The sequence below is a fragment of the Coenobita brevimanus genome, chromosome 58, assembly GCF_032717465.1.
Source record: "Coenobita brevimanus isolate Jiangsu-jjx chromosome 58, ASM3271746v2, whole genome shotgun sequence".
In the NCBI taxonomy this organism is placed as follows: Eukaryota; Metazoa; Arthropoda; class Malacostraca; order Decapoda; family Coenobitidae; genus Coenobita; species Coenobita brevimanus.
The window spans coordinates 28,878,861-28,947,369 of record NC_137011.1 but is presented as its reverse complement, the minus strand read 5'-3'; the positions used below and the strand labels follow the sequence as shown (position 1 = coordinate 28,947,369).

At 42.9% G+C, this 68,509-nt stretch overlaps 1 protein-coding gene across 1 annotated transcript; it reads left to right on the top strand.

Moving 5' to 3' along the window:
• Positions 1 to 40,918: 40,918 nt before the first annotated feature.
• On the top strand, positions 40,919 to 65,554 carry LOC145402650 (mitochondrial import inner membrane translocase subunit Tim22). The gene is made up of 5 exons (XM_080274636.1): positions 40,919 to 41,165; positions 47,762 to 47,853; positions 48,613 to 48,708; positions 53,799 to 53,871; positions 63,399 to 65,554. The coding sequence occupies exons 1-5, from the start codon at positions 40,937 to 40,939 to the stop codon at positions 63,476 to 63,478; spliced, it is 570 nt and encodes a 189-aa protein (XP_080130762.1). The 5' UTR covers positions 40,919 to 40,936; the 3' UTR covers positions 63,479 to 65,554.
• Positions 65,555 to 68,509: the final 2,955 nt, after the last annotated feature.

Here is a 68,509-nt window from a genome sequence, read left to right as displayed (position 1 = left end):
AGAGACGATTTGTTTATAGTCACCATTTGTGGGATTTGGGTGTTTGGCTTTAGACAGATAGATGGATAGATAGATAGACAGACAGACTAAGAGTTAGAGATGGTTATATCTATCTATCTATATAAGCAGAGAGAGAGAGAGAGAGAGAGAGAGAGAGAGAGAGAGAGAGAGAGAGAGAGAGAGAGAGAGAGAGAGAGAGAGAGAGAGGGCTATTTAACAAAATTTAGACTAGTACGTAATTGCATTACGAGCACAGTACTAAAAAAAACTTCATGGAGTTTATTTTCTGCACTGTCACTGTCGATGGAAGCTAATGCTTGACTTTTTCTCATCCCTACGATGCAATACACGGGAAGCTGAGACACGACGCTGATGATGATGATAGTGATGATGATGATGATGACGATAATGGAGTAAAGGATGCCATGACGCTAGACAGTATTCCTGTTGTCTTTTCATAACCCCACTCCTACAGCGATTTCTTATGCATGGGCCTATTACACTTTCACAGCCTCATGTATGCTGCCAGTGCAATGCATATTAATATAAAAGACAGAAGATAAGATTTACAATGAAAAAATTGATCGGCAGGGAAGAAGTGTTCGACTCTCCCATATCACCGAAAATGCAGCTTTTCTAATATGAGTATTGGGGACTATGAGAAGGGATATCAGGCAGAATGAGGGAAAGGTGAAGCTTTGGTATGGAAAGGGCAAAGAAGAAGAAGATGAAGGAAAAAAAAATGCATAATGCATGGGCAAATATTAAGGCCAGGGTGGGTAAAGTAAAATAAGCCAGGTACTGTACATGCAAATTACACTGAATTCGGATTGTTTTCACCTGTCGGAACTGTGCCAGTCCCACAATGTCTAATATACCATGTTGTGGTTTCATGAAATCCCATGGGGCTCAATATGACAATGGAATGAACGTTTTTGTTACTCTCTATTATATATATATATATATATATATATATATATATATATATATATATATATATATATATATATATATATATATATAATAGCCGACGGAACTGGATCTGTCACAACTTTAATACTACCTCGTGATTACATAAATTCAATGAGCCAAGTAATGCGTTAGGGTAGTGTTCTTGGTTACTAGTCAAATACACCCTGCAGTCCGACTACACTCTGCGATCGGCCAAGCTAAAAGGGGTAAAGAATCTTCGTCAGTTAGAACAAACGCGATGCCGTTTTAACAGAGAGTGACAACACTGCGACGAGAATAGCCTCCTGCCTCCTTTATACTGCCCGGGGATGTAGGTCACGATGCCGGTACGCTCCCTGGTAAGGTATTTCTCACCCATAGCGAGAAATTTCCAATACTGGGAAGATACTTGCACTTCCCAGACAATACTACACTTCTTAGACCATACTGTACTGTACATCCTAAACTGTATTGCACACTCTAGCCAATATTAGAAAGGCATTGCTCACCCTGGACCATGTTACACAGCCTAGAACATTATATTAAGGGGGCATTGTACTCTGCGGACGAGTTTGCAAACCCCAGCTCCTTAATGGGAAGACTGCACACTCTGGACCGTGCTGTACACCGTAGACAGTACTGCACATCCTGGACTATACTTCACACCCTACCCAGTGGGCACAGCTCGTGAATTCCACATCTTTTAGTCATGGATATTTGGTGAAATCTCGTGTACACCAGTATTCACCAGATTTCTACATCTTTTCTACGTGGAAACTTAGTTGAGAAAATCTCGTGTAAAACTGGATGAAGAATTCACGTGAATTCTCTTAGAATAGTGTGAGATATATATGTGGTGGTAGAATTCACATGAAATAGATTAGTTCCGATTGTGATTCTGTATAGAGCAGTGACGTGAGTTTATGCCTTTTTTGGTATATATGAAAGTAATTATGTAGCCTGCCTATTAGCACTTTATAATATTTATTGATTGGAAATTAAGATATATATATATATATATATATATATATATATATATATATATATATATATATATATATATATATATATATATATATATATATATATATATAACAGGATATTCCCAACATTGTCGTTTCTATTGCTCTTTGGGAATATCTTTGAGGGACAGAAAAACATCATCTTTGGTGATTTGATCGTCATCCCCGAGCTAGGCAACTATTGCCATATAGTCCCACTATGTTACAGGAGCGCGCTACCACTCCCGCCTAAGGTTATCCATGAGAGGCTCGAACTTGCAACCTCGCGATTGCGAGTCGGACACTCTACCTCTGAGCCACCCCGCTTTCTTCATCTTTGGTCAGAGAGCAGACTAAATTAGTAAAAGATATTATAGAACTTATAAAATAACAGAAATGGAGGTGGGCAGGTCATGCTGCTGCTGCTGCTGCTGCTGCTGCTGCTGATGATGATGATGATGATGATGATATATATATCATCATCAGCCATTTAGTGTCTTGAACAAAGGCCTCCCCAAACTGTTATGCTGGTGTTTTTAAGGCGACTTCTCGTCCTAAAAACACTAGCGACTGAAGCGGGGTCCTCTTTCCGGACCGGAAGTAAAGCACCCACAAAGGAACAGGACATAAAAACCAGCCAGTACACCTTAACACATCTATTGCCTTAATTCTAACCGTTACAATAAAACACAGAGTGATATTTGAGATACAGGGGACAGGGACAGAGTTAACCTTCAGCCCCACAAGATACAGTCACTCTTAGTACACAATACAATGCACATACAGGGATATCTTGAATTATATATGTTATTGTCCATATGTCACTTTTAGGCAGGATATACACTGAACTGACCACAAAGGGAATAAACAAGATTGGAAGTCCGTAGGAGAAATACTACTATAAATAAGACAGGGTGTGGATCGCGACACTTGACACAGTCACTTAGTCGCGGCGACACTTACACACAGGCTTTTAATCTACCTGCGCACCCTAGTCTCTATTCGTTCACAGAAAGTTCTTTTACTGGGGGGACTCGTATAATTACTCTAAGGTTCATTCCCTGTCGTGCCGGGCACTGAGTTCTTTAGGACTAATGGTAACTGTTGCTGGTTTCGCACTGGTCTTCACTTGGTCACTGTTCACTGTTATTTCCCCTGGTTTCTTCTCGGCACAAGGGGCGTCACTACTTACCTGTATCTCCTGGGTAATGTTCACTCCATGACAGGGGCGTGAGGGTAGAACCCTAGGAGGGACCCGGCCCGCAGAGGGCAAGGGATTACCCGCAGGGGAGTCACTGTCCGGGTCACACTCGTCGGTGGGGTGCAGGGAGGCCCTTCTGTCTGGGGGCCTCGACCTGAGAGGTGGCCCTCGAGTTGGAGCCTCATTGGTGGGGTGCAGGGAGGCCCTCCTGTCTGGGGGCCTCGACCTGAGAAGTGGCCCTCGGGACTGAGGCCGAACAGCTGGAGCAGTCGGGCCTGTCGTCTCTGGCTCCGTGGGGTGAGGGAGCCTGGATCGTCTTCGTCGGGAACCAGTGGGTCTGGCCTGGGGGTCCTGGGACTGCTGGCACCTATGGGGAGAGGTGCCGACAGGGCTGGGCTGCGGCAGCTTCTCCGTCGGGACTCGGGCAGGAACAAGGATCTCCCAGGCGTGGGAGGTAGGTCCGATATCGGGCCTTGCCACCACTCTAGTGACACCTCCGGGGCTCTATTCCCAGGTGGTGACGAAGGGCTCCCACAGGGGGAAGAGGCTGGAGAAGGACTCACATAGCCCGTGTCCTCTCTGGTACGTCCTGAGGCCGAAGCCTTGGGTTGCCTTACCCTGGTACGTACGTTGGCTGTGGCCGTGAGCCTACCCATCGTACGAGGAGCAACTGAAGGGCGTACAGGGCCGCTCCTTCCCTGCCACGTATAGGGACCGTCGGTGCGGTGTTGCTCCCGTAGTATGTGAAAAGCAGGAGTAGGGGGCACAGAGGCCACACTCTCTCCAGTAAGTACTGAGACTATCTTCAGGGGCTTCTCTACCCTGGTACGTGCCACGGCAAGAGTCAGATGCCTACCCGTCTTACAAGGAGCAACTAAAGGGCATACAGGGCCGCTCCTTTCCCGCCACGTATAGGGACCGTCGGCGCGGTGTTGCTCCCGTAGTAGGGAAAAGCTACACGTACGATAGCAGGGGCTCTTTACCCTTGTACGTACTTTGGCCGTAGCCAGGAGCTGATCTTCCCGACGAGAAGCAACTGAAGGGCGTACGGGGCCGCTCCTTCCCCGCCACGTATAGGGACCGTTGGCGCGGTGTTGCTCCTGTAGGAGAGAACAGCAGGAGAGGGATGCACTGGGGCAACTCTCTCTCCGGGGTGTACTAAGGCCGGAGCCTTGGGTCGCCTTACCCTGGTACACTTTATTAGGCCGTAGCCTTGGGCCTCCTGCCCTAGAGGGTGTAACAATAGCCGTCAATACGGTGTTACCTGGGACTGAATCTAGTTCAGTCCCACCCCTATTCTGACGATGGTTGTCCCGGCCACAAGGTAGTTGCCTTTCCCCGGTCACCTGGTGTTTGGGCAGTTGCGGGGAACAGGGGCTCAGGACAGTAGTGTCCTGGTGACCCTCTTGACCGGGGTCACTAACCCCACCATTGTATCCTCCTGGGGTGGTGGTGCAGTGGCGGCCCGGTGGTGGGGTGGCGGGTGGTGAGGTGGGAGGTCTGGCGGCGGGCATTTTACCACCCTCCGTGGTGTAAAAGTCACGACCCCATGACTGGAGGTGGTATGTGGTGGAGGTGGATGTCTGGTGGGCCGGGGTGAGGTGTTGTAGGAGGCTGACCCAGTGGTTGGTGAAGGTGTTAGGCTCCTGGTGGGGGTTGAGAGTGAGCCGGAGGGAGGATGGGTGGTCGGTCCGGCGTAGGAGGCGGAGAAGGTGGGGGGTCCCTTGGATTCTGGCATGTGGGCGGTCGTGGGGTAGCCAGTGTACTCTCGTCACTTTCATCTCGGAGAATGGTGCCTGGTGAGGAGATGAAAGCTGAATGCTGGAGAGTGAGGGGAGATTGGTGGTTTTATGGGGGATGGGTCGGTGGGAGGAGCACTGTACCTTGGGGAATTGGGACTTGGGAGGATTCCATCGTGCTTGGTGGAGGGGGAGGGTTATGGGGGAGGTGTTTTGGGTAGGGGGGGGGTTTCGTGGTGGTGGTGGGTGGTGGGATGGGCGTGCAATGGGAGGTGGTGTTGGGGTGTATCTAGAGGGTGGGTGTGAAATGTGTCCTGATCTGGTGGTGGTGGTAGTGAGTGTTGGTGTGGGTGGTGAGGGTGGTTGTGCACGTGGTGGTGGTGAGGGCGTGCGGCTGTTAGGGGGGGAGGCGAGTGGGGATGCGGTGTGGCGTGTATAATGAGAATGGTCAAGGGGGAGGGGAGTGATGGGTGTATAGGTGGTAGGGTGGAGTGGTTAGGTCTGAGGAGGTGGTGGCTTTGGGCGGTGGTGGTGATGTAGGCAGTGGGGGCGGTGTGGTGCAGGAGGTGGTGGGTGGACAGGTGGTAGGGAGGTGAGTTGTGAGTTGTGAAGAGGTGGCGGTGTCGGGCAGTGGTGGTGGTGTGTTGGGGGGTGGGCTGGTCGTCTGTGAGGTGGAGGGTGGGGGTGAGAAGGAGTAGGAGTAGGAGTCTCGGGGGTAATTCTCGGAAGGGTCGGTATGGACAGGTGTGTGGGAAGAGGTGCAGGTCGGGCGGGTGCGGGGGTGGTCAGTGTTGGGTGGGTGGAAAGGTCGCACGTGGCGATTTCGGTATGTGCGGCGTTGTCCTTGTTGGTCGATGATGACTTGGTATGGGTTGGGGACTCGAATAATTTTGAAGGGGCCATTGAACCGGGGGGAGGTCTTGGAGGGGGCGGGCAGGTGTGCAGCGACTACGGACTGACCAGGTTTGTATGGGTTGGAGTGGTTCGTGTCGGGTGCCAGGTCTTGTTGAGTGTGTAGGTGGTGGAGGCAGAGTTTGAGGTGGTGGAGAGGGTCGGTAGTGGAGGGCGGGGTGGGTGGATGGAGGTGGTGGTGGAGTGGTAGGAGGAGTGGGGTTTCCCCAAAAACTCGTTCATGTGGAGTTATCCCGTCTTCTCATGGGCATGTATTTAAACCCCATTGGATAATCTTGACGTAGGCAGGCCAATCATCGTTCCCTGTTTGCATAATGCGTGTGCGGACCTGGTTCATGAGGGAGCGATGGCTCCTCTCGCAAATGCTGTTACCTTGGGGCCAGTAGGGGGATGAGTGGGAGATGTGGTATCCAAATATATTTCCCAGTTCTCCCAGACTTTGCCAGTAAATTCTGGGGCATTATCCGAGTGCAGTGCTTGGGGAATGCCAAAATAGGGGAAGACATGGCGGGTGAGGGCGTCGGCGACTGATACTGCACTGTGATCCTTGGCGGGGCATGCGATGATAAACTTTGAATACACATCCATGAATGTGATAATGTATTTGTACCCTGCTTTGGGTGTGAGGGGGGCCGATGACGTCTAGGGAAAGTAATTGCCAGGGTTTCTGCGCTGTTAATTTTCCTGAAGGGCCGGGTGTGCGGGTGATATCCTTTCCTAAAGTACAGGGTCGGCAGGATTGTATGATGTTCTTGGCAATGGTGGATGGGTTAGGTGCCCAGTACATGTCACTAAAGACTTATAGGAGTTTCTTAGTCCCCAGGTGGATGCCATTGTGGGCGTGGAGGTGTAGCATAGTGTCGTGGGCAGTGGTAGGGCTTAGGACGATGTGTCTGTTGGGATCGAACAGGTGCTCGCCGTGTGGGTGGAGTTTGGCGAATGTGTTCGGCGGGATCCAGGTAGGGTGTTGTTTGTTGTGCCACATTTGGATTAGGTCTGGCTCTGTTGAAATTGCATTGATTGGTAGACGGGACAGGGCGTCGGCGTTTGTGTGGAGTTTGCCTGGTCTGTATGAGATCTCGAAATCATACTCCTCGAGTGTTTCTCGCCATCGTATGAGTTGCGTGTTGGTGGTGTTTGACTGCCGTAACCATTGTAGGGATTGGTGGTCCGTAATGACTATCACATGGGTGCCTGAGATGTAGGAATGGAAGTAATCGAGGGACCAGATGATTCCCAGGCACTCTCGTTTGGTGGCCACATAATTTCTTTCTGCAGGGTTTAAGGTGCGGCTGGCACAGGCGATGATATGTTCATGGCCGTTTTGCACTTGGGCAAGGACATCCCCTATGGCAATGAGTGAGACGTCGGTATATAGACGGAATGGGAGGTTGTAATCTGGGAAAGCAACAACGGGGGCAGAGGTTAGCTTGGACTCGAGGGTGGTGAATGCAGTTTTTCTTGGTTCGGTCCATACGAATGGCTAGCCTTTTTTTGTTAGGTCGTGTAGGGGTTTGGCAATGTCTGCAAATCCTTTGACGAACTGCCTGTAGTATGACGTTAGGCCTAGGAAGGCTCTAGTTTCGTGTATGTCGTGAGGTAGGGGAATGTCGGCGATCGCACATAGTTTTTCTGGGTCAGGGGAGATGCCTTCAGCGTTAATCAGATGTCCAAGGAAAGAGACTGATCTCTTGGCCAAGACGCACTTTGTTGGTTTCAGTTTGAGCCCTGCCTGGGGGATGCGGTGGAAAACCTGTTTGAGGAGGTGGAGGTGGTCGGCCCAGGTGTGACTGAAAACGATGACGTCGTCTAGGTACGCCAAACAAGTCTCCCAGGTTAGCCCACTGAGAACTGACTCCATCAGGCAGGAAAAAGTGGCGGGGGCGTTGCAGAGTCCAAAGGGAAGAACGTTGAATTCGTAATGCTTCCTGTTCGATGTTGAGAAGGCGGTCTTGTGCTTGTCATCTGGGTGGACAGGGACTTGCCAATAGCCTGATTGCAGGTCTAGGGTAGAGAACCAGGTCGACCCATGTAGGGAGTCAAGCGAGTCATCAATCCTGGGTAGGGGCATAGTGTCTTTGATAGTAACGTCGTTCACTCTGCCGTAATCGACGCAAAAGCGCATGGTCCCGTCTTTCTTCTGCACGAGTACAACAGGTGAGGACCACGGGCTAGTGGAGTTGGAGATAACGCCGGCATCGAGCATATCCTGGACCTGCCGGTCTTCTTCTGCCCGTTGTTTTGGATTTTTTCGTCATGGTGGTTGGCGAATTGGAGGTCCAGTAGCGTGTATCTCGTGGCTGAGATAAGTAGTGTGGCCAAGGTCTGTTGGGCTGGAGGAGAATAGGTCCTGAAAGTCCAGGAGGAGTTGTTGGAGGCTGTTGGTTTGGGAAGGGGATAGATGTGATGGTAGGTCAGGGAGAGTGGGATGATTCGGGGGGCGGTGCTTGGCATGGTTCTGCTTCTTCCGTGTCGCCAATGATGAGTCCTCGTGGTAGGGTTAATGGTGTTGTGGCGAGGTTAGCGATATGGATTTCATGGGCATGTGGGGGAAGGAAGGTGGGGGATACTAAACAGGAGGAGAGTGGTCCAGTGGGTATAGATGGTGAGAAAAGGACGAAGGTACATGAAGGTCTGTTAAGTTTTACCCGAGCTTCATGGTGGGGTAGAATGGTGATTGAGGAGGCGATAGTGTCAGGAAAAGATGGGGAGGGGTCCAGAAGATGTGTAGTGGGGGGTGGTGATGGAGGGGGATGAAGTGAGGCGTTGAGTGAGGTTGGGTTGGGGTCATATGTACAGGTGGGTTAGGGCAGGTGAGTGTCCGGGGATTGTGTGTGTCTGTGAGGTGTGGGGGGGGGTGGTGTTCTTCTTTTTTCTTCCAGATTTTTTTTTCTTGTTAATTGATGCTTGGTTGGGGCGGGCTGGACTGAAGTGGAGGCGGCGCTGATGACAGTCAATGGTTGCGTGGAGTTTTTGGAGGAGGTCCAGCCCAAGATATCCATCATATTGATTACATGTAGAATCGAATATGATGAATGGGTGGTTGGTGGATACTCGTTGGTGAGTGTTGGTTTGAAGGGCCCGTGTTTCCCCACGGATGGGCAGGGGGCCATCCCCCGCGTCGACGAGGTTGGCTGAAGTGGGGAGAAGGGGGCCGAAGGCAGAGGTGTGGCGGGAGTAGAAGTGGGAGTAGAGGCACGATCTGGCTGCTCCCGTATCTACCAGCAATCGCGCCTTGACCCCGTTCAGCCAAATCTTGTTGTAGACTGGGGGTCTGTAGCTGTGTGAGGTGGCCCCCGCCACCGTGGGGAGGTGCGGGGGCGGGCCTAAAAATCCATCTGCTGAGGTTGGGTGTGGTCGTCGTGTTCATCGTCGTCCGGTCCTGGGTAGAGTAATGGCGGCGCGTCGTCTTCAGGGGCGTCGTCGTCTAAGGAGGGGACTTTCTTGCGCCCCTGGTGAAACTTTCTGCGCCTCCTTGCCTTGAGCTGCTCTCTTATGTCGTGCAGGGGGCAGGTGCGACTGCAGGCCGTGAACTCCCAAGGATTATTGGTAATCAGGTTGCCTTGTTCCTTGGGGTTGGGGCGTTTTTTCTGCGGGTAAGCCCTGGGCACAGTAGGAGTCGGCTCTGTAGGTGGTGGCTTAGGTTTTGGTGGAGGGTTGTGGTTTGTCAGGAGTCTTGTCACCACGTGAAGAGGTTGTGGTATGGGACTGGTGGCGAGGAGACGTCTGACGAGTTGCAGGTCCTGGTCCATGTCCCCTGAGGGATCATAGATCGAGAAGTGCTCCCTGACTGTCCTAGGGAGAATCCTCAGCAGGGCATTAAATGTGTGTATATCTCGGGCATTTGTAGTTGCCTCGGGATAAGTGGCGCTGATGAGGCGCCGAGCCTGGACGAATGTGTCGTCTAGGTTACCGTCGTAGGTGAGGGCGTCGAGTTGAGAGAGAGCGACAACTCTGCCTATGGACGGCGTGAAAGCCTGTCTCATGATTTGTGAGAATTGGTCCCATGTCAGTTCTGGGACGATTTTTGGTGCGACAGTGGCAATTATTTTACCCAGGTTAGGCAATGTGACTGCAATCTTTTCTTTGTCCGAGTCGAACCCTATGTCTAGGAGGGGTTTGACCATATCTAAATACACTTCAATGTCACATTGGTCCGGGTTGAATCTCGGCAATTGGATGTGCGGTTTGGCTGCCATTGTGCAAGTTTCCTTTTATCGTTCCTCCATGCTTTTACTCGGATCCAGAACCACCGCTTGCCACCAGTGTTATGCTGGTGTTTTTAAGGCGACTTCTCGTCCTAAAAACACTAGCGACTGAAGCGGGGTCCTCTTTCCGGACTGGAAGTAAAGCACCCACAAAGGAACAGGACATAAAAACCAGCCAGTACACCTTAACACATCTATTGCCTTAATTCTAACCGTTACAATAAAACACAGAGTGATATTTGAGATACAGGGGACAGGGACACAGAGTTAACCTTCAGCACCACAAGATACAGTCACTCTTAGTACACAATACAATGCACATACAGGGATATCTTGAATTATATATGTTATTGTCCATATGTCACTTTTAGGCAGGATATACACTGAACTGACCACAAAGGGAATAAACAAGATTGGAAGTCCGTAGGAGAAATACTACTATAAATAAGACAGGATGCGGATCGCGACACTTGACACAGTCACTTAGTCGCGGCGACACTTACACACAGGCTTTTAATCTACCTGCGCACCCTAGTCTCTATTCGTTCACAGAAAGTTCTTTTACTGGGGGGACTCGTATAATTACTCTAAGGTTCATTCCCTGTCCTGCCGGGCACTGAGTTCTTTAGGACTAATGGTAACTGTTGCTGGTTTCGCACTGGTCTTCACTTGGTCACTGTTCACTGTTATTTCCCCTGGTTTGTTCTCGGCACAAGGGGCATCACTATTTACCTGTATCTCCTGGGTAATGTTCACTCCATGACAGGGGCGTGAGGGTAGAACCCTAGGAGGGACCCGGCCCGCAGAGGGCAAGGGACTACCCGCAGGGGAGTCACTGCCTGGGTCACATTCGTCGGTGGGGTGCAGGGAGGCCCTTCTGTCTGGGGGCCTCGACCTGAGAGGTGGCCCTCGAGTTGGAGCCTCGTCGGTGGGGTGCAGGGAGGCCCTCCTGTCTGGGGGCCTCGATCTGAGAGGTGGCCCTCGGGACTGGGGCCGATCAGCTGGAGCAGTCGGGCCTGTCGTCTCTGGCTCCGTTGGGTGAGGGAGCCTGGATCGTCTTCGTCGGGAACTGGTGGGTCTGGCCTGGGGGTCCTGGGACTGCGGGTGCCTATGGGGAGAGGTGCCGACAGGGCTGGGCTGCGGCAGCTTCTCCGCTGGGACTCGGGCAGGAACAACAAGGATCTCCCAGGCGTGGGAGGTAGGTCCGATATCGGGCCTTGCCACCACTCTAGTGACACCTCCGGGGCTATATACCCGGGTGGTGACGAAGGGCTCCCACAGGGGGAAGAGGCTGGAGAAGGACTCACGTAGCCCGTGTCCTCTCCGGTACGTCCTGAGGCCAGAGCCTTGGGTCATCTTACCCTGGTACATACGTTGGCTGTGGCCATGAGCCTACCCGTCATACGAGGAGCAACTGAAGGGCATACAGGGCCGCTCTTTCCCCGCCACGTATAGGGACTGTTGGCGCGGTGTTGCTCTCGTAGTATGGGAAAAGCAGGAGTAGGGGGCATAGAGGCCACACTCTCTCCAGTACGTACTGAGGCTATCTTCAGGGGCTTCTCTACCCTGGTACGTGCCACGGCCAGAGCCAGATGCCTACCCATCTTACAAGGAGCAACTGAAGGGCGTACAGGGCTGCTCCTTCCCCGCCACGTATAGGGAGGTGTTGCTCCCGTAGTAGGGAAAAGCTACACGTACGATAGCAGGGGCTCTTTACCCTGGTACGTACTTTGGCCGTAGCCGGGAGCTGATCTTCCCGACGAGAAACAACTGAAGGGCGTACGGGGCCGCTCCTTCCCCGCAACGTATAGGGACCGTCGGCGCGGTGTTGCTTCTGTAGGAGAGAACAGCAGGAGAGGGATGCACTGGGGCAACTCTCTCTCTGGGGTGTACTAAGGCCGGAGCCTTGGGTCGCCTTACCCTGGTACACTTTATTAGGCCGTAGCCTTGGGCCTCTTGCCCTTGGGCCTCCTGCCCTAGAGGGTGTAACAATAGCCGTCAATACGGTGTTACCTGGGACTGAATCTAGTTCAGTCCCACCCCTATTCTGACGATGGTTGTCCCGGCCACAAGGTAGTTGCCTTTCCCCGGTCACCTGGTGTTGGGGCAGTTGCGGGGAACAGGGGCTCAGGACAGTAGTGTCCTGGTGACCCTTTTGACCTGGGTCACTAACCCCACCGTTGTATCCTCCTGGGGTGATGGTGCGATGGCGGCCCGGTGGTGGGGTGGGGGATGGTGAGGTGAGAAGTCCGGCGGCGGGCATTTTACAAACCTTCTCCATGAATTACATATCTGAGACAGACAGACAGACTGAAGTGGTTGTGGATAATTCGTTACCTAAAATGATCATCTCTCTTAAGCTATATAAATGATGGTACAGTAGATATTCATGATATTCAAAGTAATACTTTTTATGTGCTTATTAAACATTTTCTTTATTATTATTATTATTTTTATTTTTAACGAATGCGAAATAATACTAGATCATCGACGTAAACAACACGCCTCAAACACAGTGTTGCCATGTTCGTACAATCTAGCCAAACTTTCTCGCTAGATATAGAGGAATTGACTTTGATCATGTATAAATATTTACTTTTTACATCTAATGACATTCTATAAATGTTATAGTTATTTGAGCCATTTTAAATGATATTTTAATATCTGTGGCATTATTCTAGATATTTTGCCATTCCATCTTGCTACCTATAGCGAAGTTTGAGTATTTTCAATGGTAACCTTGCACAAACATTCAAATCCCGCGTTTACCATACGTACAAAGGCACAAGCTTTGAGGGAAGGTAAGATTTTTGAAGTACTCTATCAATTTTCAATATCAAAAGTTAATCATATATAAGCTTTAGGTATAAAGACTAGTGTGTTGAAGAAATTTGCCTTAAAAAAAACTATTCAACCACACAGGCTCGGTCTAAATAACCTAGCCTATCCACATGATGTATAGGGCCTAGGCTAGCCTATAGGCTAGGCATTAATTCTGTCAGGTGCCTGTATAGTGCTAATTTAGGTAGTATTACATTTCGTTTAGTCACACCCTAGGGGACTTCCAGCCTTTCCAATGATATTTACTCCTCAGCTTAGGGGGGGTTTCATATATGACATTTTTCTCAAAAATATGTCCTTTAGATGTTTTTGTTCGTGCAGTATCAACTCACTGTATAGTCATGGCTTGGGGAGGGTGACGTTAGCCCGTCCCAGCCCTCAAATTTATAAGCTTTCACAGTTAATGTGGGCTAGGTTGAGGATTAAACTTGGTTAGATTAGGTCTGATTTGGTATGTTAGGTTAGCTTAAAAAGCACTTTGTTCGATTTTAATTCCTTTTTTTTTTTTTTTTTTTTTTGTATGTCTTCAACCACATACAGGGATCAGGCCAGGTTAGGTTAGGTAAGATGCTTTTGCAGTTAATGTAGGTTAGGTTGGGGGTTAAATTTTCTTGGATTAGGTCTGATTTGGTAGGTTAGGTTAGTTTAATTAACCTGATAGCTGCTACGTACATCATATGAAGAATAGCATGCGACTGCTGCATACATCATATGGTCAAGCTCTTATTTTAAAAAAAATGCACGCTACATTTTTCACCCAAATGTCCGCAAATAGCGTACCACAGCCAAACTAAGGTAAATAATGAACTCATATTTGGTTTACCCCCTGGGGGTAGGGTTTTTTTTTCAAGAATACTCCCCCAGTATCCCTGCTTGTCATAAAAGGCGACTAAAAGGGTTGGCGGAGGGTTAGTTCCCCTCCCCGGAAAATAACTAACTAAAAAAACAAACAATAAGCCTCGGACAAGGACTGACCAAACTATGACGACCAAGGACCGGACAAAGGACATGGTAATTGGAACTTGGAATGTAAGGGGAGGGAATGATGAGGTGAAAGAGAGAGAGATTGTCCAGGTGGTTGAGGGTGCGAAAGTGGATGTATGTGGAATAACTGAAACAAAATGGAGAGGAGAAAGTGTGAGATAATGGGAGTATGGATGGGGTATATGTGCAGGAGTAGGTGAGAATGAGAGGGCAAAGGAAAGAGTATGTATAGTTGTGAGTAAAAGATGGAAGAGAAGCATAAGACAGTATGGATCAGTTGGGTCAAGGATTGTGTGGGTAAAGTTGAAAGTTGGAATACAAATGTGGGCGATTGTGTGTGTGTAAGCACCAACGCAAGATCGTGCTAGAAGAGTGAGAGAAGAGTTCTGGACAAATGTAGAAGTGTGCATGAAAAGTTTGGAAGGAATAAGAGAGTGTTTTTGGTTGGTGATATCAATGGTAAAGTTGGGAATGTGAAGGTGGATGGAATAGTTGGTGAGTGGGGTGTGCCTGCTGAGATAGATGAGAATGGCAGTGCGTTAGTGGACAATTGTGCTGGGAGGGGGTTGGTGATAGCCAATACCCTCTTCTGGCATAAAATGATCCACAGGTATACATGGCGAGTGATGAGAAGGGTGGGTGGTGAACTGAATGAAAGGAAAGCAATGATTGATTATGTGTGCGGATGAAAGGATACGAAGATGTGTAAAGGATGCAAGAGTGTATAGAGGTTGGGGGAGTGGACTACTTGGTGGTGGCCAGAATTAGAGTGCAAGTAAGGTGGAGGATAGAAGAAGGGAAAGACGAGAGGAAGGAGTAGTTGCAAGGAGAGTGGAAAGGTTACAAGAGGATGAGAAAAAGGCAGAGTATAAGAGAGAAGTGGAGGACCGATTGGGCAAATATGAATTGGAGCAGATGGGAGACGTGGAAGGTGTGTGTAAGATATTTACAGAAGAAATATGTGCAGCATGTGATGTGGTGTGTGGAAGGAAGAGAAGACGGAAGGGGGGTGCAAGGAACAGCGTGGTGGACTGAAGAGGTGAAACAAGCTGTGGCACAAAAGAAGAAAGCATACAATGAATGGATGAGAAATAGGGGCGTGGAAGAAGTTGAGAGGCGGAAGAGAGAGTTAAATTTGGAAAGAAAGAGAGAGGTGAAAAGATTAGTAAGAGAGAGTAAGAAGAGAGTGGATGAGGAATTTGGAAGGAATTTGAGTGTAAAGTGGAGGGACTGTAAGAAAATGTTCTGGAGAAGGGTGAAAAGAGTAAGAAAGGGTGGAAGTGAAGTTAGCAAGGGAGTGAAAGATAAAAATGGCAGATTACTAGTGGAGAAGGGAGAAAAACTGAGCAGATGGAGAGAACACTTTAAGGAATTGTTGAACGTACAGGATGGAAGTAATGCGAGTATAAGTGGCTGGGGAATGGCTGGGAGAAGGAGGGAGATGAGAAGACAGGAAGAAATCGGTAGGATAGAAGTTGTGGAAGCAATGAAGAAAGTTAAATCGGGGAAAGTCCCAGGAATCGATGGAGTGTGTGGTGAAATGCTGAAGCATGGGGGAGAGATAGTAGTAGAATGGATGTGGAAGATGTGCAGATTGGCCTGGGAGGAAGGTAGAGTCCCGGAGGATTGGAAGTCAGGTATAATTATTCCCTTGTACAAAGGAAAAGGGGAAAAAGAAGTGTGTGGTAATCATAGGGGCATTGTCTTCTTAGTATAATAGGAAAAGTGTATGGTAGGATACTTATAGACAGAGTTAGAGAAAGAACAGAGAAATTACTTGGAGAAGAACAAGGAGGCTTTAGGAAGGGAAGAGGTTGTGTAGATCAGATATTCATTCTTAGATCTTTAGTGGAAAAGTTTCTAGAGAAGGGAAAGAAGTTGTATGCGGCTTTCATGGATTTGGAGAAAGCATATGACAGGGTGGATAGACAAGGATTGTGGAAAGTGTTAAGAATATATGGAGTAGATGGGAAGTTGCTGAATGCTGTGAAGAGTATGTACGATGGTGCGAAGGCTGCAGTGCGTGTGGATGGTGAACTAAGTGAATTTTTCTCTTTGAAAGTTGGTTTGAAACAGGGATTTGTCGTGTCTCCTTGGTTGTTCAATCTATACATGGATGGGGTAATAAAAGAGGTACAAGGTAGTGTAGTGGATGTTGGAGTGGCCCTGGTGAGAGAGGATAGTGTTTGGAAACTCCCTGTACTGTTGTTTGCAGATGATACCGTGTTGTTGAGTGAAGACGAAGGGGAGCTGCAAGGCTTGGTGGATTAGTTTGAGAGAGTGTGTAAGAAACGGAATCTAAAGGTGAATGTAGGGAAGAGTAAAGTGATGGTCTTTGAGAGAGGTGAAGTTAGTGAATGTACAGAGAGGTTGGATGGTGAGGAATTGGAAAATGTGAGTACGTTTAAGTACTTGGGTAGTGTGATGAGTAAGGATGGAGGTTTGGAGGGTGAAGTGCTTGAAAGGGTACACCAGGGAAGAAACGTTGCTGGTTCTTTGAAAGCAGTGATAAGAAACAGGGAAGTGAGCATGGAAGTGAAAAAGTTACTACATGACAATATTGTGATACCAACTCTAACGTACGGAAGTGAAGCTTGGACATTGTTGGAAGGACACAAGTCAAGAGTGAGAGCAGTGGAAATGAGTTATTTAAGAGGAGCCTGTGGAGTCACGTGGAGAGACAGGCTGACGAATGAGGATATAAAGGAGCGTTGTGGTGTTGATGTGGATGTGATAGGAAGCGTTATGAGGAACACACTGAGGTGGTTTGGCCATGTGGAGAGGATGGAGGGTGAAAGACTGACGAAGAGAGTGTATGTGAGTGAGGTGGATGGGGGAAGAGGGAGGGGGAGGCCGAGGATGAGATGGAGGGATGGGGTGGAGAAGTATATGAGAGAGGGGGGTGTGAGTTGGGAGCAGGGGAGTGAAATGGCAGGGGACAGGGCGACTTGGAGGCGATTTGTTTGTGGCCACCCCAAACGGGATTGAGGCGTCTGGCAATAGATAGAGAGATAGATAGATATTTGGTTTCCTATTCTTTTCCATGCACTCTTTCATTTATAAGAGCAAAAATGATTTTTGAAGAAAAAAGAATCCCATTTTTTTGTGCATGGGGGGATTGATCATGAAACCTAATGCCACAATTAATGGGTTAAAAAGCACTTCATTCAGTTTTATTTCCTTTTTTTTTTTTTTTTTTTTTTTTTAAATTTCATATATGACTTCAACCACACACAGGGATTAGGCCAGGTTAGGTTAGACTAGATTAGGTTAGGTTAATATTAAAAGGTAACTAATTTGTTCGATTGTACAGTTTTCAACTCGTATTTGACTTCAACCCCTTAATGGGAGTTAGGACAGGTTTGGGTATGTGATCATATGTAGTTGAAAGTACTGTGAATTAAAATCAAAATATGGGTAAATCCTCTCTCCAGAGGAATTTGGAAGAAATTTGAGTGTAAAGTGGAGGGACTGTAAGAAAATGTTCTGGAAAGAGGTGAAAAGAGTACGACAGGGTGGAAGTGAAGTTAGCAGGGGAGTGAAAGATAAAAATGGTAGATTACTAGTGGAGAAGGGAGGAAAAGTGAGCAGATGGAGAGAACAGTTTAAGGATTTGTTGAATGTAGAGGATGGAAGTAATGCGAGTATAAGTGGCTGGGGAATGGCTGGGAGAAGGAGGGAGGTGAGAAGACATGAAGAAATCGGTAGGATAGAAGTTGTGGAAACAATGAAGGAAGTTAAATCGGGGAAAGCCCCAGGAATCGATGGAGTGTGTGGTGAAATGCTGAAGCATGGGGGAGAGATAGTAGCAGAATGGATGTGGAAGATGTGCAGATTGGCCTGGGAGGAACGTAGAGTTCCGGAGGATTGGAAGTCAGGTATAATTATTCCCTTGTACAAAGGAAAAGGGGAAAAAGAAGTGTGTGGTAATCATAGGGGCATTTGTCTTAGTATAATAGGAAAAGTGTATGGTAGGATACTTATTGACAGAGAGAAAGAACAGAGAAATTAGTTGGAGAAGAACAAGGAGGTTTTAGGAAGGGAAGAGGTTGTGTAGATCAGATATTCATTCTTAGATCTTTAGTGGAAAAGTTTCTAGAGAAGGGAAAGAAGTTGTATGCGGCTTTCATGGATTTGGAGAAAGCATATGACAGGGTGGATAGACAAGGATTGTGGAAAGTGTTAAGAATATATGGAGTAGATGGGAAGCTGTTGAATGCTGTGAAGAGTATGTACGATGGTGCGAAGGCTGCAGTGCGTGTGGATGGTGAACTAAGTGAATTTTTCTCTTTGAAAGTTGGGTTGAAACAGGGATGTGTCATGTCTCCATGGTTGTTCAATCTGTACATGGATGGGGTAATAAAAGAGGTACAAGGTAGGGTAGTGGATGTTGGAGTGGCCCTGGTGAGAGAGGATGGTGTTTGGAAACTCCCTGTACTGTTGTTTGCAGATGATACTGTGTTGTTGAGTGAAGACAAAGGGGAGCTGCAAGGCTTGGTGGATGAGTTTGGGAGAGTGTGTAAGAAACGGAACCTAAAGGTGAATGTAGGGAAGAGTAAAGTGATGGTCTTTGAGAGGGGTGAAGTCAGTGAATGTACAGCGAGGTTGGATGGTGAGGAATTGGATAATGTGAGTACGTTTAAGTACTTGGGTAGTGTGATGAGTAAGGATGGAGGTTTGGAGGGTGAAGTGCTTGAAAGGGTACAGCAGGGAAGAAAGGTTGCTGGTTCTTCGAAAGCAGTGATAAGAAACAGGGAAGTGAGCATGGTAGTGAAAAAGTTACTACATGACAGTATTGTGATACCAACTCTAACGTACGGAAGTGAAGCTTGGACGTTGTTGGAAGGACACAAGTCAAGAGTGAGAGCAGTGGAAATGAGTCATTTAAGAGGAGCCTGTGGAGTCACATGGAGAGACAGGCTGACGAATGAGGATATAAAGGAGCGTTGTGGTATTGATGTGGATGTGATAGGAAGCGTTATGAGGAACACACTGAGGTGGTTTGGCCATGTGGAGAGGATGGAGGGTGAAAGACTGACGAAGAGATTGTATGTGAGTGAGGTGGAGGGGGGAAGAGGGAGGGGGAGGCCGAGGATGAGATGGAGGGATGGGGTGGAGAGGTATATGAGAGAGGGAGGTGTGAGTTGGGAGCAGGGCAGTGAAATGGCGGGGGACAGGGCGACTTGGAGGCGATTTGTTTGTGGCCACCCCAAACGGGATTGAGGCATCTGGCAATATATATATATATATATATATATATATATATATATATATATATATATATATATATATCTATATATATAGTACCAGTTTAAGGATATTATTTCGAATTTGACTTCACCCAATTACAGGCCTTAGGATTTGTTTGCGGTAGAAATTGTTCCCTAAATCATGTAAAAAAGGGTTACTTCTTACCAATATTGAAAAAAAAAATGAAAATAAAATACAGTGGGCTTGCAAAGTACAAGAGTGGATTGGCAGTCCTGGTCCTCGCGCACTTTGAAATTGTGCACTATGAATACATAATGTTATGAGAAAAATTACATATGGGCGGTACCCCCTCATACCTTGACATTTTTTGACCCTTAAAGACATAATAAAGGGGAAATTTTTCAGACATATACTGCTGATATAGCTACAATAAAAAAAATGTGGTCAGTTACCTTAAGAACAGTAGACAACATGCCTGATGGACGTAAATAACAGGGGTTCCGAGGCACGGCAGCACATTTAGAATGCCTGTCACGGGGTTTTTAATATAATCACGGTATTTTAAAATAAATGGTTAAATGTTATTTAAATTGATAATAATATTCAATAATATTAAAGAGCAGGGACAATGATTGTCTTGCTAAATCGTGCAACGATTCTCTAAGAACGAGAATTTAAAAACTTTCTCAACTAGTACACAGCAGAGACTAATTACCCACAGTTGCTGAATTACTGTACTGTTAGCCTCTGGAGAAAGTTACTTCACCCCTGACAATAAATAACTATTACTAATAATAATATCAGGCTCTTGCTGATGCTTTAACTCCTATCTGGCACAACGGATTTTAAGTTAATACCACAAGACTGGTCTAAGTACCAGTTATGAAAGCAAACGTTTATGCAAGCTAGGAGCTATATGGAAAATAAGCTTAATTATGGAGAAATGAAACAAGATTTTACTTTACATTAAGCTCAAGGAAAAGAAGTTAAATTTATTAATTACAAAAAATAAATTTAACGTTACAATTCAAATCGAATCAATGAGACGCACTCACCCACTCACACAATAGTTAAATACTTATGTCCAGGAAAAAAAACACCTTAACTAAACTCTTATGACTACAAAATACAAAAAGGAAATACTAGTCAATGAATGCGGTGTATCACCCAAAGCTGGAGAACTAAAGGTGGGAGCTTGGAGAAACTGTAAGTGGAGTTTGGGTACTAGCTGACCTCTCGCACTGCTGCACAGGTCCTGTCTCCGTCACAGCAAACACTAGACTGAGTAAGTCGTGGGAAAGACAAAGGGAGCAGTAGGCCGCATTTTTAACGGTCAAGACAAGCAGAGGCGAACAATAAAGAAACAATAGTATCGCTCAGTACAGCACTTAGTGACGTGCATTAAATCGGTCACTTTTGAAAACAGTGACGAATGTTTTGAAAAGTATACCCCGAAATGGAGAGAGAAACGGTTAACTGAGCGATACACAGTGAGTTTTCCACTAATAGTTCGTGGCTTCTCACAAAAGGGAAATGTCGCGAATTGATTCGTGACATTATGCCCCATGAAAATTAAATCTTTCTTCCTTCAGAAGAAAGATTTCAATATACATACATATAAATCCTAACTCAGTCACACAAGATTCACACTGTGGTGTGTGTGCTATCCTGCTACAGGAGAAAGTCGCAGTCGCCAGTGAGCGAAAAAAAAACTCGTATTTACGTTAATAGAAGCAAGCTTGAGGGAAAAACTCCGTGACGACGGTGAAAATCCTGTACTCAGGTCAAACTGAGCGAAAGTTCGCTACATTTACATTAACATCTAATTGTTATGTAGTGTAGTGTATGTAATACACGGTGTAGGTGTGACAGTTGTAGTGTATCTGTACCTACGTGTAAAATGACAAATACTAGTAAAATAATGATGATGAGGCAGAAGAGAAGGGGCGGCAGCATGCGACAGGAATGACCAGCTGATCTGCACGGCAATGCTGCACCCACCAGCTACACCTGCGAAAGGAATTAAGGTGGAGCATCAAAACTGTTATTTCTCTCTCTCTCTCTCTCTGCCTAGCAATCAGTACTTGTCATTATTAACCAGGAAACGTAATTCTTGAATTCACAAATTGCTTAGAACCCTTATAGCTTACTGGTTAACGCTTATTAACTAGGAAATGTGCCAGTTCTTGAATTACTCAAATCTCTTAGAACGGGCAGTTTACGAGTTAACCTAACATTATTAACCAGGAAACGTAATTCTTGAATTCACAAATTGCTTAGAACCCTTATAGCTTACTGGTTAACGCTTATTAACTAGGAAATGTGCCAGTTCTTGAATTACTCAAATCTCTTAGAACGGGCAGTTTACGAGTTAACCTAACATTATTAACCAGGAAACGTAATTCTTGAATTCACAAATTGCTTAGAACCCTTATAGGTTACTGGTTAACCTAACTCTACACTTACGACTAATACAGGAAGCTGAAAATCGCTACGCAATCTCGGGCAGGTCACGTTTTAACACCCACCGTGGGTGTGAACACTCATGTGGTAATGTGCATTCTCCGGGAATCCTCAGAGAGGCCCACAGCTCGAGACGTTCCACAAGGTAATTCGTACACAGCCTCGGACTGTCTCTGCAGGGTTCTCAAACTTCCCCCTTAACTTATGGTATACATGTATGTACAGGCCCTGGATATACTGTGTCCTGTGGGGCCAACAAGTGAGACGTCAGGTCTACACTTTGGACTGGGAACCAGGCTGGTCCTTGGATTACTCAAATCTCTTAGGATGCCTATCTTACGGAACCCAGCATGCAACAATTGCCCATATTAGTCAACAGTTAGCAGGCGAGACATCAGGTCTGCACCTACGTTATCACTTCCCTTGATGTATCTGACAACAAGGTTAAACTGCTGTAAATACAGTGTCCAGCGTGTCAATCTTGCATTAGCCGTCTTGGTCGTGCTAAGACTAGTGAGTGGCATATGATCAGTTTCCAGAGTAAATGGTGCCCCAAAAAGATAATAATAATATTTTTTAACACCATCAACCACAGCCAAGAGTTCCTTCTCAACAGTACTGTAATTCCTCTCGGCGGGTTTTAGCCTACGGCTGTGGTATGCCACTGGGAAGATTCCACCTTCCGATTCCTGCATCAATACGGCACCTACTCCATCTTGTGAAGCATCAGTGTGCAGTATGAAAGGTTTGCTGGAATCAGGCAACTGCAAGATAGGCTCCTTGCACAACATGTTCTTAAGAGCAATAAAGGATCTCTCTTGCGCTTCTCCCCATTCAATGGTGTTTGGAGCATATTTCTGTAGCACTTCGTACAACGGTTGGGCAATGAGAGCAAAGTTGGGGATAAAACTCCTATAATATCCCACTAGGCCAAGAAATGCCCTAACCTGTTTCTTGGTCACGGGTCTCGGGGCTTCTCTAACTTTCCTGATCTTGTCACCCTGACACCTGCAGTGATTGTTGCCAACAATATGACCGAGGAACTCCACCTCACTGTGAGCAATCTTGCATTTGCTAGGCTTCACAGTCATGTTGAAACTCTGGAGTCTACTGAAGACAATTTCCAAGAGTCTGAGGTGCTCCTCCAATGTGGCGGAATGAACGAGGACATCGTCAACGAACATCTCTACTCCTACAATACCATGGAGCACTTGTCTCATGGCACGATTGAATACTGCTGGGGAATTGGTAAGTCCAAATGGGAGGACTTTATACTGGTACAATCCCCTAGGAGTAGCAAAGGCAGTGAACTGACGACTCTCAGGATGAAGGGGAATCTGGAAGAACCCCTTCGCTAGGTCAAGCTTCGTGAAATATCGTGACCCTGCCAGCTTGGAGAAGATGGCAATATGGTCACCCATTGGCTCAGCATCCACTTTAGTGATTGCATTGAGCCTTCTATAGTCGCCACATATCCTGACTCCACCATCTTTCTTGCGGACTACTACCATCGGACTACAGTAAGGAGATGAGGACTTTTCGATAATGCCTGCAGTCTCCATGTCAGCAATTTCCTTATCTACTGCACCCTGTAGTCGCATGGGAATCGGATATGGCTTAACCTTTATAGGAGCATTGCTGGTCAACTCAATTTTATGACACGCAACCTTTGCAAGTCTAGGTTGGTCTGAGAAGACATCAGCATACTGACAGAGCAGTGACCATAAGGCATTTTGGTCCCCTACTGCTAAGTCAGGGTTAAGTAAAACATCTCCGACAGTCTCTTCCTGATGGGACTGAGTGGTTAAGGGCTCGTCATCATGGTCATCAGCTGGGATCACCGCAGCTGCCCTGGTTTCTTCCAGTGGCTGGTCACTATCATCAGCTACTCGTAGGCCAGTCTCCTCGGGGTCTGACTCATGATAAGCCTTCAACATGTTAATGTGGAACCTTTTACGAAGATTCCCCATCTGTATTATGTAGTTGAGGTCTGAAATGCGCTCTACTACATCGAATGGACCCTTCCACTGCGCCAACAACTTGTTCTGGGCAGTGGGGAGTAATACCAAGCATTTATCGCCTGGACTAAACTTCCGAAGCTTTGCCTTCTTATTGTAATAAGCCTTTTGAACTTCACGCGCCTTAATCAGTTCTTCCTTAGCTAACTCGCAAGTCGACTGGAGGCGGTCAGCCAAATCAAGGATGTAGGTGTAGGTGGTCTTGACTTCAGGGTCGGGTTCTTCATCGTCCCATAACTCACGAAGGACTTGAAGTGGGCCTCGGACCGACCTCCCATACACCAGTTCAAAGGGTGAGAATTTCAATGAATGCTGTGGGGCTTCTCGATAAGCAAATAGAAGAGGAGCAATGAACCGCGGCCATTCCTTTGGCTGTTCGGCAGTCATGCGCCTCAACATCTTCTTGAGAGTTCCATTGAACCTCTCACACAACCCGTTACACATGGGATGATAAGGCGTAGTTCGTAAGCCTCGGATGGACAGCAACCTGAACGTTTCGTTCATCATTGCCGAAGTGAACTGCGAACCCCGGTCGCTTAAGACCTCCTTAGGGATACCTACACGACAGAACACTTCAATTAATGCCTCAGCAACAGTGACGGCCTCTATATTCTTAAGGGCCACGGCTTCAGGCCACCATGTGCTGAAATCAACTATAGTGAGGATATACTTTGATCCATCACTAGCCCTAGGAGAGATTGGCCCAACTATGTCAACTGCTACTCTCTCGAACGGTTCAGAGATTATGGGCATTGGCTTCAATGGCGCAGGACGGACACGTCCCCGGTCAGTGGTATGCTGACACACATCACAGGAACGTACGAGCCTCGTTATTTCCCGTCCCATTCCTGGCCAGAAAAAGTCAGCATGGATGCGGTCAGAGGTCTTCTTTTGACCCATGTGACCTCCCATCGCTGAACAGTGACCTAATTCAAACACTGCTCGGCGATACTTTGCAGGAACGACAAACTGCAGTCGAACCTCACCCTGGGGTGTCTGTGACTCACGGTACAGCCGTCCTCGCTTACGAAGGAACCTGGCTTGTCCTCCCCGTGAATACTTGATCACTTTACCCTCCAGCTTCTTGGGCACTGAGGCAAGTGTCGAGTCAGTCTGTTGCTCTTGGACAACATCTTGACTACAAATCAGATCTTGCGGCGTTGCGACGGTCAACGGAGTGACACGATTTGGAGCCTTGGCCATGGCTCGTGTTATCGCAGCAGCCGAAGTCTGAGTAGCAACATCTACGGCACAACTATTTTTGATGCCAGCGATGTTGCCTAATATGAGGTCAAATAGAGGTTCTGGCATGACAACTGCAAGTGTCGTACCAGTATAAAATGGAGATGCCACCTGGATACGTGCCTCAGGGAACAATCTCACTGATCCATCAATAAGTCTAACTTGGATCTGTCGACCTGTATACTCATCAGGCCGAACTAAACTCTGCTTAACAGAGCAACCTGAGGAACCATTGTCCCTCAGGACATTTACAGAAACACCTCCCACAGACCCTGGCTGAACAAGAAAGGCAGTGTTGCTGGTGGAAGGGTCTGAGGAGGTAGCAGCCAGTCATTCATGAGACTGCGGAACAACCGATGCAGCAAACGTGGCGCCCTGGGAACAAGGTGTCTGAGGAGAGTTCATGGTCGGAGGGGGACTTGTGAACTGTTGGGAAGTACCTGTACTGGTAGAGATGGCACCACCGGGTACTTGTGGAATGAAGGCTGCATTTGCCTCCTGCCTCCGATACACTAATTGACCTGACTGAGGGTTACGTGGCTTGTCCTTGTATTGCTGCTGCTGCTGCTTGGGGAACTGCTGCTGGTTGGGGTGCTTGTTGTACCGCTTCCAAGCAGGCTGCTGTGTATTTTGCCCCTGGTCCTTCTGTGGTTTTGGACCTTGGCCATTACTCTGAGAACGGCCTTGGTGCTGGGATTCAGTCTGAGACGGCTTCCCAGACTTGGCAGTATCTTTTCTGCTCCAGGTGTTTTGCTTACGAGTTTGATACCCGTATGCAGTAAAGAATGCGTCAGCCTTTTCTGCCATTTGGCTGGCATCTTTCACCTGGCAGATCTTAAGCTGTGCTATGAGCTCAGCAGGCCACGACCTCTCTAGCTGTGTACGCAGCATAAGGTCAATTATCCCTTCACGCGTGGAAGGAGTTTCATCTTTCTCCATCCACTCATTTAAGTAAGCTGTGAGACGATCAAGGAACTGAACAGCTGTCTCCTTGTCTTGGAGACGAGCTCGCATGAACTGAACTTTGGCGTGGTCTACTGTGAGACCATACGCCTTAATGAGTGCAGCTTTCATCATCTCATATGTGAGATTGTCTCCACGAATTCTGTGGAGAATATCGAGGGCAGGGCCCTCAAATAGGCTAGGGAACTGAAGCCGCTTAGCTGCCTCATCCAGTTGATATAAGTCTGCCATGTCCTCAAAACGAGCTATGTACGGCTCGATTCGCTCGCTTTCCTTGTATGAAGGAAGCTTGATGCGTGGGGTCGCCAGGACATGTGCAGGGAGAACGCTCGTGGAGCTTGGACCAACTGCACCAGACGTGTCTGAAGCCAAGGAATCTCGCTTGAGCTTCAGCACTTCAAGTTCATGTTCTCGTTCTTTGTCTCGTTGTTCACGCTCGCATTCGCGCTGTTCTCGCTCTTGTACTAGCTCGTGTTCGCGCTGTTGTCGCTCTTTTTCTAACTCGAGCTCGCGTTGTTTTTGTTCGTGTTCACGCTGTTCTCGCTCATATTCGCGCTGTTCTCGCTCACGTTCACGAGCGTCTTTCTCACGTTCTTGCTCGTAATTGAACCGTGAGAGAACGTAACTCTGTATTTTCTCTGGGTCAGTGAGACCCATATCTTTGGCTTCCTGTACATAAGCACTGGCTGCCATGGCGCCAATTTATTAAGCAAACGAAACTGAGCACTGACTGCTTCGCAAACGAATGCTAATAATACAAATAAAGAATACAGACACAAGCTAGTGGTGACCAGTCTTATCTAGTTAACTGGCAAAGAATAAATCAAAAATGTAAATGACTGGGAAGACTCAATAATAAACACAATGGGTACGCCGACTTCCCAGGAGCGAATAAAATCGTCTGGCGTTACCAAGAATAAACTAGAGTTAAGTACTCTATTGATTAATAAAGCAAAAATTCACTTGCTAAATCAACGGTAACCACCAGTAAACTTGTGCCTATAAACTTTAATGATAAATACCTAAATATGAATGAGTGAGCACTATCTTGTGAGTAGCTTTATAGCTATAGTCTGACAGATCGAAACGTAGGGTTTTGGTGGAGTCACCCCCTCCCTGCACTGTTGCCACGTTTCCGAGCTGACCTCTCCATCAGCGATGACCTTGACACTGTTTCCCTCTTGTGATCTCCGTTTTTCTAATACCCCCTATACCCCTGCCACCAACACCCCCTATACCCCTACCCCCAACAACACCCCCATCAACAACACCCGCTATACCTCCACCACCAACACCTCCTATAAATATAGACCCCCACCATCAACACCTGTATAATAATTAGCCGTTGATAATTGCTATACTTTTATTGAGAGCATACATTCTACCCTATTGCTCAAACTCCCTAATCTTACAATCCCATCTGTCTTAATCCTTCCCACTGCCTTCGTTCCTAAATCCCTTAATTGATCTATTTTTAACCTAAGTGTCCCCACACCTTTTTAAACCATTTACCTCTCTGTCACTATTCTCCACCATATGTATCAACTTGTATTATATTGTGTATAGAACTTTCATACTGTATGCTGTACTACTGTATAATGTATAAGAATACCCACTGTTTAGTGGAAATAAAGTTTTATTATTATTATTATTATTATTATTATTTCTCTCTCTCTCTCTCTCTCGCTAGATTTTGTTATGTGTCATCCATGGTTTTTTACTTCCATTTTTATGTATGGATTATAATTTTGACTTTATTTCCGCACCACCCTTGAGGTAAAAGTCACGGCGCGTTTTTTTTTTATAGAGGTTTCCCCAATAGGCCTAAATCCTGTAGGGGGTTGGTGACCTCCCATAGCGTACACACAAACACGTGTCGCGTGAGTGCTGCCACCCCAGAGCTGTTTGATATATTTATTTTAATTATGAAAGGATCGCCTCTTCCCACTTTTATCCCTTCAAATTTTCTTGCAATTATACTTGCTAAATTAATTAGCAATGTTAGAAGTGTTGGGGAAGTAAATAATAATTAGAATATTTTTAGAGCAACACTGCCAAATTTTTATGCCACGTTTCTCTATTATCGTATAATATAGTATGCAGAATAGTTTTATTCTTCCTTGATACATGTCAGCACTTTCATTACAGTTATATTAGTATGAGTTATGTTTATGTATCATTCCTACTACACAAACCACAGGCGTTATACATCGTAGGGTTAGGAAACATGGCAATAGTGTAGGGAGGGGGTGACTCCACCCAAACCCTATGTTACGAGGAGGAACACTATAGGAGTTAATATCCTGGAATGAGGTCGCCAATTGTCACGGGGTTTTTAATATAATCACGGTATTTTAAAATAAATGGTTAAATGTTATTTAAATTGATAATAATATTCAATAATATTAAAGAGCAGGGACAATGATTGTCTTGCTAAATCGTGCAACGATTCTCTAAGAACGAGAATTTAAAAACTTTCTCAACAGTACACAGCAGAGACTAATTACTCACAATTGCTGAATTACTGTACTGTTAGCCTCTGGAGAAAGTTACTTCACCCCTGACAATAAATAACTAATACTAATAATAATATCAGGCTCTTGCTGATGCTTTAACTCCTAGCCTATCTGGCACAACGGATTTTAAGTTAATACCACAAGACTGGTCTAAGTACCAGTTATGAAAGCAAACGTTTATGCAAGCTAGGAGCTATATGGAAAATAAGCTTAATTATGGAGAAATGAAACAAGATTTTACTTTACATTAAGCTCAAGGAAAAGAACTGTTAAATTTATTAATTACAAAAAATAAATTTAACGTTACAATTCAAATCGAATCAATGAGACGCACTCACCCACTCACGCAATAGCTAAATACTTACGCCTAGGGAAAAAAACACCTTAACTAAACTCTTATGACTACAAAATACAAAAAGGAAATACTAGTCAATGAATGCGGTGTATCACCCAAAGCTGGAGAACTAAAGGTGGGAGCTTGGAGAAACTGTAAGTGGAGTTTGGGTACTAGCTGACCTCTCGCACTGCTGCACAGGTCCTGTCTCTGTCACAGCAAACACTAGACTGAGTAAGTCGTGGGAAAGACAAAGGGAGCAGTAGGCCGCATTTTTAACGGTCAAGGCAAGCAGAGGCGAACAATAAAGAAACAATAGTATCGCTCAGTACAGCACTTAGTGACGTGCATTAAATCGGTCACTTTTGAAAACAGTGACGAATGTTTTGAAAAGTATACCCCGAAATGGAGAGAGAAACGGTTAACTGAGCGATACACAGTGAGTTTTCCACTAATAGTTCGTGGCTTCTCACAAAAGGGAAATGTCGCGAATTGATTCGTGACAATGCCCCCGCTGCACCCCCCCCCACACCGTGCGTCTTTAACAGTTGCCAGTGTTGTATTATTCCAGGCTTTGATGAAGAAATGAATGGCCTTTTGAATGTTATATTTCTTCCAGAATGCAGCAAGTCATTATGGTGGGGGTTGCAGGTATGCCAGGTGAAGCAGGTGGGACTGTGGAGGTGGAGGCGGCTGGTGAGTCAGGAGGGGGCAGTGAAGATGGAGGGGACGGTGGCAGGTGAGTCAGGAGGGGGCAGTGAAGATGGAGGGGACGGTGGCAGGTGAGTCAGGGGAGGTGGTGAGGGGAGGATCCTCCATCTCCTCGCTACTGCTTACATTTCCTTCATCTCTTCTTGTTTGTCTGCGTCATTCTTTATCTTGTTATGGACGTATTTGCTGTATAACAACTTGGCATTCGCGAAATAACTGTCATTCATCGAATCCAAACATTATTAAAGACTAAGTCTACTAATACCAAGTCGGTTCACTTTCCATCAGGGCGCAGGGAGGTGTGGCTTGTGTGTGACGTCAGTTGGCTTAAGTAACAGAAAATGTATAAAACCGCAGATTCAAATTAAACATTTACAATAAGGGAAAACGAAGCAGGGGAAAAAGTGCTTCCTTCACACCCCTAAACCTTTCATCACACATTTCAGTCCCTTCCTTCACTTCACCGAACCGAAAAATATGTTATGGTCTGAGTAGTGGAGCAAACATCCATCCTCCATCATGGTCAGGAGTCAGCTGAGCTGGTGTTTCGAGCCAGAGCCAGTCAACATCACTTCGATGCTTCGCCCCCTGCGTGAGCTTGGAGCCATTTTAGAAGGAAGTGAACCAACTTGGCATTAGCCGACTTAGATTAAAGAAATTGGGTTTCTGTTCTAACTTACCGTTATTGCCGAAAACATTATTGTCGAAGTCGTTATTGGCGAGATCTTACTGTAGACTCCTCTTGAGCACCTTCCCCAAGAGCCTCTGAAGTCGCAATGGGCCCGTTGTGCAGGGAGGGGGGTCGCTTAGTCAGGGAAAATAGTGGTTTTGGGCCACTCCTTGCCTCTACCTCGCGGATTGTGGGCTAAACTCGCGCAGTGAAGGTTTTTTGGTTATTATTTTGGTCACTCGCATACTATGCGATTCGCGTACTGTGAACTTGCGTACTGTGTGAGCCCACGGTACTATGAACGAAACAAAAAAAAATTCCCTAATTTATTGTACTTAGTGTTGTCTTGAAACTAATGTCTATGTTTTATTCTTTCAGATAATCTAACACTGTAATTCTCCTACATGTATAGTACCGCACATACCACTCAGCCAGCACTGTCCTTACGAGGGTGGTGGACAGCTTCTTCATTTGTCACACAGAACCTACACTGTACATTATTATTCTTGGTGGTAGCACCTAAGTAGGGTTTTGTTTTTCACAGTGCTCCCAGGGTTTCTGATTAATTGTTTGTAGTCTTTATATTTACTTTTGTACTCTAAGAGGAGCAATGGATCTGGCTACTGAAACGAACACACTGCTGAATGTGCTGATGGTTGTTGGTTGTCTGCTATCCTTACCGTCCCATCTGATCCCCTGTTAACCTTTAGTATACCGTTAAGTTCCCCTATGGCATTTTATTTTTTCCCTAATGAGTTGCCTCAATTAATTTCTCTGGTTAATTACTTTCTTTTTATCACATTGAGCTCTTCTGCAGAAGGTGGAATCCAAAGTTTTTCACCTCATCAACTCTTTTAAGATAGCAATGTGAATGATTTGTCTGTAATATATAATATATAAATTGAAGAACTACTCTGTGTATTAATATAAAACATACCTATATTCATTAGTGTCCAATCTTGCGCAGACTATTGATGTATTGCACCTTATAGTTACAACAAGTTTCATGGGTTCCGTTCACCATTAACTATACCTTAACTATACTGATGTAGTTACAGTGCTGTATGCAGTATATGAATCTTGCAGGACATTTATATAGTTTGCACATTGTTGAAAATTAATCCGTTGATGATTATGATGCATCTTGACTGTTTATTTTATTTACCATTAGACTTTAATTAGGAAGGCTCTCTAGAAATCAAATGGATAAAAATAATTTACATTCAATCCCTAGATCTCACAAGTTCTTCCCAAGCTGAACTGATTATAGTCTGTATGAGTTAATCGACTTATAAGCTAACAATGCTTTGATGATTGATGAATTTGACAATTTATACTGGCTAAATTATTACTTTTATTCAGCATAGGAAGAACTTGTTGGAGTTAGGGAGTGAATGTATATATTTTTAAAAATCCATTTGGTTTCTAGAGAGCCTTTCTAATTTGCATGCATGTGATTTATTCCACCAGATACTACTGTGTATTACTCGTGAATTTCAGCACGTCTATTACACGTGTTTAAATTCTCGTGAAACGAACTATCAAAAAAGATCAGATATCCACATCTTTTAGATATCTCCAGTCCACATCTTTTCCACGTGAAAAATGTGACATTTGCCCACGGGGTAGCTTCATATTAGGAAGGTATTGCACACCCTGGGTAATTTTGCTCACCCCAGAGATTAGCGTTAGGAAAAATTGTAGACTCTGGACCAAATTGCAAACCTTATAGACCGGTATTCGGAAGATATATACTCCTGGACCATACTGCACACTCAAAACCTAGAGATCAATATTAAGAAGGATCGCACACCCTGGGCCATATTGCAAACTCTAGAAACCAATATTAGAAAGGAATTGCAGACTCTTGACTACACTGCACACCATACAGACCAATATTATGATGGTATTACACACGCTGGACCATATTTCAAGACCGATATTAGGAAGGAACTGCACACCCTAGCTCATACTGCACACCTTACTCCAATATCATAAAACTACTGAGCACTATGGACTATAGTGCACACCCTAGAAACCAGTGTTCAGAAATTACTGCACACCCAGGAGACCATTATTTGACATTACACACAGACAAATGTACTGCATACCCTAGCCCAAACTTAGAAACATACTGCACACCCCACGAATCTAGTGCACAGAATAAACGAGATTAAAAACTAAGTATCGCACAGGAGGGAGTCATACGATATTCAGAGTCGTCAGTATACAGGATGGTTCTTAATAACGCTCCTCTTCCATTCCTCCGGGCGATTTCTTGAGCACTGCAGGGACGAATCGCTCGGCGTTAACTGTGTTCCTCTCATCATTGATTCATTCTCACTTAGCAGACTGAGCCATCTCCACAACACACACCGTAAGACACAGCTGGGTGGATTTCTAGTGGAGCACTATTTACAGACCACCCTGTATATCGTGAAATCCTAGGAAGATTAATCTGCCATTATCTGCACGTGGATATGGTGACAATCAGCTATACCGTAGACACTGAGTTTGCTGGTATGTATGAATGCATGTGTGTGACAAAATTAACCCTGGCAAACGTTTCAAGACGAACTGCTCACACAATCATGGAGTAGGAAAGGAAGGAGACTGGGGGGAGGGGGGTCGTACGCTTCCTCCAATTTTCGGGAAACCAGTCTAATATACTATAACCCTAGGTGTGTGTGTGTGTGTGTGTGTGTGTGTGTGTGTGTGTGTGTGTGTGTGTTTTGTGCAGCCAAAATTAGAAAAAAAAAAATAGATGAAATATTGCAGAATGGTTGGAAATGGGTGAAAGATGAGTAAGTTTCAGTTTCATGCCGATTGATGTTTTCTGAAGCAGTGTCTTGGTCCCCATAATTGTCCCCATTGGTGTTACAATAGGCACACGTGAAAGAGGGGATGAGGCATTTCCTTGGAGTTTCATACGTCTTTACACGGAGAAAGAGAGAGAGAGAGAGAGAGAGAGAGAGAGAGAGAGAGAGAGAAAGATCGGAGTGGAAGGAGTTGGAGGTGTGTGTCTGTGGGTGTGTTTTAGGCATCGCTCTCTGGCCTCATACTGCCCAGAGGTCAGGCGGTGTGTTGTCCTCGTCCCACCTATGGCAAGTGTCGCTGTGCTAATAATTCTACACTATTCTAGTCAAGGCCCAGTGCTACTTTTCTCTCCTATATTAGTGATATATCTTATGGATAATATATATCTACGAAATGTATGTTACTACATGTGCATTTGCTAAATGGGTGTGTGGCAAGTTCTGCCACCCCATTTTGTTGTACCCTGTAGCCTATGCACAAATTTATAACCACTTACTGTATATAACTGTATTTGCAGAAGGGTGTATGTGATAAGAGTCACCACTTTTCGTGTATATGTACTCCGGTTACCTTTACAGCAATAAATATTTCAGTCAATCAATAGTTGTCAGATCTAGAAACCCTATAGAAAGAAACCCTGTAGGGTCTCTGATCACACCTAGTATTTCAACGCCTAGTGTTTTCTACATTTTCTACATTCACTCCCGGCATATTGCCCCGCGGAGCAGTCATATATATATATATATATATATATATATATATATATATATATATATATATATATATATATATATATATATATATATATATATATATATATATCATCATCCAGTCCTACTTTGCCCCACGAGGAGCGTAGTAGCCCGGGGCTAGGCAAGATGGTCCTGATATTTAAGATGAGTGACCAGCCTCACTCATCCCTGCTTGGCATTACGTGACCAATAAACCCCAACCACCCTTTGGATATAAATCTTCACTGGCTCAGTCCGATTGAAGCGCCGTTATTGTGTGTGTGTGTGTGTGTAATTCACCACACTGGGTCGGTCAGGATCACGTGATGGTTGTGGTCGCCAGCATTTTACGCTCCCGGAAGTGAGTTGAGAACTCATATAGTCCGATCTAAGGGCAAAACCTTGACCTTCACACACGCACACATCCACCCCCTTGCTCCAGGGGAAGAGTACCCACCCGCTTCGTCAGTGAAACTTTTCGCATCCTGAGCAAGGCGCGAACCCCTGTCTTAGCATATGCTAGGAGAGGCCGCGAGAGCGTTGCTGCTGAGCCAGCGAGCGATGTGTGTGTTCTTACCTAATTGTTCTTACCTAATTGTATCTTTACAGTAATGAGTCAAGCTCGTACTGTCCCGTGTCTTAAACCATATTTATCGTACATATCCTTAAATTTGTGAATTGTTTTGGCACACACTATTTCATTCGGTAGTGCATTCCATTGATCAATTGCTCTGTTTGGGAAACTGAATTTCCTTACGTTTTTATCACCTCTCTTCTTATGCAGTTTTTTGCAGTGTCCTCTTGCTGATGCTTCTCCATATGTTAAGTAATCATTTATGTCTATTTTCTCCTTTCCTGATATGCACTTATATAGCATTATCATGTCACCTCTTTTCCTTCTCTCCTGTAGTGTTGGTAGATTCAGTTTATTTAGTCTTTCTTCGTAGCTTAGGTCCCTTAAGCTTGGTATCCATCTTGTAGCGGCCCTTTGAACTTTTTCAATCTTGTCTATATGCTTTTTAAGATGAGGACTCCAGACTATTGATACATATTCCAGGGTTGGTCTAATGAATGATGTTATTATCCTTCTTAGCATGTCTTCATTTATGTATGTGAATGCTATTCTCATATTTGCAAGCAGTGTATACATGTTCCGTACCTTCTCGCTGATGTGATCAGCCGGAGATAGTCTGTTATTGATAATCACACCTAGGTCTTTCTCTCTTTCTGATGTGTATGGAGTTTTATTTCCTAACTTATAATCCCAATCAGGTCTTTTTCCACTTTTACCAAACTTGATTACATGACACTTGTCCACATTGAATTCCATTTGTCATGTACTACTCCATTCATGAAGTTTATTTAATTCTTCTTGTAGCTCCCTACAAGAGTCTGTGTTAGTAATTCTCCGTTGTATTTTTGCATCATCTGCAAACATATTCAGATAGCTCTCATTTCCAGTGTTACTGTTTATATCATTTATGTACACTAAAAACATGATTGGTGCCAGCACTGAACCCTGTGGTACTCCACTAGTCACTTCTTTCCATGATGAGTAGTTTCCTCTTAGTACTGTCCTCATTTCTCTTTTTATGAGAAAGTCTTGCATCCAACAAAACAGTTTGCCTCGAATTCCTCCTTGATGGTAAAGCTTCCATAAAAGTCTTTGGTGTGGTACTGTGTCAAAAGCTTTCTTGAAATCTAAATAGATACTGTCCACCCATCCTTCCCTTTCCTGTATTGTGTTTGTTACTCTGTCATAGTAGCTCAACAGATTAGTAACACATGATTTTCCTTTTCTGAAACCAAACTGTCTTTCTGTTATCATACTGTGTTCTTCTAGATGATTTACCCAAGCTTTTCTTATAAGTTTTTCTAATACCTTGCTTACAACACTGGTCAGTGATACTGGTCGGTAGTTGAGAGGATTTTGTCTATTTCCTTTCTTGAATAAGGGGACTATATTTGCTTTTTTCCAAATATCGGGTAGTTTCCCTTGACTCAAGGATTTCTTGAAAATTAAAAATAATGGTTTACTTAACTCCTTTGCACATTCTCGTAACACCCAATATTGTATCGGTACACGGCTAGCACTAAATATCGTGCCACCGCTAGCACCAATAAAATTATATCGTCGCACTGCTGGCCACCAATTTAATGTAGCCATTATGGAGTAGCAGTTGACTACATAATAAGTGTTCTGCTGTATAGTATAACTAGACCACCGTGTTGGATCGACGACACTGTCTGTAGTACACGTCAGCTACTCGCCGTCACTGCCCGACACTTCCCACCAAAGGTCCTCTGCCACGAGAAGGGGGAAGCTGGTCTGTTATTAAGTGGTAGAGTAAGGTGACAGAAATGAGCAGATTAAATCTCTCTTTACTGGGTACAGAATAATATAACTGCGACCCGAGAGATATGTAAGAGCGATACCACCTCCCTTTAAAACTGTAAAACGGCTTCTGACGCTGTACACTCACCGAGCCGACTAGGGCGCGGTGCTGAGGTCAGCTAAAAAGTGAGGTGCCGAGCATTTGCATATACTCTGGGCTTATGCAAAAAGTAGAGATAAATGACAACTCTACTACCACATTATACACCTCTATTAAATGGCATTAAGTACATTCACATATGCCAACATAATAAATGGTTCCCCAGGACTTTACACTTACGCACTATTCAGATATCTTTTCACTTCTCCTAACCTTCTTTTTATAATTGAAACAGGGTGGCACTTGTGGTCTGCCATCCACCTTCTTCCTATACCACAGCTAACAGCGAAATGATATTTGGTTGTTCATCATTCACACTTCATTACACACTGTTAATTATGACTAAACAGCTTTAAAAATTATTATGTAAAATGTGTGATACTACAACTTCATATGGAAAAAGATGTTGACACCAGAACAATATGAAATTTCATCAGGACCACTTCCTTTTCCTCTGTCTAATCTACTTAACTCCTCCTGTATTACTTTTTCTGCTATTTGTATATCTGGTAGTATGTGTGGACATGCGTGTTCCACATAGTCCCTCTCAAAATTTTTTTCTTCTGTAAAAACTAATTGGAAATTCTTATTTAGTGCTTCACAAATATCTTTCTCTTGTGTATAAGTGATTCCCTCGTCCGTAATGGATTGTATTATATCTTTTACTTTGGTTTTGCTTGTGATATAGCTGTAAAACAGCTTTGGTTGATCACTACTTTTATTTATTATATCCTCCTCAAACTGTTTTTGGGCTTCCCTCCTTATTCTTGTATAGTCGTTTCTTGCCTGTTTGTAATTATTATACGCCCTTTCACTATTGTGTCTTCTGTATCTGTTCCACAACAAATCTCTTCTTTCTTTTGATTTTTTACATTCTGTATTGAACAATTTCTGTATTTTCTTATCTGCTTCTTTGTGCTGTGGGATGTACTTCTGGACTCCTATTTCATAAAATTCACAAAATTTTTTATATACAGCATTTAAATCTTGTCCTCTAAGCTCATTTTCCCAATCAACTTCTAAGAAATACTTCTTTAGGTCTTCATAATTTCCCTTTTTATAGTTTAGGTTCTTTTTGGAACTGTCATTGCTGTTTACTATGTCATATGCTATCCTGAAGTAATAATTTAGTACTGCATGATCGCTTTTGCCGAGTGGAGGGTGATATATTAAACTGTCAATGTCATTTTCTTGCCTAGTAAATATTAGATCTAGCACTGAAGGTACATCAAGTCCTCTTTTTCTGGTGGTTTCCCTCACATGTTGCATTAAGAAAAACTCTTGTACGAGATCCAGGAGCTTTTGGTCCCAACAGCTTTCTTGGCTATTTATATCTAGAGTATTCCAATTTATATTTGTATTGAAGTCCTCAGTTAGCATAATTCTTTCTGATTTCTCTTCCATTTTATGTAGCAAGGATCTTATACTCTGAATTGTACCCTCTGCCAGGTCGTCATATTCGTCTCTTTCCCATGTGTTTGATCTGTGTTCTTACCTAATTGTATCTTTACAGGAATGAGTCAAGCTCGTACTGTCCCGTGTTTTAAACCATATTTATCGTACATATCCTTAAATTTGTGAATTGTTTTGGCACATACTATTTCATTCGGTAGTGCATTCCATTGATCAATTGCTCTGTTTGGGAAACTGAATTTCCTTACGTCTTTATCATCTCTCTTCTTATGCAGTTTTTTGCAGTGTCCTCTTGCTGATGCTTCTCCATATGTTAAGTAATCATTTATGTCTATTTTCTCCTTTCCTGATATGCACTTATATAGCATTATCATGTCACCTCTTTTCCTTCTCTCCTGTAGTGTTGGTAGATTCAGTTTATTTAGTCTTTCTTCGTAGCTTAGGTCCCTTAAGCTTGGTATCCATCTTGTAGCGGCCCTTTGAACTTTTTCAATCTTGTCTATATGCTTTTTGAGATGAGGACTCCAGACTATTGATGCATATTCCAGGGTTGGTCTAATGAATGATGTTATTATCCTTCTTAGCATGTCTTCATTTATGTATGTGAATGCTATTCTCATATATGCAAGCAGTGTATACATGTTCCGTACCTTCTCGCTGATGTGGTCAGCCGGAGATAGTCTGTTATTGATAATCACACCTAGGTCTTTCTCTCTTTCTGATGTGTATAGGGTTTTATTTCCTAACTTATAATCCCAATCAGGTCTTTTTCCACTTTTACCAAACTTGATTACATGACACTTGTCCACATTGAATTCCATTTGCCATGTACTACTCCATTCATGAAGTTTATTTAATCCTTCTTGTAGCTCCCTACAAGATTCTGTGCTAGTAATTCTCCTTTGCATTTTTGCGTCATCTGCAAACATATTCAGATAGCTCTCATTTCCAGTGTTACTGTTTATATCATTTATGTACACTAAAAACATGATTGGTGCCAGCACCGAACCCTGTGGTACTCCACTAGTCACTTCTTTCCATGATGAGTAGTTTCCTCTTAGTACTGTCCTCATTTCTCTTTTTATGAGAAAGTCTTGCATCCAACAAAACAGTTTGCCTCGAATTCCTCCTTGATGGTACAGCTTCCATAAAAGTCTTTGGTGTGGTACTGTGTCAAAAGCTTTCTTGAAATCTAAATAGATACTGTCCACCCATCCTTTCCTTTCCTGTATTGTGTTTGTTACTCTGTCATAGTAGCTCAACAAATTAGTAACACATGATTTTCCTTTTCTGAAACCAAACTGTCTTTTTGTTATCATACTGTGTTCTTCTAGATGATTTACCCAAGCTTTTCTTATAAGTTTTTCTAATACCTTGCTTACAACACTGGTCAGTGACACTGATCGGTAGTTGAGAGGATTTTGTCTATTTCCTTTCTTGAATAAGGGGACTACATTTGCATTTTTCCAAATATCAGGTAGTTTCCCTTGACTCAAGGATTTCTTGAAAATTAAAAACAATGGTTTACTTAACTCCTTTGCACATTCTTGTAACACCTAACATGAAATTTCATCAGGACCACTTGCTTTTCCTCTGTCTAATCTACCTAACTCCTCCTGTATTACTTTTTCTGCTATTTGTATATCTGGTAGTGTGTGTGGACATGCGTGTTCTACATAGTCCCTCTCAAAATTTTTTTCTTCTGTAAAAACTAATTGGAAATTCTTATTTAGTGCTTCACAAATATCTTTCTCTTGTGTATAAGTGATTCCCGCGTCCGTAATGGATTGTATTATATCTTTTACTTTGGTTTTGCTTCTGATATAGCTGTAAAACAGCTTTGGTTGATCACTACTTTTATTTATTATATCCTCCTCCAACTGTTTTTGGGCTTCCCTCCATATTCTTGTATAGTCGTTTCTTGCCTGTTTGTAATTATTATACGCCCTTTCACTATTGTGTCTTCTGCATCTATTCCACAACAAATCTCTTCTTCCTTTTGATTTTTTACATTCTGTATCGAACCATTTCTGTATTTTCTTATCTGCTTCTTTGTGCTGTGGGATGTACTTCTGGACTCCTATTTCATAAAATTCACAAAAATTTTTATATACAGCATTTAAATCTTGTCCTCTAAGCTCATTTTCCCAATCAACTTCTAAGAAATACTTCTTTAGGTCTTCATAATTTCCCTTTTCATAGTTTAGGCTCTTTTTGTAACTGTCATTGCTGTTTACTATGTCATATGCTATCCTGAAGTTATAATTTAGTACTGCATGATCGCTTTTGCCGAGTGGAGGGTGATATATTAAACTGTCAATGTCATTTTCTTGCCTAGTAAATATTAGATCTAGCACTGAAGGTACATCAAGTCCTCTTTTTCTAGTGGTTTCCCTCACATGTTGCGTTAAGAAAAACTCTTGTACGAGATCCAGGAGCTTTTGGTCCCAACAGCTTTCTTGGCTATTTATATCTAGAGTATTCCAATTTATATTTGTATTGAAGTCCCCATGCAGTTAGTATAATTCTTTCCGATTTCTCTTCCATTTTATGTAGCAAGGATCTTATACTCTGAATCGTACTCTCTGCCAGGTCCTCATATTCGTCTCTTTCCCATGTTTTTGATCTGGGTGGCATGTACAAATTGGCTACAATTACTTCACCTTCAGATGTGTCGATCTCTACTGCAATCAGTTCTACTTGTGATGGTATATCTAGGTTTATTTCCTTGACTTTTAGATTTTTCTTAGTTAATATTATAATTCCTCCTCCTTTTTTTTTAAATTTCTGTCTCTTCTCCATATATTGTATTCCTCTAAGTTTAGTATGTCATTGGATATCCTTGGTGTTAATTTTGTCTCAGTTAGGCATATTATTTGTGGTTCATTTTCTCTGACAATCATTCATCTCTAGTAATTTAGATACCATTCCATCCACATTTGAGTACATCAACTTTATCATCTTGTTTATATACTTGCCATGACATGGTTCTACTAACTTCCTCCTTTTTCTTCCATCGTGTTTGTGTACCACTTTCGTACCTGCAATCCTATTACTTTGTAAAAAAATTTCTTCTTCTCCTCTTCTGATCTTCCCTCATTTTTTGTTTTTGCTTCCTCCCTTTTCTCTTTCAGTAATTCCAGTTCCTCTTGTGTTAGGCATCTTTTTATCCATACATTTTTGAACTCCTCTTTTTCCATTAGATTCTTTGCATTTTTTAGTATCTCTTCCACAGTGTTTACACTCTGGAAAGTCACCTTTAGAGGTCTTGTCTTGCTTTTCTCGTATTTCCCTAATACGAGAAGAGCAGACAAGACCTCTAAAGGTGACTTTCCAGAGTGTGTGTGTGTGTGTGTGTGTTAGCAGCTTTAGAGCCCTAAAGCTTATTTGATATGCTGGCTATAAAGCATATTAAATTTCGTCTGCTGGAGTTTATTTCACTTACTTTTACATTGAGAGTTTAGAATGTAAACTTTTATCATGAAGGTCCCTCCACTCGTGTTTCGGCTGTAGTCATGGCATCGCCGGGGTTAGGAGATGTTGGTGGGAAGAAGACGCCGCTATTTACACCTCAAGAGATTGATCAGATTGCAAAGTTTCTCGTTGGCAATCAGAGAAGAGAGCGGGAGAATATAATTATTCCTCGAAGCTTCACTCCCACCGTGATTAAGTCCAATGAGGAGAAGACCATTGAGGCGGTGTTGGAGAGTTGTCCCTTTAAATCAGTGTTGTCATTATGTGCCGGTAAGACTTTTTGTATTGGTCTTTTACTTGAGATGATGAAGGTAGGTGGGCTGTCACTATTAAGCCACGAGATAACTTTGAAGCTTTCCGGCTTTAATATTTCCTGTTGAGTTTTTACAAAGTTATCAAACATGCCACATATTGAGAAAGAATTGAAGGAGCTGTGACGTAAAATATTTTTAGTTTTATTTATGTGGAATTTGTGTTACGTGCATCATTGATTGTTATAGGAGAAATTGTTTGCATCTAAGGAAGAAAGAAAAGAAGCTTGAAAGGACGGTATTATTTTACAAGTGCACAGGGATTTGGAATCTCAATTTTACTCTTACGGATATCTAAATCTCACCATTGCGAACATTTTGAACCCTAGAAACAATTTCCAGAAATGAATATTAACGCGAATAAAGATTTTTGAAAATTTTCTGAAAAATTACTCTCTACATAGTCTGGCGATAGTGAGACCCATCGCGGCGCGTGCCTAATGCATTGTGGTCCTGTCTCGTGTGTGTCTAACATCACGTCACAGTTCACGTGACTTATGGGTGGGGCTAAAGCATGTGTCTACTGTTACGTCACGCGCTATCTGCTCATGCGTGAAGCTCAAACTGATACAACCGGCGCGTAATTTTGAATTTCAGATACGCTAGGGTCCCGCAGGATTTGAAAGTCAGTTCGTCTCCAGCCACGACCAGTGAAGCCTGCAAAATTACCGTAAGTACTTCAGGAGCTGTAAACTGGCGAGTAAAGGCATTATTTCGTATTTACACCCGGTTAGGTTAGGTTAGATGAGGTTTCGTTAATGTCAGGGGGGGTCTGGGGGGCAAAGCCCCCTAATAAGCAAACATGGACTCCCTAAGAAGCTTAAAATTTCATTTTTCCGAAGGATTTTAGTGTTTTCGGTTTGAATTTGATAACAGTTTCAGTCGGAAATCACTCGTTTTCGCGTGTTTTCCCCACCCAAAACCCCGCTTTCCCACAGGTCCCCCATTGTTCTTGGCATTGAAAAATATAATTTTATGGCTTAGCTTAGTTTAGCTTAGGAGATAATGGTTTGCTGGTGACAGCGGGCAGGCAATTGTTGGTGCAAGGCGATGGGGAGTAAGCCAGACGGCCCGGCACGCAGCGGCCTGGCTGGTGAAACCAATGTATTTCTGATGGTTTTTGATGTGCCGTGAGTTATTCTGACCTTCATTTCCATCTTAGATCAATATATTATGTGATTTCCCCCACCCAAAAACCCCGGGTTCGCCCATCTCCTCCATTCTTGTGGGGGGAAGGGGGGTGGGGGATATCTTGAAATATACTGATTTGCGGCAGAAATGAAGGTCAGATTCGTTCAAAACACATCAAAAACTATCAGAAATACCTTGGTTTCACCAAAAAAGACGTCCCTGTGCACTTGTAAAATATTACCGAAAGGACAGCTGAGAATGATGAGGTAGGGCATTTTGCTCTGAAATAGACTTTGAAATGAAGCAGTGAGGCTGAGAGCAGGTGTGGTGTGTATCAATGAGATCGGAGGGTAATCTTTAAGGAGACATGGGACTGCCTTTTAAAAATTAACTTTTTTTTTTTTTTTTTTTTTTGCCTACCTTACCCTTGAACTGAGTCTGATTTTATAAATGTGTAGAAGTGTGGTGTGATGAAATAATGAATCAGCAGTCATTTACCAAATGGGCACTTTTAATAGGGAAATATAATTTTTTTTCACCATATCAGTTCATACACACCTAGTTATCAGAAATCCAGTCCCAAAATTGTGCATAATTATTACTTAAAAAAAAAAAAAGGATTCAGCGAAAACATGTTAAATTAGCGGGTGTTTCCTTTGTAGATCGCCAGTATGCCTTGACAGACTTGTAGTTTGCATAAATATTGATTTACAGTTCAAATAAATGTATTTGCGTGTAATACAGAGATACACAGAGAGAGAGAGAGATACACAGAGATGTTGTTCTGGAAGAGGCTTATGCCTGTGACTCCAGCTCAGTAGCCTGGTTCTCACTATGTTGTCTGCCGCGTGTGGTGGTTATGGGTGCTCTATAATTATATTTCTGTTCCTGGCCCTTCCATATTTTGTCAAGGTTACTTTCAAATTGTGCCACACTCTCTGCATTTATCACCCATTCTGGCAGATTGTTCCAGTTATTTGAGAAGGCATATTTCCCGATGTTCAGTCTCGTTCTCGTCTTGAAAATTTGGTTTGAATTTCCTCTAGTCACGTTGTCCTCCCTCAGCCTGAAGATCCCTTCTGTGCAGTGTTGGTTGTACTTCTCAGTGACAATTTTGTATGCCTCAATTAGGTCACCTCTGGATCTTCTGTAAGCCAGAGTAGGTAGTTCCAGCTTCTTTAGACGCTCTTCGTAGGAAAGTTCCTTCAGTTGTGGTACCATTTTAGTAGCACGATGCTGAACATTCTCCAATGACTCCACGTCCTTAACCAAGTGGGGACACCAGATCTGGTTAGCATACTCCAGATGCGGCCTCACCAAGGCAGTATATGGTGCTTTGAAGATCGTGGGATCCAGATGTACAAATGTTCTTATTATGCCCACAATCTTGTTCGCCTTGTTGATCTTCTCAGCTAGGTGTTCGGAGTATGTCAGCTTGTCGTCCATAATGACACCAATGTCCTTTTCAGCACTCATCCTGGCAGTCCTGTCAAATGTGACATACTCCTGATCTTCTACACTTGACCTGCCTGTTCTCATGTACTTGCTCTTTTCAGGATGGAAACTGAGCATCCACTTTTCAGACCAGGTCCGCAATTCACTCAGATCCCCCTGGAGCTTGTCACAGTCTTCGTTTTCAGCGATCCTCCTGAATAGTTTTGTATCATACGCATACAAATACAAATTGCATCCATGTTTGATTACTTCAGGAAGATCGTTGATGAAAATGACAAATAACATTGGACCAAGCACCGAGCCCTGGGGTACACCACTTGTGACTTCCAGTCTGAGGCCTCTCTGTTGATCTTTACACAGTGCCGCCTTCCAGTCAGGAATCCCTTGATCCATCTTAATATGTTGCCATCAAAGCCATATCTCTGCACTTTCGCCAGTAATCTTTCGTGAGGCACTCTGTCAAAGGCCTTCATAAAGTCACAGTAGATGACATCGATGGCATCACCCTCATTGATAGCCTCTGTCCACTTATCTATAACCTGAATCAGCTGGAGCACTGTCAACCTTCTTGTGATGAATCCAAATTGTTTGTCACTGAATAAATTGTCTTTTCATGTGAGTCATTATTACCTCTCTCAGAACTGACTCCATAATTTTACTGAAGACACTTGTTAGACTCACAGGTCTATACCGTAGTTACCAGGATCACTCTTGTTGCCTTTCTTATAAATTGGTGTGATGTGAGCAATATGCCAATTCTCAGGTATTATCCCGTTTTCAAGTGAGCTGGTAAAGATTATATTAAGTGGAGCTAGCAGTTCCTCGATTAGTTCTTTAATGACCCTTGGATGCACCCTGTCTGTGCCCGGTGATTTATTTCTCTTCAGCTTCTGAATGACCTTCCTAATCATGTCTTGGGTGATCTCAATGTGTCCCAGGTTTGGTACCAGAGTCTCTAGTGGTTGAGGCCTTGGCACCTCTCCTTCAGGCTCGGTGACAAAGACAGTGGAAAATTTTTCGGAAAGAACTTTCACTTTCTCTTTGTCACATGATGTCTTCATTCTCCCATCCTCATCCATGTACAGGTCTGCTATTCTCGATTTGGTTCTTGTTTTTGATGACACATACTTCCAGAAGATCTTCGGGTTTTCTTTCACATGCTTTGCTATATTCTTCTCTTTTAGCTTGGTGGCATTTCGTGTCTCCCATCTGACTTGATTATTTAGTCTCTTGTACTGTGTCACAAGTTCTACCCACTCTCAGTCTTGACCTGTCCCTGCATTCCTTTTCATCTCCGTCAACCTTCCCCATAGTCTCTTTTTTTTCTAGATTTTTGTACGTAGTTTTCTTGTCATTGTTAGGTTCTCATTTGTTATCATGTATGACTTTTGTCTGTTAGTGACTCTTCTCTGTGGTATGCACTCATCTATTGTCTCCCTCAGCTTTTGGGAAAATTTCTTCCATTTTTCTTCTGTGGTTAGGTTCGCTGATAGATATTGGTTCCAGTCAATGTCAAGCCTTCTCTCCATTTGTTGGTAGTTGGCTTTCTCGTACATATAGTACATGCTTTTGCCCTTTTCCTCCATATCTGTCAGATCACACATGACTTTTATACAGGCATGGTCTCCTCTTCCCAGAGAACTACTTAGTTCAATTTCCTCAGTGACTGAATCATCGTTACTGAACAATAGGTCCAAAAATTAGAAGTTTATCAAGACGAGTTGTCAAGCAGATGGCAAAATAGTTCTGCTGACTTTAGCAGATTTTTTGTACTGAATCCTGATTTTTAAAAATTAAAAGTTAAATTAAGCAGAAAATTTTGACCAGATTTCAGATTAGGTTTGTATGAATCTATATGATGATAAATAGTATGGTATGATATTTGCCAATTAAAAGTACCGATTCGGTAAATGACCAGTTTGGTATTTTGTCGCACCCCGGAAATGTGTTTTAGAATATGAAGAGGATCCATCAGTAAGCAAGGAAAATATGATTACTTAAGGGATAAGTTTGGTTACCATAAATAGGTTAGGTTAGGTTTGTATAAAATAGGTTAGGTTAGGATAAATAAGGGTGGGCTAAGTTACAAATATTTACTGGTAGGTTAGGTTTAGTTGGCTACCAAAATTTAGGTTAGGTTTGGATCAGTAGGCACTGATAAGGATAATTACATTAAAAAATGGCTTTCTAAGATGGCATCTGTCTGTCTTTGTGCACCACAAGATGGTGTCTGTCTGTAAACAAACATTGCTTTTTCAAATGCTTTTCACCAATTTTAAAAGAAATAAAAAAACCTTGAAACTTGGAAATGCAATCAGAAAATAGTTAAAGAATCTCATGAAGAACTAAGGTAAGGAAGAAAACTGCAAAATAAGTTGGTTCTATCTCCTAAGCAAGGTTGAATGGGTACACTCATGTGGTGAAAAGAGAGGGGTAATTTAATAGTTGAAACATAAGACCACCTCTTAGAAAGTATTTCCCCCCACCCTTCCTTTGAACTAATTCAGTGACTTTGGAAATGTTTACAGAAGTGCATTTTCGGATATGAAGAGTATCCATTGATAAACAAGGAAAATATGGTTACATAAGGGATATATTGGGATAAGTTTGGTTAGATTAGCATTAGATTGGTTAGGTTCAAATAGAATAGGTTAGGTTAAGATGAATAAAATAAGGGTAGTTTTGTTAAGAAATGTCATTCTAAGAAGGCATCCATCTGTCTGTATGCACCACAAGATGGCATTCATCTAAACAAACACTGCATTTTAAAAAGCTTTTCATCATATTTAAAACAAATAAAAAACACTGAAACTTGAAAAAACAGTCAGATAATACTTAAAGAAACCCATGAAGAGCGAGGGTAAGAAAAAAATTGAAGAAAACTGGAAAATAACGTGGTCCTGTCTCATTAAGGATTACCGATCAGAATAGCAAGGTTGAGTTGGTACACTCTTGTAGTGAAAAGAGAGGAGCAAGAGCCAGTTAAGGAGCATGGAGAAAGCAAATGGAAGCTAAAAGATTGAGAGGCAGTGTAGATAACGCTACCGGTAGTTGTGAGAGATGCGGAGCTTGTAGACTGTCATGGACAGACAGATATGGAGAAGACTTATTTCAGAGTAAATGCATAATAATAGGGAATGGCCGTTAAAGATTATCTTTTTTACAGTTGTGTGGGTAGCATCAGTTGTACAGTGTAGGCATCTATCTGTCTACCTGTGGCCAGATGCCTCACCTCCGTAAGGGGTGGCCACAAACAAATTGCCTCCATGTCGCTCTGTCCAACACCATTTCACTGCCGTGCCTCCAGATCACACACCCCTCATTCATATAGGCCTACCTCTCCATTCCATCCCTACATCTCATCCTCGGCCTCCTCCTCCCTTTCCCCCCCCTCCTCCTCACTCACATACACTCTTCTCATTAGTCTCTTGCATTCCATCCTCTCCACATGGCCAGACCACCTCAGTGTATTTCTCCTAGCACTTTCTTTATGTTTCGGATTTTGCTTTTCAGCCAGATTTTTCGCTCTGTCAGATAATGACATACTGGGTATGTCAGGTACTTACTGTCTCATTGAATAAAGAAGGGATTACTGTACATAGTAAATTTTTGTTGCTACTTATAAGGCTGAAATGCTATAAATTGTAGTTCATTCATTTTGCCTAGGCAGAGATTTTTACCTGTTTCAGGTTATTTCCCATAGCTTGGTGGCAGAATAAGACTGTACTGTGGCTTTACATCTTTTCTACGGGACTTCTTCATGACTAGCACTTTATTTTAGTATTAATCCCTTGTTATATATTAACATTCAAGATGGAGAGAAATGGCAGTATGATGTCAGGTTAAAGTGAATGGAGTATGGTATAGTTTCCTCCAGTGTACCAGTTGTATGTAAAAAGCAGCGATACAGTATTTAAAGCACATCGTCTTCTTTGATATTGCTTTACTTATAATTGCTGATATTCCTAGGTTTTGTGTTGGGTGGAGGTATTGGCCTGTTTGCAGCCAGTGTGACCCCAACAATTCCAACACATGACAAACCACAGCAGAGTGCACGTGAGGTTAGTACAGTACATCACCTTTGTGTACTGTTTTACTTCATTATCACAAGTACAGTACTGTAGCTACAGTAGGCTAAAAGTATAACATGCAGTTAAAGCCCTCTCAGATTGAAGTGGTCAGTGTGGATTAATACAGTACAGTACCGAACTCTATATAAGAACTTACCGTATTCAAAATTTTGTATTTGCTTGGAAAATTGTGAGACACTGTAGGCCTCTGTTGGTGTTGTTATTGTTTCCTCGGGCTTATTGAAGCATTAACCCAGTGGACTGCTGACTGAAGTTGCCCTTCTCCAGTAGTTCACAATTATTTTGGGGGGGACAAGGAGGGAGTTGAGGAACATTTATATAAGCGGGCTGCTCTGCTACCTGGTTATATTGATGTCACTGTGTGAAAGTGTCCATTTCCAGCACCACTATACGCTTGCACCTGTTGTAATCACAGGCCCCAGCTGTGATAGTCATCATAGGTTTTCCACCTCAATGTGGTCATATTGTCAAGATATGTTTATATTCTTTTTTATACAGCAATATTCATGAACACTAATGATATGAAATAGATATGAGTAACTCATGAAAAAATTCATTACTAAGGTGTAATATGTGATATCTGTCACCAAGGAAAAGGTTCTGGAGTCTTACACCACACTACAGTACAGTATCTTGTTCAGTCAAGAGAAATCCTCGTCACCCTTGCTGCTGATGATGATGAAATCCTAGCATTCAAGGGGTTAATAATAATAATTCTTTTTCGGACAGGTTCTGAGGGAACTGAAGGTGTCAACACTGTCCTATGGTAAAAATTTCGCAGCCATCGGATTTATGTTTGCTGGGGTGGAGTGTATTATCGAATCTGTGAGTAGACTTTTGTATTTATTTATTTATTATTTATATGAACCTTGAAATACCTGCACTGGGTTCTCATTTTTTATTAGGTTGATGTATAATGGATTTTAACTTGCCACCCTAGATGATTATTATTTTTTTTTTTTTAAGGTTAACAGTAGCATCTCATAGTGAAAGACTCAGACATTAATGTCTTCAGTAAATTGATGTGTATGCAATGTGAGGTGGAGTTAGGATTCCCAGGGCTGGAGTGGTTAGTAAATGAGTGTGGACTGTTCAGTTGGGCAGACCTTTTTTTAATTCTCTCTCTCTCTCTCTCTCTCTTGACCCTACCTTATCTCCTCCAGTCGTGGAAGAAGAGGTATTATTGTGACTGTTATAGTTAAGGTGTTACATATTATATTCCTGCTACCGCAGATTTTTTTTTTTTTTTTCTCATACAGCACAGGAAGTACCCCTTATAATAAAGGGATAGAAACAGTCTCCATTAACTTTCATAATAATGGCAGTAAGAATGGGATGAGTAGAGGAAGATGTCACCTGTTTCACTGGCTGCCCTGATTATATTATTTTGATTGAAGTTGTATGCGGCTTTCATGGATTTGGAGAAAGCATATGACAGGGTGGATAGACAAGGATTGTGGAAAGTATTAAGAATATATGGAGTAGATGGGAAGTTGTTGAATGCTGTGAAGAGCATGTATGATGGTGCGAAGGCTGCAGTGCGTGTGGATGGTGAACTAAGTGAATTTTTCTCTTTGAAGGTTGGGTTGAAACGGGGATGTGTCTAGTCTCCGTGGTTGTTCAATCTGTACATGGATGGGGTAATAAAAGAGGTACAAGGTAGGGTAGTGGATGTTGGAGTGGCCCTGGTGAGAGAGGATAGTGTTTGGAAACTCCCTGTACTGTTGTTTGCAGATGATACTGTGTTGTTGAGTGAAGACGAAGGGGAGCTGCAAGGCTTGGTGGATGAGTTTGGGAGAGTGTGTAAGAAACGGAATCTAAAGGTGAATGTAGGGAAGAGCAAAGTGATGGTCTTTGAGAGAAGTGAAGTCAGTGAATGTACAGCAAGGTTGGATGGTGAGGAATTGGAAAATGTGAGTATGTTTAAGTACTTGGGTAGTGTGATGAGTAAGGATGGAGGTTTGGAGGGTGAAGTGTTTGAAAGGGTACAGCAGGGAAGAAAGGTTGCTGGTTCTTTGAAAGCAGTGATAAGAAACGGAAGGTAGCATGGAAGTGAAAAAGTTACTACATGACAGTATTGTGATAACCAACTCTAACGTATGGAAGTGAAGCTTGGACGTTGTTGGAAGGACACAAGTCAAGAGTGAGAGCAGTGGAAATGAGTTATCTAAGAGGAGCCTGTGGAGTCACATGGAGAGAGAGGCTGACGAATGAGGATATAAAGGAGCATTGTGGTGTTGATGTGGATGTGATAGGAAGCGTTATGAGGAACACACTGAGGTGGTTTGGCCATGTGGAGAGGATGGAGGGTGAAAGACTGACGAAGAGAGTGTATGTGAGTGAGGTGGAGGGAGGAAGAGGGAGGGGGAGGCCAAGGATGAGATGGAGGGATGGGGTGGAGAGGTATATGAGAGAGGGGGGTGTGAGTTAGGAGCAGGGCAGTGAAATGGCGGGGGACAGGGCAACTTGGAGGCGATTTGTTTGTGGCCACCCCAAACGGGATTGAGGCGTCTGGCAATAGATAGATAGATAGATATTTATTTGTTTATGTATTTATATATTAAACTTGCCCACCCAAATGATCTTGGGAACAGAATTGAGATGGTTGAATGGGTGTGTGCCTTATTTTTCCCTGGCATTTGGATGTTAGTTATCATTTTTTTTTTTTTTTTTTTTTTTTTTATCTTACCCACCCCCTTAGTAATGGGAATAGAGTTGATTTGATGATGACAGGTAATTTTTAAAAGTATGTATTGCATTCCATACATTCTATAATACATGCACAGTTTTTTTGTGCTACATTAACGTAATAATATTTCTCATCATTTAGTAACTTGGCAATTATTTCAAGTGGACTGTTTATTTTATTTCATGTAATGAAGAACTGTATTTTTTTAAAATCCACCCTTGGCTTTTATAATCATTTATCTATTTATTGCTAAAGTTTTCTCCATCTGCAGTCATCTATGAATGTGAATTAGGTGTCACCAGCTTCAGTGTTTATATGTTTTATATCTTTACATATTTTGCATAGTATTGCCATTACTTATGGTAACAGTTTTGTGTAAATGCATCAAAGACCCTAGGGCCAGAATAGTTCCACTGTAATTTTTGTTGTCATTCTTACACATTAACCCCTAAAGACCTATGCCACACGATTGTGCTTTTGTGTAATTTGACCCGCCAGCCTATCCCGCACGATTGATAAAGACACACAAAAAACTGGGGGAGGGTAAGTCCGCCCCTTTGGTGACGTATATGGGATCAGACCAATGAGAGCTAGAGTGTCTTGGGTGGTATGGCGTGATTGGCCCCCTAAGGTGGGAGAGAAGGACTCTCCCCACCACCGTCACTTTACCTCCCTCAGCCCCATTGCATCATCTCCACATCGTCCCCTCCCAATCAACCATACCCCAACATACTTCCTACAGCGGTGTGTGCATAGCAACCCTTCTTCCCTCTCCCTCCTCCCCCCTCCCTCCTCCCCTATCTCTCCATCCTCCTCCCCCCTCCAGCCACACACACTCCACCTCCACGTTTTGCTTGGCTTGTTTTGTTGCTATGGGCGTATACCAGACTGACATTTCATGCCTAGGGACCACTTCACATTGACATAAGTTATGTATATATAATTTATCTATCTATCTATCTATTACCAGATGCCTCAATCCCGTTTGGGATGGCCACAAACAAATCGCCTCCAAGTCGCCCTGTCCCCCGCCATTTCACCGCCCTGCTCCCAACTCACACCCCCATCTCTCATATACCTCTCCACCCCATCCCTCCATCTCATCCTCGGCCCCCCCCTCCCTCTTCCCCCCTCCACCTCACTCACATACACTCTCTTCGTCAGTCTTTCACCCTCCATTCTCTCCACATGGCCAAACCACCTCAGTGTGTTCCTCATAACGCTTCCTATCACATCCACATCCACACCACAATGCTCCTTTATATCCTCATTCGTCTGCCTGTCTCTCCATGTGACTCCACAGGCTCCTCTTAAATAACTCATTTCCACTGCTCTCACTCTTGACTTGTGTCCTTCCAACAACATCCAAGCTTCACTTCCATACGTTAGAGTTGGTATCACAATACTGTCATGTAGTAACTTTTTCACTTCCATGCTTCCTTCCGTTTCTTATCACTGCTTTCAAAGAACCAGCAACCTTTCTTCCCTGCTGTACCCTTTCAAGCACTTCACCCTCCAAACCTCCATCCTTACTCATCACACTACCCAAGTACTTAAACGTACTCACATTTTCCAATTCCTCACTATCCAACCTCGCTGTACATTCACTGACTTCACCCCTCTCAAAGACCATGACTTTACTCTTCCCTACATTCACCTTTAGATTCCGTTTTGTACACACTCTCCCAAACACATCCACCAATCCTTGCAGCTCCCCTTCGTCTTCACTCAACAACACAGTATCATCTGCAAACAACAGTACAGGGAGTTTCCAAACACTATCCTCTCTCACCAGGGCCACTCCAACATCCACTACCCTACCTTGTACCTCTTTTATTACCCCATCCATGTACAGATTGAACAACCATGGAGACATGACACATCCCTGTTTCAACCCAACTTTCAAAGAGAAAAATTCACTTAGTTCACCATCCACATGCACTGCAGCCTTCGCACCATCGTACATACTCTTCACAGCATGCAACAACGTCCCATCTACTCCATATATTCTTAACACTTTCCACAATCCTTGTCTATCCACCCTGTCATATGCTTTCTCCAAATCCATGAAAGCCACATACAACTTCTTTCCCTTCTCTAGAAACTTTTCCACTAAAGATCTAAAAATGAATATCTGATCCACACAGCCTCTTCCCTTCCTAAAGCCTCCCTGTTCTTCTCCAACTAATTTCTCTGTTCTTTCTCTAACTCTGTCAGTAAGTATCCTACCATACACTTTTCCTATTATACTAAGAAGACAAATGCCCCTATGATTACCACACACTTCTTTTTCCCCTTTTCCTTTGTACAAGGGAATAATTATACCTGACTTCCAATCCTCCGGGACTCTACCTTCCTCCCAGGCCAATCTGCACATCTTCCACATCCATTCTGCTACTATCTCTCCCCCATGCTTCAGCATTTCACCACACACTCCATCAATTCCTGGGGCTTTCCCCGATTTAACTTTCTTCATTGCTTCCACAACTTCTATCCTACTGATTTCTTCCTGTCTTCTCACCTCCCTCCTTCTCCCAGCCATTCCTCAGTCACTTATACTCGCATTACTTCCATCTTCTATGTTCAACAATTCCTTAAAGTGTTCTCTCCATCTGCTCAATTTTTCTCCCTTCTCCACTAGTAATCTGCCATTTTTATCTTTCACTCCCTTGCTAACTTCACTTCCACCCTGTCTTACTCTTTTCACCTTTTTCGAGAACATTTTCTTATTTACCGTAAATAATGCATTTTCTGTACATTTTCTGTTTTCACCCATGGGGGATTGGTAACTTTTTTTCATCTTTGACGGGTGATTGTGCGATAACTATTTGGTCAGTCTGGCTGAAACATACCTTTTTCAGAAAGTAAATTCATTCTCTTGAAATGTGGAAGAAAAATTTTTACCTTTGGTGAAAGTCGAAAAATTGACCCTGTTTTGCAGCTTGATGGACAGACCTGCTGAGCAAATTGCATTCTTTAGGGGTTAATGATTTGTAAAGTTGTGGTGGTGTGTGTGATGTATCAGTATTAATGCCTCTGGTACTATCCTACTAAAGAAAAGAGAAAGGCATTGCCTTAAGAAGAGCATATAACAGCAATCCTGTTGTGTATCTGTAATGTAGCACTGTATTCAAATATACTTTGGCTGATATAATTTAATTTTATATTTCTACTGATTTTATAATTCTGTCAGTAGAATATTTTATTCATTAATGATTTTGTACAGTATCGTGGGAAAACGGACTGGAAGAATGGGACTTATGCAGGAGGCATCACAGGTGGCATCTTAGGATTACGAGGTGAGCAGCAGAAGAGTATTTTATGCATTGAACATTGGAACATGATGGTTTATTTAATTGATATATGGTTTGTTTATTAAATGACGAACGAGTGAATGAATACAGTTTGTTTGGTGCAAATGTGGTCAGTACCGTAATAGTACTCCACTCTTTAGTTATACAATCATGGCATGAATCTCATATATAACACAAGTTATCAGAAAAATATGTTGGGTCCTGAAGGTCACATCACTTGGCTTTGAGTCATTGCTCACTGTCTCATTATTAATTATAAGGAAGTCAGTTTAAAATTTATGTCCACAACTGTATTGACATTAAGAACATGAATGGTATTGAAATAGCATTAACAAAAACAAAAGTTATGCTGGGTATCCGTATGTTGTTGATGCGTAACCCTGCAGCACTGTCCCCCTATCCCCTACCTCTAATGTTGTTGTTGTCATTGTTGGGATGTTGCTGCCCCTGCACTTTCTTTTTCAACATTTAACCCCTTCTTTATCGACCCCTCCCGCCAGGGTAAACATTACGTTTACCCCCCATACCGACCTGATAGCTCCCCCTCCCGTAGTGTGAGGGGTAGCGTATATTTTTTGCCACGTCGAAACCATTCACTCTTTTTTATTTGTTTGTATACTGATGATCACATAAACCCAGTATGATGTTGGTAATAAAAAAATATTATAAAATAAATCATTACGGTATATAAGTTTACATATCTTATGCTAAAGTACTGTTACCCAGGTAACTACTGTACAAAATGGCTTGAAAAAATGTCCTGCACAGATTGATGGCTTATTTATTTACCTTGTAAGCTGAGCATGAAGTGTGTGGACACACGTAATGGTGATGGCGACCTTGACCCACTTGTTGCCGAGAATGCAGCGTCACTAAGCTTGCTACTAATTTCCTCTTCCTCCTCACTCACATCAACTTCGCTATCATTTTCAGGATCACAGTCATCTACTGACACATCAGACATTGCTGCATCATCATGTGATACATGTAAATAAGTATCCTCATGAGGAATAAACTCGTCACTATCGGAATCTGCCAGAGACGCCATGAGAGAAAAATATCCTGTACACCCTCTCTTGTGGTCAAGTGCGTGGTAACTGACTCTCCCAGGCAGGCCAATGGGTGTAAACTTTGCCGCATGTCAGCAGAAAATATAGTACGATATCTGTAGTAGAAATTATAAATAAAATAATGATTGGTCTAAAAGAGGTTACATCACAGATGAGTGAGCAAACCATTGGTGCCACCGCAACTCAGTCATGACGTATCTTATGATGTCAGAATTCGTCAGAACTTCGTCACAGTCTTTGTTGTCAAAACACAGAGCTGTTGCTAACCCAAGGTCCTCAGAAACAGCCTTACTGGGCTCCCCTGAGGCCCATAAGCTGCCATTCATTAGAGAGTGTACCAGCGTACAACAGTAGCGGTTCCGGTGCCTCACGGGTGTTTACAGGCGATGTACGGGGGTACATCAAATCACATTTTCGGTAAAGAAGGGGTTAAGTTTAATCCTTCAATGGTGCATTCATTTACATCATGCTTTTTTGCCATTTCTACCTACCTCTTTCCCCGCTCTAACTCCTTTACTGTATCACACATTTGGGTGTACGTGAAGATGCAGCGTTTTCTGGGTGGCTGGGGCTGATCGTGCAGCATGACTATGAGTCAGTGTCCTCACTCAACACTCAAACACACAAAAAAATCTTGCTGCACGGCGCAGGTAGAACTTGGTGAGATGCGAGAAAGGACTGGGCCTTCAAGTGTGAGCCCAGGACATGTACCTGGAGGTCCATCCATCCATCCACCCATCCATCATCCAATCCTATGTTGCCTCATGAGGAGTGTAGGAGTCCTGGGCTAGGCAAGTTGGTCCTGACATTTAAAATGATAGTGACCTACCTTACTCATTCTTAAGTGGCATTACGTGAGCAGTAAACCCCAACCACCCCTTGGAAATAAGCCTACGCAGGCTCAGTCCAATCGGAGCGCCTTAATTGCTCACTAAACCACCAGGTGCCATAATTTGGTTATATGGTTACCATCCAGCGTAGTAAATGATTTCCTGGTGTACAGGAAACCATTTGGCTTGTCACTCAGTGTTGTCAGCCATAGGCAGAAGGAAGAGGAAAGAATCAAGGAAAGAAAGAAGAGGGAGTGTAAAGTCACTCATAGGCAGAAGGAAGAGGAAAGAAAGAATGGGAAGGAAAGAAGAGAGGAATACTAGGAGGTAAGCTGGCCAGTTACTGCAGGGCGAGTCAGGAGGTGATGTCGCTGCATGCTTCTGTACTATACAGTCAGTCGTTGCGTAACACGCGGTTGAGTATCACACTTTTCATGTAACACAGTCAGCATGATGGCACAGGTCATATTCAACATGGGGAAAAATCTCGAGCTTACTTGGGAAGTGTCAGCTGTCCTGGTGATGCAATTTGAAAGTATGGTAGTTAAATCACTTACATTGCTTTACCTGATGGTGAGTATAAGTAGGGGGTAATTTATGTGGGGTAGGGTGGTAAGAAAGGGTAAAAGTGAAAACTTTGGAAAGTCACCGGAACACATTGCACCGTCATACATGCGAACATATTGTCATACATGCAAACATATTGCTTGAGTAACGTGTTTCAGTAACATGTTCCTTGTCTAGTCCATATTGTCTGCATTACTGGATGATTAGCTGTACAGTGAAAGCTCAGTTAACTGTTTGAAATACGGTATCTGGATTTCGGCATATCCAGGCCATGACCGAACGATACAGTGGCACAGTAATATGTAAAATTATCTGTATGACAGCTCCTGTTTAAATGAGTGTCCAGTTGCCAGTGAGTGAGCCACGGGTAAGTGGGAGTGAGTCTACCCCCCACCCACGCCTCCCACTCATGACCTGCTCATGAAGGTGGTGGGGTGGAATTTGGTGAGGCAATTGTTAAGGAGGGGATGCCACCACCAAAGAGATGCTCTTGTTTGCTCATTTGCTAAACATACATTTTACTTTAATGCCTAGACGCTGGGAATTTTTTGGCACAGACCCTCTCGCAACAGCTATATTTCCCAGACCCTCATATCTGGGAAAGTATAGCATTTAGGGATACAAACTAAAATACTATATTATTCACCAATTCTTCGTCTTGTGAAAAGCATCCCTAGGTCTGCAGGTGGTTGTGTTGATGAGTAATGACGTGAAGAAGATGAGTAACTTTCGGTGGGTGAAGTAGGATGTCTTTGTGCCTGTGCACGCGACCCCAACTTTGGCTTCGCCCTCAACATGATAACTTCTCAACTACTAAATAAATTAGACGCAGTGGCGTCCAAGGCACACCCTGTGGCACTATCAGTGAGCCCTTTCCTAGTATCCTTGGGCAGAGGTTTGGCAGGGTTGGATGAGGCAAGGGGTCTGTGTAAGACGGGAATGGAATCGGACGAGGAGGTTTCAGAAAACATTGTTCAGCACCTAGCTGAGACACAGAGAAGACTGATGTATGCATGCGTTGGGTGGCGGGAATTTCTCCCTACCCTTTGGTGATGAGATCAAATGGCAGCCACTTCGAACTGTGACGGGAATACATTCGCGGTTCCTACCGACGTCTGGCGGTCTCAGCCCACCCCTTTTACGTCTTTCCATACCGACACCAGGCGCGTAGGGGTTAAGCAATAGAAGCACCTTCCCAAATCAGTTCTTCTTCATGATAGTCTGTTATATTTTTCTGATTATTTCTGGGGCAGTAAATAAATGTTTCATGTTAAATCTGTTTCTCCATTGTTTTTAGCATTTCCACTATGATAACTCTTCTTTGATTTGTCATTGTAGTGGCGGACGGAACCTAAATGTTCAACTATACCTAGCCTAATCTAGCCCAACTGTACCTAGTAATTTAATCCAACCTAACCTACAGTTGGGAAATTGGGAATCGAAATCCACCTCTGAGTATGTTGAGTAAGTTTCTTCCATTGTGCGGTAAACAAACAGTCGTAGGCACTGCTTAAGGAACGTGGTGATCGTAACAGGGGGATAATTTTTTAGCAAGAAAAGGTAATTTACCACCCTGAAAATAGTCAGAAAAATACAGAAGAGAAACTGGAGGAATATGAATTGAATTGGTAAGGTCTTTCTACTGCTTAAAGTTAAGCTTACATTTACCGCCCATTCTTTTGTTTGTTCGTGTGTGTGTATGTATGAAAGAAAGAGTATTGATACAAACCGTAATGTTTTCCATTATTAACCCCTTAATAGCTGCCGGCATTGAACAATGCTTACTGTACCAGTGTCAGTGATGTCTAGTTAGTGTGAGCTATAAATAACAGTGAATAATTATGGAAAGGAAATAAAGGTCGCTGGTATGATTACATGACCCTCCTCTACCATCCCAAGCAGTCAGGGAGTCACATAATCTCGGATGTTTTCTCCTGTGTGGCATATGTGCCGTAATTTGATTAATTCTTCCATAAATCATAGTGAATCACTGGACAGGTTTAGGAAGTTAAAAAACACATTGCCAGGTGCACCAGGTGATTCTGTTCACATCTGTAAGGAAAAGAGATTGATTTTTAAGTTTGAAAAAATGGTCACGGGTCTGGCCAGGGATGCATGCAAATTAATGAACCCACGACCATTGAGGGGTTAATAAATCAGTCTAACAGTACTTGTGTTGTGTTTCTGCTGGATTAATCATGATTGTGGACTATTTTGGCATCCCCTCACACCATATAGTATCCCTTACTATAAATTTAATTGGTGGGTAGCAATAATAATAGACAGAAAAGACATCATCATAGTGAAGGGGTTAGGCAGATGGACTACAGTGTAACAAAGGTTCAGTGGATATGCTGTTTGGAAGTTTGCATAAGTTTTTACTCCTCTACAGTTCAAGTTTATATTGAATATAAAGCTTTACTCCACAAAATGCAATACTGTATTGTACACTGCTTAATCCTACAGATATTTTACATCATCATCATTATCCATATCAGTATCTAGTTTCCCACTTGAATGAAGGAGAAGCAAACCAAAATCTGCCCAGCTGAATGTGCCATGCTCATTCAGTCACTGTATGAGTCCCTGGAATCCTATCTCCATCTTTCAGACATGCATATCCACAGTTACTTATAAATTACCAGCTATCAGCTAGAGTCAGTCTGATGACTTTCACTTCACTGGGAAAGAACAGGGGTGCCAAACCCTTGTTATACACTCCTCCATACAAAATTCCTGCGACAAGCTCGTTCCTTAGCTTCATCGCCCTCCATAATTTGCTTTCACACATACATTCATTTACCATATATGTCCACCCTCTTGGCCTGCCGTGCCTAATCCCATCTTCAGTCTCGCTTATATATACCCCTTTCACAACTTTGTTCACACCCATTCTCTCCACATGACCCTACCATCTAAGCACACTCTTATACAATTGTGTGTGCAGACTTCCTTACTCCACATCTTTTATGATTCACATTATTCCTTTTCCTGTCCACTCTCTGCATTCTACACACATTCCTCAACAGCCCCATTTCCCCTGGATTTACTCCTGACCCTTCATTTTCTTGCCATACCATGGTCTTACTTCAGTATATTGAAGTAGGCACTAAAACTGTTGATGCAAGCCTCTTGCAGCCACCACACTGAGACTTCAGTTTCTTATCAAGGCCTTCATAACACCAGCTACTTTCCTTCCCTATGCCGCTCTACTTTTCATTTCTTATGCACATTTATGTCTTTTCTGCCATTGCCCGCAGGTACTTAAAACTGTCTTACCAGTTCAAATCTCTCCATTCACCATAACATCACACTGAGAATCACTTTCTCTTACAACAGCCATCATCACTGTTGTCTACATTTACTTTCAAGGCGTGGTGCATGCAGACATCTGCGAAACTTTTCACCACAGTGTCCAACTCATGTCCTCTTTTAGCAAGCAGCACTGCATCATCTGGATGCATTGGATTTGAGACGGTCCATCCTTCACCATACATTACCATTGGCATCCCTCGCTTCATAACTCATATTTTTCTATCTCCTATAAGCTCATTAACGCTATCAGGTTTCTGGTCTGGGCACATTCTGTCTGAGCTAGAGTCAACCACTCTCATGCTGACCCACATAATGGCACGATATTTTTCTTTGATCCCTTTGTGTAAATACATTTTTCATGATAGAATGTTGGTTTTGATGTCACTTAAAGCTGAATAGTTGTACTTTCTCATAGTATGTTCAAAAAAGGAGAACAGAGAAAACAAAATGTCAAAATGATGAGTTGAAGTTAGGCTAAAACCAAAAATTTTATACTTTGCCATAGAAAAATATTCGGTAAAAAAAAAAAAAAAAAAAAAAAAAAAACTAATAAAGATATGTAAGTCCAGTTTAAACCATGCAAAATTACAAGAAATTTACTTTACAGTGATGTATAGATTATGGTAATTTTTGCATTTTGTTGCACGGTAAAGCGAAAGGGAAGAGATGTACAATTTTATTTTAGTCTCGGCAGCATATACGCTTTGCAAATTTTTTCTTTGATCGATCAGTGTAAATACATTTTCTATGATAGGATGCTGGTTGTGATGTTATTTTGGAGCTGAATAGTTGTACTTTATCATAGTACGTTCAAAAAAGGAAAACAAAGAAAATAAAAAGTAAAAGTGACGAGTTGAAGTTAGGCAAAAACCAAAAACTTTATACCTTGCTGTAGGAAAAATATTTGCCAAGAATAAAGTGATAAAGAAACAAAGCTATGAGTCAGACCAGCTGTGCAGTACCTGTCGCTCATAGAGTAACCATTCCTTGACGTCAAGCCCGAGTCTCTTTGTTATGACGTGTAAACTCAATGTATGGTGAATATTTTACAAAAGTTTCTTACAATGACGATTATAAGCGTCATCAGAATCTCTCATGTCGGATTTGAAATGACGATCAAAATCGTCATCGGAATCTCAAAGGGTTAATGTTTACAGTTCTGTATATGGTTAGTGGGGGCGCTCACCATCCACTCACTCGATGTAGTGCTGCTTTGGGTGTCTACCTTTTCCTCTCTTCATTCTATCCTCTTTTGTCTTTCTTTCCTTCATTCTTTCCTCTTCTGCCTACGAGTGATTTTACACTCCCTCTTCTGTCTTTCTTTCCTTCATTCTTTCCTCGTCTTTCTGCTTATGGGTGACTCTACACTGAGTGACAAGCCAAATGGTTTCCCGTACACCAGGAAACCATTTACTGTGCTGGGTGGTAACCATATAACCAAATTATGCCACCTGGTGGTTTAATGGGTAATTAAGGTGCTCCAGTTGATTGAGCCTGTGTAGGTTTTTATCTAAGGGATGGTTGGGGTTTATTGTTCAGGTAATGCCACTCAGGGATGAGTAAGGCTGGTCACGCTCATCTTAAATGTCATTACCAACTTGCTCCTCATTGGGTAACATAGGATTGGATGATGGATGGATGGATGGATATAGAACAGCACTGGGGACGTCACACAACCTTGTCTCACGCCAGCACAGATCTTAAACATTTGCTTAGTTGCCAACCTGTCCTTGTGCATTCTTCGCTACCATTGTACAGACTCGTAATGGGCTGTCATCAGCGTACTGTCTACATTGTACATATGCAAAATCATCCATAATTCCATTGTTTACCAAGTTTTATGCTTTTTCCAGATCCATAAATACCTTATAATCCTTCTCACAAGCCTCTTCCACTTAAACTTTCATTCTCATTGCTGATATTTTTCATCATCATCATCATCATCATCATCATCATCCGGACCTCCTTTCCCACCCTGGGGCGGGGTGAGGAGTAGCATTGTCCAGACAGCCAAAGTTTGGCTGTAAATACAAGGAAATTATAGTAATAAGGGACATCTGAGCTTTTATTATTAGCTTTTTTAGAAGACAAGCACCAAAACACAAATTATTGGAGAGCCATCAGTTTGTGACTCTGAAATTTTTAACGTGTGAAGAGTTATGTAGACTTGTTGGATTAAGCAATCCCACACTGATACATAATCATCATTATCATCATCAACATCATCCAGACCTCCTTTCCCACCCTAGGGCAGGGTGAGGAGTAGCAGTGTCCAGACAGATATACAGTAATACCTTGAAATATGATACCCGTAGATGCGATACCCCGACTTAACGATGGGGATAGAAATACCACCATACCCCACTGAACAATGGCCAAACCCCAGTTTAACGATGGATTTTGATTTTTTAAAAACCAATTTTGATGATATTTTAGACTAAAATTATGTGTGGAAGTTGAGTTATAAACTGTTTTTAGACTTAGATTAATGTGTTTTAGCCATAGGTGGGGTGAACATTTGGGGTACAGTTTATTAGGCTTGATTTTTCCAAACTTATAATTGATAAATTTAGATTTTGTTTGTTGGTTTTAGTGAGTTATTTACAGGTGTTAGGCTTAGGTTAGCTTCCTTGACAGCTGTAAGGCCATTTAGATTGGCTTTAAACTTGTTTTTGGGCTCATTTGTGTGGGTTTTTTTCTTGGTTTGGGGGGAAACCCAAGACTGGTAAACAGTCCACATTGAAATACATGTTAAAAGTACCATGATATACAATACCCCGCCTAGCAATGGGGTTTTATATAACCAATAACATCGTTAAACCGGGTCATGCTTGTACTTTTATCCAGTGAGCTGTTCTAATGTAGGCTAATCTAGTTTTATTCATCCATTCAGTCCAGTCCTGCCTTAGGGTGGGAAAGGAGGTCTGGATGATGATGATGAGGAAGAGGAACATAGGACATGTAGAGAGGTGTATGGTATGTAGGAGGACTACTGGGCCTTGAGAGCAGGCTGTGAAGCCTATGCCCAGAAGTCGGACAAAAAAAAAAAAAAAAAAAAAAAAAAAAAACACTTAGTCCAGACATTTAAGGAGGGAGTCACCAGTTCTTTGCCACTTGTTGCATTATATGAGCAGTAAGGGTCAACCATCACTTGGAAATAAATCCTTACAGATGACATCCGGGTGGAGTGCTGTAACTCATTAGACCACCAGATGCCTAAAAATTGTATGAGAGCAACAGTGCTAATGCACTACATCAGTCCATAGGACAAAGGCCTGCTCTTTATTTCCCTCTGCGTCAGAGAACCACCCCATGATGGGGAAAGTACTGAGGTGCAACAGGGGATCAGATTTATTAATGTTACTTTTTGTCCGGTATATGTAATACAGTACATATGTATAAGCATCAGGCTTGAGCCATTGCATTGTGTGATAATTTCCCAAGTGGTTCATTGTTGCTTTGTGTGTAGCTTGTTAAAGAATGGTTACTTCCTTAGGCAGAATAGACTAGTATAGTAATTAGTCAGAATAAAGCTTCTAGTGCTAGAGATGTTCTTTAGATCTTAATAGAGTTAGCATTAATAGGTTTTAACCCTTCAGACAGGTGTACATTCTTTTGGCTGAATAATGTCAGCTTGTTCTTGCCAGACTAAAATCCTAATGTCCATGTGAATTGTTAAAGATATACATTTAGTAGATAAGACAATTAATGCCGTTTCCTTGTTTTGCAGCGGGTGTTAAAGCTGGTGTGGCTGGAGCATTTGGGTTTGCAGTATTCTCATTTGCAATTGATTACTGGATGAGACATTGATCACAAGCACCTAAACTCGCATCACAGAGGAGTCTTTTCCTAACATCCAGAACTACCTGTTTTATTCTTTGACCAAAAATATTGTTGGATTAAGCTGGCAGTTGAGATATCAGCACCCTTAATTTTCTACATGTGCATTACATTCAGTTGCTACTAGTTACCAGACATGTTTAGCAATCAGTTTTGAGATAAATCATGGGAGAATGAAATGAGTGATACAGAATTCTCATTTGGATGTTTGAAAATTATTGGGTATGAGATTGGCTGATTCTGTTTCGAGTCTAGGTGGGCAGATTTAAATGTTTGGAAGTGTTGTATATACTTTATTAGCAGAGTTTTACAGCTGCTGATATTTTATACCCGTAGGCTTCTATGCTGCTCATGGGGCAACGTAGGATTGGATGATGGAAGGATGGATTAAGAAACTGTCATTTTAGTTGCTTTTTTTTTTTCTTTTTATAGCAACAACTAGTGATGAAGCTTAGGGTTCACATGACTGTCATTTGGTTTTGTTTATCATTACGTTATCATCATCAAAGATTTTGAAGGTGAAAAAGGCAGAAGCAGTGTCTAGTTTAAATTATTGAGCAGTGTCTCAATTGAAAGCAGGAAGTGTTTGTTTTGCATTTTATTTTGTGCCAGAACATGTTCATATTCCACAAGAATCATTAATAGAAAAGTTTTTCCGTTCCCATTTCCCTGCAGCATCAATTCTTAAAAATAGGATTGTCTTCTTACAGATTGATAAAATCATCTCGCCTAACGTGCAGCTTCACAAAGTGCGTCTTGCCTAATGTGCGACGGGGGTCTGACAATAATTAATTATTTTGAAAGTGCATTTGCTACTTGCAATGTGCGACTGGCATGATAATGTGAGGCAAGTACGGTTTTCTCTCGCAATTCGTGAGCATAATTGGTAGCACGCGATGGGTAAGGGTGGGGCTGGTAAGTATGTGTGGTGGGGTGCAGCTGGTGTGTGAGTGAGTGGTGGTCACAGCAGCAGGATGATGATGTAATGTCTGTAGTGTCTGACCTGGACTTTGAGGGTTTCCTGGAGTAGCAACAGGTAGCACCTAACCTAGTGCAAACTAAGATGTGCATTCCATGAAACTGGCCACACAATATTGTGCTTTAAGAGCATTCATTGATCACTGATGCAATCGTCACCAGGGTTGCCATTTGGTATTTTTCATTACCTAATGAGGGGCAATTTGATAATGAAAAATTTGATCGGTAATGATTCAGAATGATTCATTACCAAAAAGAATTTTTACATGTATGAGTGTACCGAGGATGGAGATGGTGGATTATCTTTTTTTTTTTTTTCTTTTAATGCAAGAGAGAAGGAACGAAAGGCTAAGAGCCCACAAACCGTTCCTTCCAGGAAAAAAAAAAAAAAAGAAGTACAAATGAGAGGCAAAACCCCTCCAGTAGTGATGAGAGTGATAGTGAGGCACGGGATGAGGCCCAGGCAGAACAGCTGTGAGTTTTGATTCAGCTTCCGTGGTACAGCCTCGGATACCACAACAACAATTCGCATTATCTAGGCTCTGTACAGTGTTAGTAAGGTCTTGAATTTTCATAATAAATATACAGTATTACTCTTGGATGTTTCTGTCATAAGTTTTTGTTTTGCATTTTAGTTAGGGATAGGTACTGGTGAATAAATATATGAAAATTCAGGATGTGTCGCCCATAAAGCCATTTTAACATGGGATCCTATGCTTCGCAAAGTGCAAATTTATAAAGTGTGACGAGATGTGTCGCCCATATTCGCGCACTTTACGCGAGATGACTGTACTATATAATACGTGATAGCACTGTTGATATTTTCAAGTGTATATATATAGACCTTATGTATACAGTAATGTACAGTGAAATATTCATTGCTGATGCAGGAGAGTATTGGTTGAAAGGTTCACCATCATCATCATCATCATCATCCTAACCTTTCCCACCTAAGGATGGGGTGAGGTAGAATTCCTAATTCCTAAGGACTAATATAATGGCTGCATTTGGAGGATGCTATTGCTTAAGGCTGATGTAATGTAGTTTGTACAGTGTGGTTTTTATAAAAGAAACACTTTGTAAGATGTTTTCCCTATTGTGTTATATTCCTTGCTGTTTATTTTTGGTACCAGGCAGAGGATGTAAAAATGCCTACTGGGTGTTGTTTTTTTTTTTTTTTATGCATATTTGCTGTGCCATGAGGCATGTGTATCCCAGTTATAGTGTAGTTGTTCCTGCTTTATTTGAGTGCTGCCATATAATGGATGTTCATTGTTCTGAAAAAGATGAGAAGTTTTCTTACTGGATTGTTTTGAATCAGCACGTTTGAGGTGTGGCTTAATCCACTCAGCATGTCGCTCTGACAGTTCCAGTCTTAACTAGGCCTTATAGGTGCCAACAGTGACAGAACACATTACCATGCTTTGGTGATGCTCGGACCTGCTCCTGTTGTTTGCTGCAGCTGCTGATGTTCTGGCCCCAGGGTTATCTGGACATGAAATTGTGGACTGCAGGCTAAAGTTGCCTTTCCCCTTCAGTTCAGCATCCTCCTTTTGGGGGATAGGGAGGGATTTGATGTTTGTGCCATGACAGTGGAACTGCCTGGTATAATTGGTGCCACCACATGAAGGCATCCTGCTTCAGTGTTGGTCCTGCTGAGATACTCTGGATATGAAAAGGTTGCTATCAGATTCTTAAACTGATAACTTTAAAGCATATAATGTCCTGAAGCTCTTTGGTTAAAGAGAGAGATTTTATTCTTGAATAATTAAGAGGGTGATGTGAGATCAAAGACCAGTAGCTGGTTCTGCACAATTTTCATAGATGGGGAAACTCATTCACATTAACTGAAGTCCATATTGAGACTACAACACTTACATATATCTTATGCACATCTACAGTCCTAGTGAATGATGAATAGGGTGGCTGTAGGAGTGGCAGAGGGTGTATGGATAAAATATTTGCAATGAGAAAGATAGTGAAGGCGTGTGAGAAGGACAATAAATTATTTATGGCATTTATGGATCTCGAAAAAGCATGGCTGTAGGAGTGGCAGAGGATGTGTGGATCAAATATTTGCAATGAGACATAGTGGAGAAGGTGTGTGAGGGCAATAAAGTTTCTTTGGCATTTATGGATCTCAAAAAAGCATACAACAAAGTAAACAGAAGGATTGTGGAAGGTTATGCGCATGTATGGTGTAGATGGTAAGCTGCTAGGTGCCATCAAGAGTTTTTATGATGGTAGTAAGGCATGCGTAAAGGTAAATTGGCATCTAAATGCATGGTTTACGATCATTGTAGGAGTGCGAAGAGGTTGCATGATGCCCCCATGGTTGTTCAATATGTATGTGGATGGGGTGAAGAGAGACATAAAAACTTGAGTAATGGAGAAAGGGATGGCATTGGCAGTGAATGATGATGGATGGAATATCTCAAAAATGTTTTATGTTGATGGTACGGTGTTACTTGCAAATACTGGACAAGAGCTCAGTAGATTGGTAAAGAGTACTGTAGATGTCTGTGAGCATTGTGTCTTAAGAAAAAATATTGAAAATAGTAATGTGATGGTTATTGAGAGAGAGGGTGACTCCCAGTGTGATGTTACAGTGAATGGTGAGAGACTGGAATTGGTGAGAGAGTTCAAATACTTGGGTACAGTGATGGAAGAGAGAGGAAAATGTGTAGAAGAACTGGAAAGCAGAGTAACACAAGGAAGGAAAGTAGCAGGTGCAATGAAGGCCTCGATAGAAACAGAGGCTTGAATGTTGCAGCTGCACGAGGCTTACATGAAGGAGTGTTAGTGCCAACTTGTACATACGTGTGTGAGACTGTGGTGTGGCATGAAAATGAAAAGAGTAAGCTGTGGAGATGGGACTGCTGAGGAATGTATGTGGAGTACGGAGAGTAGATAGGATACGGAATAATGTGATATGTGGAAAATGCGGAGTGAGGAAGTCTGTGGACACCAGAATTGAAAAGAGTGTACTGAGATGGTATGGTCATGTGGAGAGAATGGATGACAAAAGAGTGGTGAAAAAGGTATATTTGAGCAAATTTGAAGGAGGAAGGAGACAAGGCAGGCCTAGAAGAAGGTGGAAGGATATTGTGGATGAGTGTGAGGAAGAGAGGTATGGAAGTTGGTGAGGCTAAGGGACCAACAAGAGATAGAGCTGGATGGATGAACTTTGTGCAGAGAAGCGCATAACCAGGGATTTGGCACCCCTTTTTAACGTGACAGTGTTCGGCTTGGCTTTATCAGATAGGTATATGTGAAGCTACAGGATGTGGTGAAATTTTTTTTTTACACTCTGATGGAGCCAGGATTTTGAGGGCTTAAATGATAAGTGAATGGAAGCATGGCCCATTGGATTGGGCAAACTTTAGCTGTCTGGATGTTTCTACTCACCCTGCCCTACGGTGGGAAAGGAGGTCCGGATGATGATACTGTAGACTGTTTTGGAATAGGTACCTAAAGTTCAGGAAAAGATTAAATTACACAGTATCCTAACAGGCATGCAGGCCAATTGAAATATGAAACTGTTAGATAGAATAAATTTTCCCATGCCTGATGAACAAGTAGTGTACGATACACATTTTTTAAATTTTTGATGGGTCCTGTAGGACAATAAATTGATTAAATGTTGGAAGCAACTACAGAATACTGAGACATCAGTTAATACAGTACTAGATCTTGGGGGAGTAAGAGAGAGAGGAAACAGCCAGACAGTACTGCTGTTGGTAGTAAAGGCATCCAAGTTGTTGCTCTGCTCCAGTCTGACTGAGCAGAGCTATCAACTACAACAAGCAGCTGCCTGTGGCAGGCAGCTCCTTGCCCAAGTTGGAACAGGGTCCCTCCACCTGGCAAGAGACAGTACTGAGAAAAAGGAGTCATACCCTACAAGGGGATGAACTGCATTTGAGTATGGGGAGTAGTGTCAGCTCAGTCTTTTGACTGCTTGGTAATTGAGTTCCCTTCCTGGGAGTGTCTGTAAGGCCAGCAATTGGGCCTAGACCTCACATT

Excerpts from the sequence above, each read along its gene's own strand:
- LOC145402650 (XM_080274636.1), top strand. The coding sequence starts at position 40,937 with ATGGCATCGCCGGGGTTAGGAGATGTTGGTGGGAAGAAGACGCCGCTA. Across the intron at positions 41,166-47,761 it reads AGTGTTGTCATTATGTGCCG|GTTTTGTGTTGGGTGGAGGT; the intron begins GTAAGACTTTTT and ends TGATATTCCTAG. Across the intron at positions 47,854-48,612 it reads CACAGCAGAGTGCACGTGAG|GTTCTGAGGGAACTGAAGGT; the intron begins GTTAGTACAGTA and ends TTTTTCGGACAG.